This window comes from Ambystoma mexicanum, chromosome 11 (assembly GCF_040938575.1).
Source record: "Ambystoma mexicanum isolate Mex_15411 chromosome 11, UKY_AmexF1_1, whole genome shotgun sequence".
Classification (NCBI taxonomy): domain Eukaryota; kingdom Metazoa; phylum Chordata; class Amphibia; order Caudata; family Ambystomatidae; genus Ambystoma; species Ambystoma mexicanum.
In genome coordinates, this window is record NC_090934.1 from 1,431,376,536 (window position 1) to 1,431,448,624 (window position 72,089).

The window sequence follows — 72,089 nt, forward strand, 5'->3', positions numbered from 1 at the left end:
AACTGTGATTTAAAAGCAAACAGCAAGATTGTAAATGTTGTAAAGTACATTTATTTGACATCAAATGTTTAGAGAATATTCAGCGATTTGCATTTGTCTTTGTTGTCGATCCACAAAAGTTCATGTTGAGCCATGCGATATTCCTTTGCGGTAAAGAGGGTGTTAGATCAGCTTAGAACACAGTGTGCCACAATTCGGAATATGAAACTGTGGTTTAAAAGTAAACAGCAGGATTGTACATTTGGTAAAGTACATTTATTTCACATGAAATGTTTAGTGAATATTCAGCGATTTGCAATTGTCTCTGCTGTCGATCAGCAAAAGTTTATTTTGAGCCACGCGCTGTTCCTTTGCGGTAGATAGGTTGTTGGTTTATGATAAAAGCAGTAAATGGTCGCACTGATAATCGGAAGGTTGCTCCAACAACGAGGCATTAGACCACCATAATGGTTGGTATATGTTTCTAGCCGCTAGTACTGCGTAAGGGCATATTGGACCTTGGCGATTGTCGCATAAAATGGTAAGGGTCATGAAGTTGCTTATATGGAGCTGCACCTGGCAGTTGAAAAATCCATCCGCTGGAGTCTGAAAATCGTGACATTGGCAAAATGGGGCAACGTACTTGTTTTAAAAAAACATAAATTAGTCTCACCAGCCTATCTTTATTAAAAATATTCATTTTATTTATTAGGGCGTGAAACTATTTGCTAGCAAAGATAGTGCAGCAGAGTATGTTAATAATAAAATAATAATATTTTCGCATTTCTATAGCACTAAGAACCGTCAGGTATCTCAGCGCTGCTTATTATTACCCACAGTGTGTGGTGCTCATTTATCAACCACGGAAGGATGAAAGGCTGAGTTTGGCCGTGCCGGGATTCAAACCTGCGTTAGCAAGCTGTGCATGGATGTCAAACAGACCGGTTAAATTATTTCTATTAACCCACCCTGTGTCGTCTGCCTTTTTCAGAGCCCTCTAAATGACAGGGGATCAATTCAGCGGTGATAGTGCGCGGTAGAAAACAATATGCCACATTGAACGAACAAGTCCAACTTGACCGGGCTTTAATGCCACGCTATTGTTATTATTTTCCGGTATAAAATAATCTAAAGGGTTACTTACATTATAATTGCATTTTCCATTGTCCAAGTGTAGTGCAGTCCCAAAATATGACTCCGCGTGTGCCAACGATCTTTCTCAAAGTTATATAATATACAAAAGTGGTTTTGTTTCATAAATTTCATCTTTATCGTGTCTTATGTTTTTGCTACACTTCTTCAAAAGAAGTCTTTCAGCACAATCTCTGTCTGTCAAGGTAAAAAAAAAATAGAACCTTATACTGGGAGTCGTGGGCCTCTCCGGGCCGCGAGCAAATTATGGAAGTAGCTGACCTTCACTGTGCTTACTTTGCAACATTCTGTGTAAAGCCATCTGTGAGAACTTGCTGTTTACACTACATCTTTGTATATTGTTTGCGTGCTAATAAAAAAAGTTTGTTTAAGGGGCGTTATTGTTCCAAGTGAAGCCGAAAAACCCCTGAAATTTGCCAGTTATGGTAAGCTAAGCAACCATAACTCGTGCCACCACCGTGCACTACTAAGACTAACACCCAGGACATCAAAGATGACATCACAAATGTCATTGATGACATCACTGATGACATCACATGTGCATTTACTTTTCATGAAATTTGTGTACTAGTTATTTTTATTATAATGTTGTGAAAAAAGTGTCAAGGATCATTGCAATAAATATCATACCGTAATTAGTGCTTTGAACGATGCATTGATATAAATAGCATTGTATTATGGGGTTCTATCTAGTATACTGAGCTACTAATGGAGAAACATAGCATTGTGTGCAGCGTACAAGATGAAAGTATAATATTTGTAATGTTAATATGTTGAATAATGAAATGATAATTGTCCTGAAATTTTCGAAAATAAACAAAATGGGGGTGTTCTGAGGACGTTCTTCGTATTGTGTGACTGCTTAGCTGTATGCAATGAGGGAATGGCACACAGAGTAAAGTGGAAATGGTAAAAGGGGTGTCGAAGAGTTACGCGGTCCGCGGACACAGCGGCTGTCCGTGGACAGGGCGTGCTAGATCCGGGGTTTTCCAGCAAATCCAACATGGAAAGAAGACTGTACGCATTAGCCAATCAGATGTCGAGGTTGTGGATTTGTGTTGAAAGAGACTGTGTGTGGTGAAGATGGCAGAAGTAGGGAAAGTCAGGGTGTTGGTGCTTGGAGATATGTTTGTGCATGGTTTACAACAGTACGCAGTATAGGGAATTGTACGAGTTTGTGAGGATATGGCAATGATGAATAGTCCGCATTTGGTAGTTTTGCACTATGGTGCTTTCCATTTGGGCAACGTCAGTGCTCCTACTTTGTTTGCTGATTTGGAACGCTTGGTTCAAGCCGTAATGAAGACCCTTCCAAATGCGAAAGTAATTTTTTCTGGATTACTACCTAGGGCAATATGGGAAAATAGTTCAGTTTTTTGTCCTCAGCAAAACATGCTTAGAGCTGGTATGTTCTTCTGTAATAATGAGAATATTGATGCCAGTAATACTGTTAATTTTAAAGAAGATGGCATCTCTTTATCTTTTACGGGAAATGCCTTTCTATTTTGGAATGTAAGGGTTGCTTTGGAGAAGGTTATGTGAAGATTTTAGGAGTAAAGTAAGAAAAAAAAACAGGAAGAAAAATACAAAATAACAGGTGTCTGTCAAGCATCTGTAAAAAAAACCAAAAAAAATGGCTCTTTTCAGAGCCAACTTCAAAGGGGAAATGGGGCACACTATTTAAATGTACATTCACCACGCTCAGATTCTCGATATGTCCGCGGACATCAAAATCACTACGTGGGGGTTCAGTATGTTCTATGTTACATGTATATGAAGTCAGGGATATTATGGTTAAGTTGTGCTACTAAAAACCTATGAAATTCAGTGAAAAAACTTTGTTAAAGGGACGTTATGGTTAAGTTGCGCTACGAAAAACCTATAAAATTCAGTGAAAAAACTTTGTTAAAGGGACATTATGGTTAAGTTGCGCTACTAAAAACCTATGAAAGTCAGTGAAAAAACTTTGTTAAAGGGACGGTGTGGTTAAGTTGCACTATGAAAAACCTTTGAAATTCAGTAAAAAAACGTTGTTGAAGGGACGTTATGGTTCAAAGTTTCCTTTTCTTCAGTAACAGTCAGGAAGTAAAAATTGAAAAGGTACTATATTTGTAGACTTAGGATCAAATCACATCATATGAAACATATACATAGCAGAAGAAACAGGCTTGAAAGAGAGCAATCCTTCCTGTGCATGAAGACAATCATTAGGGTTATCAGCACTTTCTCATAGTTTTATTTTTATTACTCTACCTTCCCTGTATATGCTCATATTTGTATACATTGTACTCACTCTCCTTTCCTTTGGGTGCAGTCAGTTACTGAAGAAAACTATGTGGCCTAGATATGTCAGTAAAGGGAAAAAGGGAGAGCCAGACATGTGATGTCATCAGTGATGTCATCAATGACATTTGTGATGTCATCTTTGATGTCCTGGGTGTTAGTGTTAGCAGTGCATGGTGGTGCGAGTTATGGTTGCTTATCTTACCATAACTGCCGAATTTCAGGGGTTTTTCGGTTTTACTTTGAACCATAACGTCCCTTTAACAACATTTTTTTACTGAATTTCAAAGGTTTTTCATAGTGCAACTTAACCATAACGTCCCTTTAACAAAGTTTTTTCACTGAATATTTTATATGCACACTTGGTCCCCTAGCTTTTAGTGATTTCAGTAACAGTTTGTATATAAGAGGGAGGTTAAAAGAAACGTGTTGACATACGTGGAGAAACAAATATGAACTTTAGGGGAACATGTATCACATAAAATAGATGTACCCGTAAAGCTACTATAAGAAAGGTAGAGAAGAACACTGGAAAATGTTGACTGGGGAAGGCGTTGATAGCAAAGCTACATTTTTGAGTTATGCAATGAGAACAAGGGGCTGTGTAGTGTGGAATCATGAGGGAACACAAGGATCCAGCCATAGCCAACATTCCATGGCTTGCGTTGCCATATGCAATGCAAGCTCCACCCTACAGTCTGGGAACAAAATGTTGTAATTATGCACCAGAATCCTATGTTCGTAAATTTCTTCACTGGAGCTACCGACAACTATATCTTTAAGTTCACAGATCCATCAACAAGCCAATCACATTAGGCTAATGTATGATTGGAAAGAGGAGCATCCAAGGATTAGTAGCTATGAGCCTGTCTGTCTTGTATTGTTATTGATCCAGGTTGCTCTCTCCCCATGTGATAGTTACACACTATTTTTCTCTGGCCCATTCTGGAATTTGAACCCTGCTAAGACTTCTCCGGTTGCATCTTCGCTCCATCAGATGTCCCACCTTCCCAGTGAGCTCTGCAAGGGATTTTAACTTACGTCCTCCCTTAGTTCGTATTTCTCGAACTTCAGTGAATTTTTGATTATCACGAATCAGGATCTTTGTATTTGTATGCATTTGTTATTCTTGATATGAGATGATATGATATGATATGATATGATATGATATGATATGATATGGCATTTATAACGAAGCAAACATTTGACTCTTTGGTCTCACTATATTTTCTGGCATTGAAGATAAAGATCTGTCAATCTTAAGTCATTAGTTGTCTCAGAACTTTCTATTCTATTTTCCACTGTAGACTTTGTTAAAACAGTTTCTGAGGTTGGCTATCTGATTTTTTCTCTGAACTAAGTTGTACCTATTTCTGCACAGATCTTGCTTCAATTTTTTACAATCCCTTTTTCTGTAGATGCCACTAGTACTATTTGCTACTCCTGGGATTTGGCACACAGGTTACTTAGGGCAGTGGATATGGTTTCTCTGCACTACACCTGGGGGATGTTTCTACTTTCTACATAATTCTGCCTCCACGTTCCCATTCAACTTTCCTGTGTGAGGGAAATATCCTGCTCCATTGTCTCTTTGGCTGGGGTTATATTTGTAATAATTGCTTCTAAGATGTGTCTTCTGGAGGCTTCACTGTCTCCTTTAAACTTTTCTCCAGATTTAATGTAATTCCTCTGCCCTTTTATGCTTTCATTCAGCATCAGATATATGTAATGTCCACTCTTTTTGAATATTCTTTTATCCAGCATTAGTCGAATTCTTTGCTCACTCTATTTATATATATTGTCTGGGACCTCCTGTGAGTTTATTTATTTCTCTTCTAATAAGCCACTCATTTTAACATCTGCAGTTTCCATTAAAGCTCTTAGATCTAATCTAGGGGAATTAAGTGGATGGGAGAAATAGTTGGGTGGCGGGGGGATAATAGAGCAGACATGACAGACAGTGGCATCTGGAATGTTGTGTCACTACTCAGCAAACTGTTAGCCTACTCTTTGATGTCTCAGTGATTTGGAATTTGAACAGTGGCTGATCTTGTGCAGGAGAATGTCTTTGTGACCTTTGTCTGGCCTTGTGGCAGATGTCCTATAAACATGTACATGCTATGGCAGTTCAGATGAACACAGACTCTGATTTTCCATCTCACTGGTGATATGTATTAAATGAAGGGTGAAAAAGTCTATCTTTCCTTATGCAGAGGTGTTCCCTACCTAACAAAACTAACTAAGGTGCTTGTCAGTTAGAGTCCAAATCAAGATAAGTCCACTGTCCACACCAATCTATCCTAACCCTACCACTATTAGAACAACACAAACACAGGAGAATGACTCCCTTCTCATGTGCGGTGGTCTTTCACCAAGTTCAGTTCAATAAAGTATCCTTAAATTGTTCTTGGTAACTACTTTTATCAAATCTCACAGTTCTGTTACTGGGTTCTTCAAGGTTTTAACCGTCTCTTTCATGCGATTACTCTTTCTTTCCTTCTTGTTCTCCTCTTGTCTTATTCTAGTTGTGTCTGCCCCTCTGCTTGTATAGGACATGTTTATTCCTTTCTCTTCATTCAGATTTAAGACTTTCCCTTTATTCAATATCCGCTCTTTATCTTGACCGAGGACAAGTATGAGTGTTCCAGTAATGATGCTCACTCACTTAATTTACTCTTGACATGTTATCTCCACTGGAACTATTATGAGCATTACAGTAATGATTATCACTCTCTTCATTTACACTTGATACTTTATCTCAACTGGGACAAGTATGACCATTCCGGTAGCAATCCCCACTCTCTTCATTTACTCTTGATACTTTGTCTTAACTGGGAGAGGTATGAGTGTTCCAGTAAAGATTCTCACACTCTTCATTTACTCTTGAAACTTTGTCTCAAGAGGGACAATTATGAGTGTTCCAATAATGATCTTCATTCCCCCTGCCTGGTCTCCCAATTTCCTAGTTAACTGGATTGTTCAGGGATAATGTCACTAGGGTTCCTACCAGGCTGAAACACTCTCCTTCGCTTGTGAGATTGGCTTCTCATTTCGTATGTAGTGTCACATATTGTTTCTCTGTTCTTTCTTCAGTCACTTTGGTCCAGAATAAATCAATGGTAGTGGTATCAGAATTGTTCACATAACTTCTGGTCCATCATGACTTTCTTGCGGTCACACTACCACTTGTCTCACACTAAGGCTCAGGATGCTTTGCATTCACTACAGTTTCTCAAGTCTTCTCTCCCTTCCAATGCAGCGTGTTGGAAGCTGCACTAATGCCTCTCTCTAGCATCGGATGCTGCATGTCCAAGTTTCCTTCAGAGTACCTCTGCCAGCTGATTCGAAACTTGCAGGATCTCTCTCTGCCAATGTCCCGCTTCTAAGTTTTATGACACTTCTGTGGGATGTAACCTGTGTAATGTCAATGTCCTTCTTCTCCGTTTGATTCCTAGTCTGTATTGTTCCAGTGTTTTTTTTTTATTATCTCAGTACCATATACAGTTTCCTTCATAGGTTGTGTGGCGCTTTATACAAATTTAAATAAGTAAATAAATAATAAATATAATTAGAGTGTTTGGAAGACAATAACAGATTCTGGTTTGTCTTCATATCTTTCTTCAGCTGATGTTTTTTAAGGTGGGTTAGTGATATATGATATGATATTTTATTTATATTGCAGCCATACACATGTGATTCAGAGCAGGACGAGTCAAGGAAGGGGTAAAAGGGAGGACAAAAACAATGATCTTACAAGGCCCAGTGACATTGAGAATGCTCAAGTGCTGGGGAGAGGAAAGGGGGAAAGTGCAAGGGGGAGGGAAGGAGTGGACAGTGCTGAACAAGTGATCAAAAACAACAACAGATAGGGTGGCCAGCAGGTGGCAAGTGAAGAATTAAGCACAGACAACGGGTGTCTGATAAGTGCAGTTATGGCGACTGTAGTGTTGCAGATACAGACCCAAGTGCAAAGGTACCACGGTGCCATTCCTACTAAAAATCCAAGATAATGTAGCATACGCCCAAATTCAAAACTTCCTTGAGGTGAACCTTCTCTTAGGCACTCACCAATCTGGTTTCTGACCTCAACATGGCACAGAGACAGCTCTTATTGATTTAAGGTCCAAATAGATTCATTAAGAGTTGAAGGAAAATTAGCACTTCTCCTCCTACGAGACCTCTCAGCTGCCTTTGACTTGGTGGACCATAAAGTCCTGTGTAGTCACTTGGACTCAGCGGCCCACTTCTCAAAGGAATCTATAGTTTGGATACAGTCTTTCCTTAGTGACAGGACTATGAGGGTTTTCTCCTCATCGGCGGCAGCAGACCCGATACCTATTACTTGTGGAGTGCCCCAGGGATCATGCGTCTTGCCAAAACACTCTACAATATCTTCACCAAGCCACTCTTTGACGATCTTGACAATCTGGGTATCACTTATACCAACTACACAGACGATACCCAGAATCTCCTACCACTCACTGGGGATTACGGGGAAGATCTGGCTATGCCAAAAAGAGTCTATAGCATCGTTCAGGCATGGATGGCCAACCATGGCCTGTGTCTGAACAATGACAAAACAGAGCTCATCATCCTGGGCACCGCAGCTCGCATCTCAAAACTCAACCTTAATTACTCAGCATTCATTATTGATGGGAATACTATCAAGGTTGCCAGAGAAGTAAAAACCCTAGGCTTTTACCTCGACTCAACCTTATCCCTTACCAAACAGGTAAACTCACTGGCCTCCTCTACGGCCTACACATGTAAATTAATATGAGCCGGAAAAAAATCCTGTCAGTTGATAGTTGCTTGACAAAAACAATGATCTTACAAGGCCCAGTGACATTGAGAATGCACAAGTGCAGGGGAGAGGAAAGGAGGAAAGTGCAAGGGGGAGGGGAGTGGAAAGTGCTGAACAAGTGATCAAAAACAACAACAGATAGTGCAGCCAGCAGGTGGAAAGTGAAGAATTAAGCACAGACAACAGGTGTCTGATAAGTGCAGTTAAGGGGACTGTAGGGTTGCAGATACAGACCCAAGTGTAGAACTGGGCCCATATTCCAAGGTTAGCCAGGAGCCAGGTGCAAAAACAGGCAGATCAGCAAGGGAGAGGGCGAGAGGGAGTTCCTCTTAAGAAGAGGAGTCCTTGTCCCCAGATGGGGAGTCTCTCCCAGTGAGGTCCTACTTGCCTCTTATGCTAGGGAGGGTATTGTGGAATGGGGTCACATCCCTTGCCTTATAGGGAAAGACGCCTCCCTGGGGAGAAATGACGGAAACCTGCGATTCGTCATAGTGTTTATTAATGCATGCTTGATGGGATCAGGCTATTTAGCAGTATTTCCTCCTTCACCTATTACATCCCCCACCATCTGCATTGCATGGCACTTAACTGCCAATGTGCATACAACAAAACTTAGACTTTATCCCCACTACCTCCTCCTCTAACGATTTCACTTTTTCATTAGCCTGGGTTGTGATGGACCTTGAGGATGCAAGTACTCTGCTCCAGCTCTCTCCCAGGAACACAGTGGATACATGAGCTAGAAAAGATAACAGTAAAGATCCTATGGAAACAGGTTTGATGCCAGCAGTGCATAGCACAGCACCATTACCATACCCACGTCACTTTACCTCTCCTGTTTGGTTTTCTCACTTCATTGATAGCTTCCCTGCATGCTGGTCTTCTTGCTTTTACCGATTACTGATGAAGTGCTAATGACCCTGCTGATGGATTTCAGAGGAGTGTCCTCAGCTGAGCTCTCTCACATACCAGGTTCTGTTCGGTTTCCTCTATCTACCAAAGTAACCCACAACATACTTGCACCTTAAGAGAAACAGTGGCGTGCAGGTCCTTTTTCACTGCTTCCGGGGTTTCTCTTCAGAACCTTTCCCAACTTGGACAAGCAGTCTGCCTATCTTTTTTTCCACTGTACATTAACGGTGCCATCAACATTTATACAGAAAGTGTAATGCACCTGGGTCTTGCATAGCGTGACATCTCCTGTTTGGGCTGCCTCTTGGCACTATACACAACACTGAACAAATCAATCTAAATTGAGATGCACTCCAATTATGTTTGCTTCTTTTTAGAAAATAGGGTAGCTATCCATGAAATAAACCATGTTTACAGGTTTTTGAGGAGCAAAGGTAAGCAATTGCCACATGCCGAGAATGACACTATGCAAGCCTACGTACAGAATAAAAAATGAGCGGCCTGCATATTCACGGAATGTACTGCGCAAAGTAACCGTATTCGCGTATTTGTGTTGTTTGGTGCAATTGTGCGTGCAAGGGACTGCCTGCGGCCCGTCCCTTGGAACACCCACTTTTCTGCATGTTCTTCCCCATTTTCTGTGTTCTGCCCCTTTCCCAGCCCTCTGCACAAGCCACACCCATGCTGTGCTTGGTGTCTCGTGCAAGGCGCTTGATGACTCGCAGAGACGTGCCGAACCTGTGCGAACCCCACGCAACTCCTTGAAAAGTCCTGAGCATTTGATTCCATGAATCGACGAATGTGAGTTTGCACACAGTTTGGCTTGCAAGTTCCCTATTTCCCACTGCAAATATTCCATAAAGCGGCTCCTTATTAGTGACCAGACCTATCTTGGTTTTCCAGGGAGATGCTTGTCACATTATCTGATGAATATATTCTAGAACAAAGCTGCATTACTCTAGCCAGGGCTCTCATACTATCTAAACTGGACTATTGTAACTCCCTCTATGTAGGCGCCAACAAACAAATTACCAATAAAATCCAGATCCTACAGAACAATGCTCTCAGAGCAGCGCTTAGCTTCCCTAAAAGAGAACACATCTCGAATACTAGGAGAACTCACAACTGGCTCACTACCTCAGACAAAATCCTGCTTAAGGTAGCCTCCCTCACCCACAAGTGCCTTAACAACGCAGCTCCCCGGTATCTATCAGACAGAATAACCAGATACACGCCCAACAGACACACCAGAAATAGCAATGCTAACCTGCTCGTTGTTCCCAGATTCAAGCATAAGAAAATGGGCGGCAACAGCTTCCAGGTGAAAGCAGCCCAACACTGGAACACACTAGCACCCTCCGTCAGAGCACCTCAAACCTAGCACCAATTTAGGCATAACTACATCCAGTGGCTTAAGAACAAAGACCAATAAATGACACCCTGCAACTACTACAAAATTATTCAACCTGTAACTCTGTCGTAATTTTAATCTGTATCCTTGTAACTGCTTCTACTCATTGCACCCTTGTATAATAATGTAAATAATGTACAGTATTGTAACTAAATTGAGAATATACCTGTAATGCTTGCGCCCTCATACCTTCTGGTCCGGTGCGCCATATAAATAAATAAACAAACAAACAAATAAACTTAGAACATGGAGGTATCTTTCCTGAATATTCCTTAAACTGGGGTGTAGGGGTGTGCTTTCATCATATTTAAAGGAGGAAACTATTATCTTTGTACAATTGTATATTTGTGTATTTGTACATACATAAGTATTCTATTATATCCTACAGTATCTAAGGTGTCTCTTTTCTCTGTTTCCATGTTTTCTACAGCCTGTAGACAGATTCGCTTCGAGCAGAAAATTATATTTTCCAGGCTTTGTTGAACTGTGAATATTAAGTTTATTGAAATGTTAATGTATTAATATGATGGCTAAATACATCACACAGATCTGAGTTAATTATTATACCTGCGTTAGAAGATTACATTATTTTTCTTAAAACATTATATAATAGTTTTTTGGGCATGGGTAGTCTCTTCCATACATTAGGAGAGTCCAAACTCACACTATGCACGCCATTGCCAACACTTGCTTCTGACAGGCTTTGACTGGCCTAGCGGGCAATAGGCGCAACATGCAAGAGTGGGTCAGTTTTTGCGGTAAAAGTGGGCCAGTATTTATCCCAAAATGGGCCAGTTTGATAACGCACTTCACTGTGGAACTTGTAGTTTTGATCAGTGTTACTGAATAAATAATATTTAAAATTGAGAAGATATTTGACCAAAAAATTCCCATTTGGGTGTTACACATTCTGTCAAAGAAGGAATGAATTGCCATTTGCCACTGTGGGCCACTTTCTCATTGGTGCCCGAGACAATTCATGCTCAAGTGGAGAATCTCCTTCTATACACACAGGTAAAGGAAATCCTAACACTAGACTTTCTGCCAGGGGTATTGCCAGGTCTGGAAAAGATACGCTTATGTCGGGACTGTGGGGGCTCAGGGCTAGCTGGCTTTTTAGTTGTAGTCCATGAGCTTCTATCCGGGGTTACAACCAAAAGACCCGGGGCTATAGCCCCCTCACACACACACCCCCTGGCAACGCCTCTGCTTCCTCCAGTAGACATGCTGTCGCAGCCTGGCAAAATGACTGCACAGGAATTCTCTGAAGGGTGCAACGCAAAGTCAAAAGAAAATGGCAACGGGAGACTGGATCTCACTGCAAAGCATGCATCGTTATAGCTGAAAGAGGTCAACAGTAGAAGCTTGGAATTTTTGCATTGGAAGATGTTGAAAAGCCATGCACGTGCCTATAATTTCCCCGGTTACGACACTGCGGCTGCAGCCGAAAGGCCATTTTCTACGCGCGAGCTTCCTGTTCTTAAATTATGTCTTTTTTTTTGCAGCCTTTCATTTGAGAGGATAGCTGCAAGGTGTCCCTTCAAGGATTTTTTATTTATACTTGTATCCACCGCAATCACAATTGCCATATCTTAGCTTCGTCCCACTCTGTGACCTCAGACCATCAAACCGGAGTGACCCTCAATCTCCCAGGACTGGGAAAGATTCCAAGCCAGGTTATGGAAGAGCAAGGGCACGATATCAAAGCAACACATCAACACAGTCCCAAGGAGATACTTTGTGCCGAGGCTGGGGAAGGCCAGCCAGCTGGCACACAGCTCTCTCATTTATTCATGTGAACATTTTCAACTATCCACCTTTTGAACTTTTTACATTTCATATTCTTCGGTTTTTTTTGTGTGAGTGTGTAAGTGGGAGGGGGTCGGGCGGTTCTCTGGTTTGTGTGCATATGTGTAGCGCATGAAGGGGTGCCTTGTGTGCACCAGTGCACAGATAAGGTTGCCAAGTTTGTGTGCATGTGTACAAGGTGTGGGTCAGCGTTTAAGGGGCTCGCCAATGCCCCCGGACAAACGTGTCTGCTTGACAATAAATTACATGCCTGCGTGTTTGTGTGTGTGTAATATTTCGCAGCTTGTCCAGAGAGACAGAAGGAGTCAGTCTCTCTCTTAGGGTCATGAGACTCCTTGTTATGGACAGGAGACCACGTAAAACGTGGATATTTTTCACATAATGATGTGCGTTTTGTCAGGATGCCGGTCCAACGCCCCAAATGAGAACGGAAGCACTGATTGACGAACTTCCCATAGGATGGAGAATGTGGTCATCTTCAGTGCTGCAGTCTTTGTCATCAGGACGACACACTGGCATGTGCTACTTTAATTTGATCCCGACACACTGGGCCTCATTACGAGTCTACCGGTCCAGAAAGGGTGATGGTATGTTGCTTCCGGCACCCTTTCCGGGCTGAGCTGTCAGGCGCATCGGCCCAGTAGGCACAGTTGTTATGGAAGCACTGGTACCGTTACTAACTGTGTCAGTGCTTCTCTGAGTCCTCATTCCCGTGGAGTCCTATGGGACACCACAAGAATGGGGACTAATATTTTCCGCCGTCTGATATCCTGGGCTGCCGAGACTTGTAATGTCCCTGTGGACACCAGGATCTCAGGGTGCGGAAATGGTCCGGCGGTACCCCCCCAGTAGCACCGGCAGGATACCGCCAGACTTGGAATGAGGCCCAAAGTATCTACTACACTTAGAGTATCAATCCATGTAGGGGTAGGAGGCAGATGGCCAGTGAGTAGTACCACGGCAGAATGAAGACACTTAATAGTCAAAAAGCTTTTTCTTTATGACAACAGGCCATAGTTCTAGTTAGCAGTCAGGACCATCTAAGGATGTGGTGTGGCTGGCCGGGGAATGCATCGAGAAGGGGCTTACTAGGTGACATAGGGTATATTGAGAATTGTAGTGCTTGGCTATTCAGATGACTAGGCAAGAGTTGGCAATAGGATTTTTCAGTAAATCAGACTTAATTTTTGCTAGCCGCGGTCCGTGCACCGACAATGCCACCGTCCTTGTGGGTGTTGCAAACAGCAGCGCCGTGATTGGTGCAGGGTGTAACAGTATCAAAGGCCTCAAACTCGGACATCATGACAAGTGCCTTATAAACACTAGCTCAATACGTCTAGCGAGCGAGGAAGGACGCATTGTAGTGAGAACACGATAACGTTGAGTTGCTGCCAGAAGGAGTTGATCAGGTGGTGGAGTATATTGCCCTTTGGTGAAGAACAGCCCCTCAACAGGAACAGCAGTTACCAAGAAACACAGAGCACAGACATTCAAGACATTAGGACCCAATGAGTGGTGCCATAGTCGTGTTTTTTATGAGGTCACTAGTTCTCATAGAAGATAGGGAAGGATGTGTCCGAGATGCAACATGTTTCCAAACAGGAGTCACAGTATGAGCTGCCAATGTACAGCCACAAGGCTGAGAGCCATGAGGCGCTGCATGACTTTCTGACCACATGGGAATGAGGTGAAGTACCCGTTTCTGTTGCCACACTGCCTACACCTTCCAGGGGATTGGTCAATTCTATGGGGCGAAGCACGCAGGGAGATGGCAGAGAGCTTTTTGACCAATGAGAAGAGAGCTCAGATGCAACAAATGTAGCTATAACCACCAGCCAATAGGGGGGGGGGGGATTGTGCTGACTATGAAATGAGGTCACTACTAGAGGGGGTGTGCGTGTCTGTTCACGAGGGCAAATTGGGCCAACTAACGTACCGGTTCTTTAGGGGTCTCACACAGTTAGCCAATGGGGATGGAGGGTTGTACACATGTCTTGAAACTGTTGCAATGTTATGCTTGGCGTTTTCCTATATATAGTGTCATTTTATGTTAATGCGTTGAATGAAGCTTGCTTTTTCCAAGCCAAAATCTCATGTAAAAAAACGTGGTTTTCCTGCAATTCATGCACTCGTTATTGCTCCTTGGATTGTTTTTGTTTGTTCGGGTTTTGGGCCTTCCATACATATAACCAATGCGTTGTAAAATCTGTGTATATAATATTTCTGTATGACCTCCTTTCTCACAGGCGTTCCCTGCCTGTGTGTGAATGTGAGAACTGCTTTGATGGAAGAATTGGACTGTCCTGGAACACAGAAAGGGAGGCGACCAAACGATGGAGGAGATTCAATCCACAATACCTCTGGGAAGAAGAAATCCCTACACACCATCGGGAACCGGCAAATTCTGAATGTACTGTTTGTTTGTTTGTTTTATTTATTTGTAAGGCTCACCGAACCCAGAGGTAAAGTGCAAGGCGAACTCCTGCAATCAAGGAAGCTGAAGACCGTTAAGGAACACCACGCGGCCGGACATACAACCCGGGGAGAGATCACTTACCGAGGGAGGGCTATGGAGGCAGGAGATGCATGTCAACAGTTGGGAGTGTGCAGCCTGTGTCGAGGGATGCACAGCGAAGCAATCCGGCTTACAAACCGCCAGTACCACGGTTACATGGCGGAACCAGGGCAGATGTGGCAGGGAATGGAAGGATGGTGGCCATGACAGTCGGCATCGGGGCTAACAATACTAAAGGTCCAAGGATCACAGGGATTGGGGGGTTGGAACAACCCACTATAAAAACAGGGGGTGGGGAGTGAATGTTGTTCACTTGCTTAATTCCTTCCAGGTAGAGGACACGCAGAGGGATTTGTGCACAGATGGCTTGTTTCATTGTCCCTAATGCACCCTGCAGACCACATTTCCTGCTATCCCATCTTCAGTTTTTACATTAGCATTCTAAGATGTTTGCATTGTGTTCTTTCATGACCTGAAAGAGTTGTTTTTCTTTAAGTAAGTGGATAGGCAAAACACACAAAACATTCTAAATCATCCTGAAAATACATCTTTATTGAAACTTGATGAATCAAGAAAGTAGGATTTTGTGTGATGGGAAGGCAGGATAAACACAGTTTCTAGCCACAAGTACTTAATTCACTGAGTTACCTTCACTTTCCACGTACTATATAACAAATGTAATCACTAACAAACCAAACATAGAGATGAGTGTGTTACACAGTTTACAATGAAGTGTCACATACCACTTAAAATACCATGCTTAATCAAATTGCAGACATAATGTCGCACATACACACACACGCACACACATACACAGAAAATGTGCACAGCTTTCTACACATATTAATTCTGGCAAGTGCTATTGTGGAAAATGTTTACTTCACGTGTTGTGCAAAGCATGCGGTCTATCAGTAAATACTTGTGGTGGTGGCTCGACTGTCCAGGCAGCCTTCATGTTGGAACGGGAATTTATTTCAGGGCACCAGTGTGTTTTACTGGGAAATAGATCACTCTTTGACATCTCTGTGAGAGGGCAGTATATAAGTAGTAAGAGAGGCAAAGTCAGCAGTGCCAAGGTGCTTGCCAGGGGTAGCTACTACTACCCCTAATAGACATCCATGTGCCAAGGATTATTACCGATCTAAGGTCAATAAGAATGGAGGCACAAAATGTAGGTTTCTTTTCCAAAATTCCAAATAAAAGGTAAGGGTAAAGGCTGGGTAGGTTGTAAAGGCTGATCGTAAAAATGATTTACAGCACCACAATGCCTCCGGGCTGCTGCGCGCTCTATAAGTGTGAATACATAAATAAATAAATAAATAAATAAATAAATAAATAACTAAAGGTGATTATGGTTATTATTAACAGCTTTTCAATAGAACATTATTGAAGCGTCTGTTGGAATCATTTTAATTACTCATGAGAAATGCCATATCTTTATAACAAAGTATCGTTACATTTGAAACTCTACATTCAATTTTGAACAATGTGTTAAAATTAGTACTGTAGATAAGTATGCTTTTAAGATGAATGTGTTAAGTGTAAGCCCAGGTGGAATCACCCGAGTCTTCAAATTGTTCAGGTGATTTGTCTTTGTCCAAACCTTTAAGGGATTCGGGTGAAAGATTTGGGTTATACTTATGACAATTCACGCAGATGAAATCTTGCTATAAATATTGGGCTGAAGAGGTCAGACCTTGTCCTGCCAGTATTACAGTATGCCTGAAGATACTTTAACTTGAGATAGAACAATTAGGGGAGTCCATTAACCTGGGCAGCAGGCAGACTCCGTAAACAGCAACACTGCAGAATGTGAAGGCTTCCCGTGACACCCTGCTCCCTCCCAGCTGTTAGTAGTCTCAGCCGCGGAGGAAACACAGTCCCCAGGGAAAAACCTCCGGGGAAGAAAAACCCTGTGTAGCAGTGATGGTCAGCAGTCGGCTTCCGGGAGGAATCTGCCAGGCTTCCTTCAAGGAGTTAGGTGCAGGCGAGACTGGTCCTGGACGAGAGAAATAAGAGGTGAGTCTTCGTCCACCGAAGGTAGTCTGAAGCCTTGATCGAAAAGTTATGACCCAACTTACTCCAGGTACGGAGTTGAGTGCATACGGTATGCTGTATGGAGTCTTCCAAAAGGGAGTGAGTCCTAAAGGGATAGAAAGAGCATTTCCGGAAACCAGAAGCAGAGATCAGTGTAACCGCCAAGATTAGGGGAGAGATTAGAAGAGGTTAACGATAAATTCCCGGGAACTCACTTTTCGGGCCGGCATAGGGACCTATCGGAGGGGTGACGGGTGGACTGATGAAAGGAGAGACTCTAAGGGGAGAAAGGACAGAAGGAACAGGAATTATTATAGGTTCAGAATGCAAAGGATAGTAGAATGGGGATTTGAGCAATATTCCCTAGGAACGAACTTACGAAGCGCCGTTCTGGAGAGTAGCGACGCACTTGCTGAATTTCCTGGTCGAACTATATGGAGTCACATGATCGTCGCGGCATGAACATAAAGAACGTGCAACCTCTGCACCGTGGCCCGCACAGACGGATAATGTTAATGTGATAGGTCAGCCGTCCAGAACGGTTCCTGCCAGGGATGAACAAAGAAAGCAAAGTGTCTAAATGACTAATTCCTTGCAGCTGGCACTTAAAGGAAATGTGGGTAGGCTTGTTCTGGAGGAAGATCTGCAGGAACTTGGTGTCATTTTCGACTCCACACTCTCCTTCTGTCCTCACATCTCTGATGTCTCAAATAAGTTAAACTATTAGCTGCTGCTCCTCAGAGGTATTCTTCCTTTTCTCACTTCCCCCCAGAAGCTCACTGACTCCAGAGCTCTGGTCCTCTCTAGGCTGGACTATTGCAACAGCCTCTATCTAAATCTTCTTGCCTCTATTCGTCCACTGTTGCAACTTATCCAGAAAAGGACTGCAAGACTTGTCCTTAGCCTCAAGCCCAGGGATCGGATCTCTCCAGCTCTGAAATCTCTTCACTAGCTCTTTGTGGATGCAATGATCAAGATCAAGACCCTCTGCATCATCAACAAGGCTTTCTGGGGCCTCAGACCGCTCTACCTCCAACTTTCTCATCCAAAACATATTCCTTCTCGAGCTCTCTGCTCATCCACCTCCAGCTCTCTGAGGGCCAGATGCTTCTCCAAGCAGAGATTTGGGGCACATCGATCTCCTCGGCTGGGGCCTCCCACTGGAACAGCCTCCCTGCCTCTCTCAAACTTGAGCAGAACCAAATCTGGTTCTGGAAGCAACTCAAGACCTTCCTTTTCGCTTCTGCTTTCTCTCTTACTCTCCCCTGCTAATGCACCTGACTGCTCCATGCACTGGTCACCTGGTCACCCTCTTAACTCGGGCCCAGGCTCCTGCATGTCCAGTTGATCTCACAATGCCTCCGGGCTCCACAGCACTTAAAGGTCTGTATGTGGAACCCTACAGTCCCTTCTCTCTGCACTTATGAGCCACCTGCTTTCTGAACTTGTGCGTTTACTGCACTTCACCCCCCCTGGCATGTCTCCCCTTCCCTCTTCCCCACACTTGCACGATCTGAATGACACAAGGCCTAGTAATATTGTTATTTTGTCCTCCCTTTGTTTCCCCTTCCTTGTCTTGACGCGCCTAGAAACACTTGTGTACAGGCGCATTATAAATGTCACATCATATCATATCTACACGAATCTCTCTAGGAGACTCGCACCCGTCTTTTGAGAACTTTCTCCCTGGATTAGACGAGCTTCAGGCAGATACAAACAGTCTCAACAAGACATGCATTTGACTTCTCTGTGCCCTTTTCAGCTAACAGGTTTGCCTGTGTATCTTTCGGCCTGTGAGTTGGTATCTGAATATCTGAATATTTGGGGTTGCCTTGTGATGCAGAATTGTATAAGAAAAGTTTAGTCATCAACAGAAAGAGCAAAATTGGTCTGTTTTCATCAGAAGACCTACTGGGATCGAATAGAAAATGGATGACAGAGAGCTGCATCAGAGGCATTCTATGTCAAACTTAGAGTTCGATTTGCTTCCAATCAAAGTTGGGCTTCTCAAAGAATGAAGAGGGTATTATCAATGAAACACAACTATGGTGTTTTTGTCGATTTTCAGGAGAAGTATGGAGGAAATTTCATTAACCAACTCGTGAATGTTTTTCACTTCAAATATTGTCAGTGACCTTATCCACTCACTTATCTTCACACATCCCCTGTAGGCAAGCTCATTTTACCCTTTGGCTTTAGCAACACCTCTTTCCTAATGATATCTAAATCACCATCATCCGCTCTCTCAGTTTTTTATTTTTTTTATTTGTAATATCGCATTTCATGCCAGATTCCAGCCTTAAGTGTGGGGCTGGGTTTAGAACCCATGCTTCTCTGAGTTTTTTTGTTTTCAATATGGGCCTGTTGCCCCATAGCTAACAGTCAATCAGAGTCATATTAATTCAGATTCATAATAATTCAGATCCATATTAATAACATAGAATCACCTTCAAACCTGAAAATTCTTTGGACATGTTGCGGGCAGAATAAATTACAGTATACACACTAGTCAGGATAAATCGGCTATCATTACGGCCCGTCCAGAGACAAAGGATTGGTAAGCAAAACTAACAGGTCAAGGTGTTGAATTTGACAACAATGAATTCCTTTTTTTGAATAATAGCCAGCACCAGCCATAAGAGAACCACTATCAAAGTTCTGCTTAATAAATGATGAGAATGTGCAGGAGCAACAATGATACAACTCTTTTTTTGTAAAGGTTGGTTATGATATCTATTGATATTCATGGTTCACAACCAAATAAGTGAAGATTCATCTATGAACCTTCAGTCTCCGGTTCTGTAGTGTGTGGTGAGGTCTACATATCATTTAGTGTGTGGTCATGCATAATCATGTTTGCAGGTATGTCTTTCTCAAATCAGGGCATAGTTATTCGTTTGCATTCATAACATATTATTGCTGGGAGCCGACGCGAAAGACTAATCAACCCCTGCTAAACTGGGATTCAGCCCATTATTATACTGGACTGAATTGAACCATGCAGGATCAAGGACAATTTGTTATTAATGCAAATGAATAACTATGCCCTGATTTGAGAAAGGTCAGTGACCGAAACACATGTCATCTAAATGGCACTAAACTACGACCTAAAGGACACTTTACTATGAAATAAATAGTAATTTGCTGTATAATCATTTGGCACCTGTCTTTAATGGAGTCTCATGATCACTATATTGAAATGAGTTTCCTTGGAAGGTATAGAGATATATTGTTTTTCAAGGATTTTGTATTTTCTTAGAATTTCTTCGGATTCATGTTTCAAAGCCTACTTTTTCCTGGCACAAAGGAGATTACATCACCTCTAAGTGCTGCCGTATGACAGTCCCAATTATTAGGTATAGAAGTATATGTTACTTTATGAATCTGAAAATAATTATTGTGAGCATTTGTCAGGAAGGGAGCACATTTTTCGTCTTTTAATAGGGCCAAATTAAATCTCCATCTATTTGATTTGAAAATAGGATGGGTATCAATAAGTTTAATATGGAGAGGGGCATGATCAGATAGGGACATGCATTCTATAGTGGAATCGTTTAGTCTGGCAGCGAAGGAGTTAGCCAGAAAGATCTAGTCAGTCCTAGAAAAAGGGTAATGGGGACTAGAATTAAAAGTATACACCATGTCATACAGGTTTTGCAGGCGCCAGGTCTAATTCAGAGATAATTGTTAGGAATTGATTGTGAGATTCTGAATTTTTAAAAAGGAGATTTTGAATTTCCATCCAGAAAGGGATCCACTATTTCATTACAATCCCCACATATACGATAATATTTTGTACATTTGAGCGAAGCAAACGTTCCCTAAATTGTTCCGAGAAAACAGAATCTGATGCATTAGGACCATACACATTCAGAATTGAGTAGTAAGTAGAGTGAAAAAGAAGAATCAAAAGTACCCATCTACCCGAGTCATCGGACCCTGAGCTAATAATCTTGCAATCAATGTTTTTATTTATCAGAATAATAACTCAATTATTCTTACCCTGTGCCGCACTTGCAAAGACCTTACCCACCCATAGCTTCTTAAGCTGTGCAGCTTCTAATGTTAAGCGGTGTGTTTCTTGACTGCAAGCAATGGAGTCTTATTTCTATTGAGATATGATAGTGCCTTTTGTCTTTTGATGAGATTGTGAAGACATTTACCATTCCATGATAATATGTTTATAGACATATACATTCAAAAGTAAAAAATATGAACCTTAAATATAGAATGTATTGAGTGGCAGGATAATATGAATATAAGAATTTCCAAACAGTTTTGATGAACATTCCAGTAATTGTGAATAGTGCAATACCCTTTGGGGGAAAAGCAACAGGAAAAGAAGGTATATAAGGAAAAAGGGATGACAAACAAGAACCTGAAGATGAGTAAAAGTAGATCATAACTTCTGATGTGACGAAACAAAATACTAACAGGAAACAGCCAAAACATTTCATGTTGGAAGCAAAGAGCAGTAATGAGGACGGGGGGCCCAGCAGGACCAGGCCATTCAAGGCAGGGCTCCCACACAGTTAAGCTTAGAAGAAGTCAATATTTTTAGGAGACTTTACGTTTCATTATTTAGGGATGGACCAGCAGTATCCATTTCATCCGATCTTTGCGACTGAATAAATTGTCTTAGGTATGCAGGATTGTCGAAAGAGGTAGTATGACCCTTAAAGGTTACTTTTAAGGATGCAGGATGAACTATTCCATATCTGGCATTATGTTTTTTCAAGGCTTGCCTTAGTGCTAAAAGCTCTTTTCTTCATGCAGCAGTAGAACTTGCACCTTGTATTCTGAAGCTACCGCCTTATCTTTGGCGTACCCCCGACTACGTGTACACTTTTGGTAATAATTATGAACTTCACTCTCTACTCATATTGAGAGAATCCTCTCTAACTAGTTAACTACGACATACATTTCGCCCCAGTTAGCTCTATGCAACTCGGTACATAATGATGGGCTTTACACACCGGTACCGTTCCACCTCAGAGCGTTACTTAGGTCCACATTCAGATGACAGCCGCTTCAATTTTCATTTTTACGTGTTAAGACACTCCCTTTAGTGATCGACAATACTGCCCGTTCACAATTTAGTGTCTCTCCCTGCACACATGCGCATTAGTCTTCAAGTACAAGCAATAGCGTGGCTGGTTCCCATGGCAACACATTCAGGAACCGTCATGACAAGACCGACTACCACTTTAATCTGTGTTATCAGATTCAACATTGCCTTTTTTCGGGTCTCATTCCAGTAGCCCCCTGCTGCCAAGCGACCGCTTTGAATCAGTCCAGCTCCGCTCGTCTAGACAGCCGTGACAGGAGACGATACGTCCCTTCTTTTCAGCGCGATTCACTACGGGTTTCCACTCTACAGGCATGTGCTTTTCCAGTTACTTACTTGTTCCTGAGTGTTCCAGTCGCATTCGCAACGGACACTGCGAAACCGTGACTCTGCATAGTACAGCAGCCGCGGAGCGTTCACTTTTGTTCGGAAGGTAAATTTTGAGCCACTACTGCTCTCCTTCATTTCTCTGCCACACAAACTCACTAGCGCTGTTAAGTCCAATACTACAACGTAATGTACAGCATTACTGCTAGACTATTAGTTCAGCGAATTTTTGAGCTGCCATTACCTCATCCTTAACCTCCTTCACCTGCTATTTTACTATGGGGATGCCTAAGATGTTTAACACCCACGAGCGGGTTGAGCTCCTCTTCCAAATAGGATCCAGCCTTTTCTCTGACGCTAAGACCTATGATGTTCCAATGGCCTTTGTGGGTACTAAAGTGATAATATAGTTCTACTCTCTATCTTTACAGTACAATACCAGCTCCTAACACTATCCGCTCTTTCAACCCTGACAGCATTATCGCTGCACCAGAAGACCTAAGACCAACACAATATGAAGTCTTAAGAAAGTTTCATTTGAAAGCTTGCTGCTATTAATACTACTAAGATGGCGCTAGCTGCCCTACCGCTATTTGTGAACTGTGTAGGCCAGTAGCACCATGCCTACAGATTAGAGAATATTTAGTTAGTTTTTTGTTTGTGTGTTTACAGGGATACCTCTGGGGACTGCAACACTATGAATTTAGGCAGTACCTAGACAATACTTACCGACACTAAGAGACGGTAAGCACCCTATTGTAGGGCGTTTTTTTCCTTCAGTGTATAATGACTAAAACACTGTCTAAGAAACCACAATAATCACAATGTGGTTTTTTGTCTTTATGATTAGGTTTGGCCTGGTACTTTCAACATGTATTAAGAACAATTGTTTATGAACAGCGATCAATCTAGACTAATCCACACTCAATACGATCAAGGACTCTACGCTGCCGAACCTGCCAGAACTTAGCTTAGTTCTATCAAGCTTCCAACTTGACTAAAGCTGAGGACAAGTTCTGTCTCAGCCTCCACACCCCCCTGAAGAAGTTCCTATAACTAATCCCAAGGAATACAGAAACGAAACATGTAGGGCTACTACAGATACTAACACTAAGTACCTGAATAAGGAATTATAACCAGTAAAGGTGTATTTTAGGTACTCTGAAACCAAAACACCATATCCTGAGACACTTGACAAGAATAGGTCTCACGTGTTATCTTTAGTTTGGCTCTTTCTGTTTACCAAAACAAGTCAAAAGTTGCCTTTTCTTTACGTTTTCAAACTACAATTGTAAACAATTACCTGACGAATCTAGAATTCTTATGTATTTTGAAGTCAGATTCAGTTAAAGTATGCTGTTTGTACTTTATTAACACTTTTTGGTGATTAGCACAAAGCTAATTTATTTAAACAGCACTGGTCACTTTGTCAATTATTTTACTGACTAAATTTTATGTGTATGTTTTTATAACCTTATAGATTGTGTATTAAAATTGTTTTTTACTGAACATATAATGAAGTCAGGTTGCATTCTCCATGAAGTTCGTAGCGTTACTGTCTGACATCATGTTTTAGTGTGTTAGTTCATGTTCAACCAGGATACAAAGTGTCCAAACCGTTATGAGGTACGGGAGCCTTTATGTTCTATTATTCTCTAATAAGATATGTCAGGTTTGCTCCCCGACTACCTCCAGTATACCTGATTTCCCTCTAAGTGTGTACAGGCAGTAGAATTTGCAACATCTTGAGAGAAGAAAAGATTATTTCCATTCCAAGTGAGATGTTTAGTCACGTTGACCTTTTTCATTATAAGCTACACATGTCTAAAACCCAGGAGAGCAAAAATAAGAGTTCTTGAGGCCTTTGTAGGGTTATTCTAAGGTTGTAGCGGACCAATTCTGTGAGCTCTTTGAAGGTTGAATTGCAGTGAAGGGGGGAGGTCAAAAAGTCTAGCTACCATGTTGGTAAAGAAAAGAATGATGTCTTCTCCTTCAATTCCTTCCGGAAGACTCACAATGCGAAGATAATTTCTTCTGTTTCTGTTTTTCAGGTTTTCTGAGTGCTTTTGAAGTACTTTGATCGAGTTTTCTAAGTTGCCAACCCCATTTGCGATGTCTTCCGCAGTACTCACTCTGCGCACCACTTCATAGATCCTGGAGTCAAAAGGTGGGCATTTATCGTCCAGATATTGCAATGTATTGTTAACTGCCTCCATAAATGGTTTTAAAAATCTAATTTCAGTCACAACGGCTAACATGGCTGGGTCCATACCTTCTTCATTGGGAGTAGGTCAATCACTTTTTGTCTTTTTAACATAGTGGCAGTAGTTGTGGTAATGCATTTAGCCATCATTTTCTTAGATGTTGCCATATTGATTCAAAAGAGGTATCTTGTAGATGATAGACTAAACAGCTTCGGCCTCCCTCTTAATACTATAAAGCCTCTAAGTAAGCTCTTAAGATTAGAGCCTTCAAAACTGCTTAAATACAAAAAAGGACAGTTTGTATGCAATTTGATATAGTATAATGCTGTGCGTTCACAAGGAACAAAAGGCAGGGTGATTATTTGGCAAATATGGGATTTCTGAGCGTCACACAATACCTGAAACACAAATATACGCAGAATGAGTGTTGTTTCCGATTCATTTAGCAGATTTGGTCTGTGTTGTGAGGAAAAAACATTTAGACCAGCCGGCGGTAAGCATGTTGCACGGAACAGCTGACTGGATTTTCCGTCTTGCTTCAATGGCAGAAAACTGCTTCACGGCTTCACATGGAGCTCCTTCTCTCAAGGAATTGCAGGCCCCCAGACCAGCTATTTCTCCGTACTTGGGCTTACCTTGTTTTACAATGTCCCAAGCAAGTAGAAGGTAAGAGGATATCGACTCTTGAACTGTCCATTAATATATTAACTTTAAAGCGAGGAGCAGAGCCGAGGAACTTGTCCGCCATTCCTCTCACTGCCAAGCCACACCCTCTTTACTTTTAAGTCTTTGGTTTCCATATGTCAATATTTAGGTCTTTGTGTATATATTTTAAATATGCCGTGTTTTCGCCTAAGATTTTATTGCGTCGAACTGTCTGCTTATAATTTAATCGGGGATGCGAGGATAACGGTGGTGGTGTCAGCCGTGCTGAAATGAGGCCATATTTCCCTGGATTTGGAAACTGTCAAAAATGTTCTCCCAGCCTACCGAGTCCAGGGAAATAAGTCCATGCACGATTCCTGACACAGAACAATGCACCTGCAGAGACTAGCTGCCCCTAGAGGTCAGAGATGAGCTTCTTTGTTCAGAATAACTCTGCTCTAGTTTCTCTTTGATTTTGATGTATGCACATGAAAATGTGATTATTGTGAGACGGCTGTAGACAAAGCAAATATTGGGCGACGAGTGGGCGGTATCCCAGCGGTAAATCCACTGGGATGCCACCCAACACAATCAACATTACCGCAATTTGGTCTGTCGCTATTAGCGCCAAATCACAAGTTGCAGCAATGCAGTAAACTTGCATTAATTGCGCTGAAAATGGGCAGAAAGTCCATGGATTTACCCCCAGCTCAGAGCTGGTGGTGACTCCTCCGAATCTCCACAAACCTGGGGTTGGGTGGAGCAGTAATGCAGTTGTAATAGCGTTACTGGTGCATTTTGTACTGCTCCACCCTACCCCTGATGATGCCCAATGTCCCTTAAATCGCATGGATGGTGGGCAATTAGAAATAGGGGAGCATAGAGCTAGATAACTTCTAGAACGTTGACTTTAAGCATGCGATCATATCACACATTTTCTTTTACAGTGTTTCTTCCATTACATTTAAAACAAAGATTAGAATTTGCTCAAATACATACTGGTAATTATAGGCATCAGCTCAGGATGTAGAAAAGAAAATCACCATTATATTTTTTATGCAACACATGTTACTGTTACAATGTTTATATTGCCAGGTTGGTTTGTGTGATGTGTGCACATTCACAATCATCTCTATAAAATGAGGTGATATTTTATTTCTGCTCTGTATTTTTTACATTTTTTAAAAATGTGTTAGTTCACTTACACAAGTTCACCCCTAGTACCACCCCATCAACCTACTCGGGGAATGTTATCTTTTTCCCAGTTTCAATGAGTGTGTGCTAGGTGTGTGTGTGCACACACACATTTCAACTTTCAACCATTATATTTACTATGTACCCTCAATGGCTATACATTGTTTTTTTATTTGAATTTACCAAAAAATCAAATACACTGTACCAGTACAATACTTCCATAACAATGAATGGATTGGAAGCCATATAAATTCGTCAAGGGTGCCCAAGTGACTCATGGACATAATAAAAGGACCCATGAAGGAATGCTAACAGGCTATAAATGTGTTGTTGGTGCTCAACTTCCAAAAGAGAGCACAGTTGTGTTTTAGAGACACCATTGACCTTCTGTGGTTTTAGCCCATGATAGAAATACTCTGGGCCTCATTATCACTCTGGTGGTAGCCGTGCTGGCAAAAATGGGAGGCTGCCGCCAGAGTCATGTTTTCTTTTTCAGCGCTGGAAAAAGAAACTCCCCATTCCCATTTGAATCCCATTGGGAATGGGGAGAATGGATGCACCGGCACTGTGCGCAACAGTGCCGTGCATCCGTCAAAGTCTGCGGGCGGGTGCAATTCCACCCGCCAGGTCAGACCTGGCGGCCGGGAGGGCATCCCGCCCGCAAACTTGTACTCTACTAGTCCGATAACAATGGTGCCGGTAGCTCACCGTCACCGTTGTTACCGTGACCGGCAGGCTTATAATGAGGCCCTCTATCTGTTTAGTGGTCCATGGACCTTTCTGTTTCCGAGGCCAGTATGCCTACCTCCAGCAAGCGTGTGACTGCAGCTGCGCGAGACCGTGCTGGGCCTGGCAGCGATTTGCTGGAACAAGGATTGCAGTTAGTTTCCTGCTGAGGCAGGGATCTCTGTTACGGTGGAACAATTTTTGGCACACGAGCGAGGTTGGGAGACACCTGTTTCTGGTCATTGTTCTAATTGCGACACACCTGCTATTATCAAATGAGGGAGGCTTCATAACTAAAGTGCAGCCTTGGGAAATGGTCTCTGAAACCCATTTCTTCACCGAGGCCGCACCCATGGACGCCTCGCAGCAGAATTTTGTGGGATGAAACGACGTAACCACATGTTGTCACCTTAGCTGTCAGTGCTCAGTCACAGCATACAATTGAGCCCAAAAAAACAGCTGGCAGGTAAATAATGAAGTGACAATTCTTTTCAGAAGACAAAAAAACAGCTTTTCAGAAGATCATTTTTATTTGTTGTGTGTGTGACCAGGTTTTATGCTGCAAAGCCCTGAAACCGAAAGCCAAGATGATCGCAAAGATGCCTCCATATATAGTCAAGGTTTTCTAGCATGTTTTATCTCTCACATGTGCAAAAACATGTGAGTCATAACGGCCACTATACCCACAGAGTTGTATATTTATTTTCATTTAATTTAATTTTATTACTAATGTGTTACAGCTTATTATAAGCTTTTCACATGACGTAAGAAATTACATTTGAACAACAATTAATCATTAAAAATAAATACTAACATATTGGATAGAGAAAATAATAGCATAAAAGGCACAGATTAGCAGAAAAGGATCCATAAATCCACCAATGAATGAATATTAGTTTTTTTCCTTTTTCCTAGGAGTGACGTTCCCAAGGGATTTCTCAGCAATCGTCCAAACATTATACATAGCAATGTATAATTTCATTCCATTTCCCTTTGCATTAACGGCTCTGTGCCAGAATTCGTTACTGCCAACATATTCCAAGTTATGGACAAAGTCTGTATAAAATATTGTATAGACCTTTGCCATAGCGACACATCTAGTGAGGACATGTTTGCCCGTTTCAGATTCCGTTTTGTCCTTGCACAGCCTGCAGTAACGTTCAGGTAGGGGGAGATTGTTCTTAATCCCACTTATGGCCAGTAGAGGTAGCTGATCGATCCTTAGCAGAAGAATGAATCTACGTAGCCGTGGTGAAGGGCATAGATTCAGGTATGGTAATGGTTTTTTAATAGTGTAATTCATGAATTGCACAAATTTGTAGCGCTTCAGATCTTCCAAGATTTCTTGGCTAGCGCTCTCAGCAGAGGAGTAGAGACCACTTGTTGTTTTTGTGTCCAGCCAATAGCTTCGAGGTAGTTGATAATATTCTTTTTCATAATAGAATATGAAGACACTTTGTTAATTTCGCAGTGAATCGCTGCTAACATGGAATTGGCTGTATCCGATGTTACTTTTAGATATAGTTCAGCTCTTTTTCTGAGTACAAGAGACTTCCAGGAAATAAGGCCGAGCTCTAATCTAAGGATGGCCATTGGGATACAGCCCGGGAGACCGAGTATTTTTTTCCAAAATTTTCCTTCGAGGATTTGAAGCCAGTCAAGGTCTATCAATTGTAGTGCCTCAAGGCCATAGATTATCATCGGTGTTAAGACCTGAAGGTAGAGTTGGCGTGCTGCCCAGATGGTGTAACCACAATAAGATGTAGAAAAACGATAAATAAGTGCTGTGACTTGGGCAGCTCTTGTGGTTCTAATTTGTTTGCAGATGGTATATTGCCCCTTGGGCTCAACCTCGACACCCAGGTATCTGTAGTATGGGGTATATTTGATTTCCGTCCCAAATATGTTTAGACCGATTCTTGCTGTCTTCTTAGAACTGAACATTACCATCTGTGTTTTATTCAGATTAATAGCCAGCCCATTTGATTTAGTATAGGACCATAATGCCTCAGCTGATCTTCGCATGCCGCTAATGGTATGGTCCAAAATGACTAAGTCGTCCGCATATGCTAGCACCACACAATGGGAGGGTCCAATCTTAGGGGGGCAGTTATTTTCCAGTGATAGCATTTTAGGTATATCGTGAACAAACAGGTTATACAATATTGGTGCCGTAACGCATCCTTGTTTCACACCACAGTTTTGATTGATCTTATTAGTCATATTCCCTTTAGCGTCCAGCTTCAGGGAGACTGTGGTATTGTGGTGCAATAATTTGAGATAATATAGTATTTCTTTTGGACATCCCAATTTTTCGAGTTTGGCCCATAGTAATTCCCTGGGGACTAGGTCAAAGGCGGACTTAAAGTCTATGAACAAGGTGTATAAAGGTGGATTACCTGATGTTCTGGCTTTGTTACAGAGAATGTCCATTACTACCAAATTGTGTGTGGTAGAATATCCGCTTCTAAATCCACATTGAAAAGGGTCAAGGATCTTTTCTCTCTCTACCCAAGTTTGGAGTTCTTGTAGAAGGTATGCTGCAAATATCTTGCCCGTACAGTCCAACATGGAGAGTAGACGGTAATTACCAGGGTCTGTACGGTCACCTCTCTTATGTACAGGAATCAAGATTGCTGTCTGCCAGGATTCAGGGATTTGACCTTCCTTCATAATCTTTTCAAAGAGGATCACGAGTATCTCTGCCCAGTATTCGGGGTTGCTCTTTAATACGGCATTTGCTAAGCCATTGGGTCCCGGGGCTCTTGAGGATTTGAGCTTTTTTATCCTGATTATCATAGATTCGACTGACACTTTAAAAGGGGTCGTAGGTAGATCTTGGAGAATCCTCTCCTGTGGCTTTGCCTGATCCATACCGTTTCGGGTTTTCAGGAATTCCTCCCATTGGCTAATACCAATTGAATTGGTTAAGGGGATACTGGTGTCACCACGAGCCGTACTCAGTAATCCCCATATGGTTCGGGAGTTCCCCGTGCATAGTGTTTGGACTGTTGTTTGCCATTTGAGCAATTTTATTGCATAGCGTTTCTGCTTTAGCCATGTTCTGTAGGCGTTTTTCAACTTCTTACTTAAAGTCAAATAATAGTGCGATGTAATCGAAGCTTTACGTAGTTTCCTCAAGTCTGCTCTTAGAGTTATTTTCGTGTTGAGAACAGTTGTAGCATGTATTTATTTATTTATTTTTACATTTATTCAGCACACACAACTCTCTGGGATCACAGCACTATGTATACAGTAATAGCAAAAGACACCAAACATTTTTGGACACTGCAAAAACTGAATGTTGTTCCGAATGCTTCCACATCTCAGGTGCAGGGGTATTTTTCAAGTCTGTTTAACCCACCATATGTTTGCTGGTTGTTGCTCAAAATGCCCAATGCTCCTAATACAGAAATTCAGATTATAACGCACTTGTGATCCCTAATCAGGGTGAAAGGTGTATGAAGTTGTCTCCATCCTTAAGAGCTGTCCATTTGGGTTGAAACATGTGAGCTATTGAATATCAGTGCCTTTAAGACAAAGACCTTTTTTTCGAGCTAAAGACTTGCATTACGGCTACTTTTCATACCCACAATGCTTTGCTCATGGATCTCCGAACTTGAGAGAAACCTCTAGGGATGGCTACTGTGTGTCGCTGTGTCATGGGTGATTTGGTCCAAATGCCTTATTCTCCTTTCACATTTCAGGTAGAAGTTTATGTTTTTACCAAAACCTTTTTAAGCCCACAATAACTTTGCTGGTGTTTGCTGCACATTCTCCAATGCTGCAAACACAGGCCTCTCAGACTGCACTGCACAGACGACGCCTAATAAGGAAGAAACCGGTATTCAGCCTTCTGCATGCAACCTTGAGAGATGTCTGTTTTGTGTTGAAGAAGCAATGTCTAATGCAGGTAAGATAGCTCAGCAGGTTGAACACTTGCTGCTTCGATCTGTGTGTCATCTGCAGGTTCGTATCCCAGCAAGGCCAACTCCACCTTTCATCCTTCTGAGGTTGATAAAGGAGTATGAACTTCAATTAGGTGATAGTATATGTTCTATGCAAAACGCTTTGGCAAAAGTGCTATATAATAACTCATCATTATCACAAAATAGCACCTGTTTGTAACCTTACTTTTGTTATATTAGGGTGGCAAGTCGAGCTCTAAATTAAGATAACATAATTTTGCATTGACTTTTCCCAAAATGCTGTCCTAATAAATGTATTAGATTAGAAATGTATTTTGCCAACTGGAACTTTTGGGGAAATATTGTTATATAAAACACAAACCATAGCTGTTTTTTAACTACTCCCAATTTCCAAGTTACTTTCATGAAACAGCCCTACCGCAAAAACAGTGGTACAGATTTGCAAACAATGAAAAGCAAGTTCAGCATTATACACTGTTAACATTCTATTTGCTGGTTTGGTGTATATCTGTGCAGTAGATTAAACAAAGATGTGGTGTCTTTTTTCCCCAGAAAACGTTGATATAACTTCCATGATGCATTACTACACTGAGGGGCTGATTCATGGAATTATTTGCGCTTGGAATGGAGCACAAATCCCTGTTTTTCGGTGCAAAAATTCCATGAATCAGCCCCCGAGACTTTTCAGAAATGAAAGGCCAACAGGTTTTTCTCCATCCAAGTGATTCCTGGGAGAATCCTGTGGGAAGCCTCAAAAGAAAAGGGCTTCAAATAATATTTGATGGAGGGAAAGGGGTGCCTTCACATTCAGATGGAGGTGGGGTGGAGGAAAGAGGACCAGATGGGTAGTTGGCGTGTTTGGGGTGGGCTGAAGAGCCTACTTTGAGGCAGATTGTGAAGACAGGGACTAGTAAAAAAGGGGGAATGGACCATTGTTCATGGCCAAATGCTTTAACTGTGTTCATGCAACAAGGACATTGGGTGTGGCCAAATGCTGTGGCCACTTTCTATGGCTTGTGCAATCTGGTTAGTTAACGGGGAAAGGGACATGGGTCTCAGTGAAAGACAAGACACACTTTTGGACTAATTGGAACATCATGGACATTTGACTTTGCCGAAGGCCATTGCCAGTGGGCCATAGTGAAGATATAGCATAACAAAACCCTTGAAACACTGTGAAAAAACATCAGTTCAGACAGAGTTAAGATGATTCGATTTCTAGCAACAAAACCCTGTTAATTTTGTGGGTGAGGGAAGTTAACATTAAGTTGTATATATTTGCTCTTTCTGCTTGTCTAATTAACAACAGCAGTTTTTGCTCTATTTTGATTATTATTTTTTTTAATGTCTGCAATCAATATTTATTTGGAGGGATTGGATAGCGAAATATGTCTTGCAAAAAGCATGTTAGGGCACACTACGACATTTGTACCTTTGTGGGTATACAGGTTATTTACATATCTGATCCCATATACAGCAAGTTCACTAAGGGGAATGTCGACCACTTGTGGAGTGGGCGGGTCATTACCATATAGGTAGCAGCATTGCTTAGAGCCTCGCTCTTAAATAGAGTATGATACCCTAGTCTCAAAGAAGATCTAATCCAGATGTGCTGATGGTTATAGACCACTGAAGAAGAATTCTTGAAAGATTCCCTCACTGAAATAGATGCCATAACACACGCCTTTCAACAATCAAATTTCACATTATCCTAACATTTTTCAGGCACGCTTTGATGCATCCAGCAGCATGCATGTCACCCGTTACCTTGGGTAAACCTATGACACAAACTCTCTAGCAAATCTTCAACATAAATGGAACCCGGATTGATGACCCAAAAATAAAGTTTGGCTTGTTCAGCAGGATGTTTGTTAAAAACATGCATAACATTTTGTTTCTGTTCATGTTGTTTAATGATAGACTTATGAGCATGTAAGCAGCATTATTATAAAATGTTTCCAAAGTCTGACTGCAATAAATCATTCCAAACCTTAAAGACATCTCCTTATAGCAGCACCAGCAGGGCAGTGCATTATTTCCCAGAAAGAAAACTCATACGTCCAAAAAAACACTGAAAAGAACATACAAAACTGATTGAATCACAATGTTAAGTTTAACCTGTGGGAGAATGCATTAACACTTCAGATGTATTGCCATGTACAAAGTAATCTCATCCTCATATACTTTTTATAGTTTTGTTAAACATTGCATGATTCAACAAACTACTTCTACAGTGACTTGGTACAATTAAATCAAATTAAATTAAAAACACATTTTAAACAGACAGCCCATGCAATGCACTTAGTTTTCCCCACAGAAGCATAGTGTTTACTTTTAAATAATTTGGATAAAGCTGTTTTTTAAGCAAATGTAGCAGTAGGTTTGAGGGGCAAAATTCTTATCTTTTACACACATATAAAAACACTAGCAACTTTAAACGAGGGATCAGATTTCCCACTGGTATTAAGAAAGACATTTACAAAACGTTAAAAAGAAAAGGTTATTGAGCCATCCCTTACTTTCATATCTGAGGTGCTATCTTGAAAAGCATACGCTTTCCAATATTTTTGGGGCTAGAACAAGTTCACTAAGAGTGCTTCCACAAATGAATTCCTGAATCTTGTGGACTTAGATATAACAAACAAAACCAAAAAGATATATAACTGATAATCATTCATCTTCATCATTTTCATTAAAGTCGTCTTCATCATAATCTTCATCATATTCCTTGCCCATCATGAGATACTGGTTATTTCAACTCTGGAGCCACTTGTATTGTTAGCCATTAGAGCTGGTTGCCAAAATGCTTTCTGCACTATTGGAAAAAGTACTATAGACTGAAGGAAATCATGGGAGATTTGAAGTTGATCCATAGTACATTGCATACACACTGCTGATCGACCTATCCCGAGCCAATTTAGTTACATCAGGCTGAAGAGCGTTGGACACAAAACTCCTTGCAGTTTTTAAATCTTCTGCAGAACAGCTTCCACATTCCATCCCGAAAGCCATTTGCATGTGCTTTAATAGTTCTATTTCACAGTGGATTTCAAAATGACTGTCAACATTAAAAAGGTATTCAAGCTTGTCATTGACTCCTGCAGCAGTCTATTACCATCTTTTTGCTGGTGTTTTTACATGTCAAATGCATGAAAGGCAATTCGCTGCAGAATATGTTATTGTAACTGAGATTGTTTTTGCTCTACGTTGCTCAAGTCTTCTTTGCCTCTCATCCTCCAAAGTTTTACATTCTTGAGCAGAATAAAAAGGCAGACCAATCCATTGAATGTCTTTCTTTTCTTTAGCTATATGTATATTGCCATAAGCACATTGAAGGTATCCGAGACATACTGTCTTATGTTTTTCTGATCGTAGGCCTGCAACTCATTTGGTGAAGTATGGGTATCAATTGTACTGAACTTTGTTACCAACTCATCTGCTACATCATTGTATGTAGTTGTTCTTTCTTCCAAACCTCCATTTAGAAATATCTTACACCGTTACCATTTTCTTTCACCTTTTTTACTTTTTTTCCCAGCAGACTAAGTTGGATCTGACTCCTGGTTCTGTGACTCAAAATGTGTATAGGTGTTTGAGAACATCCTACGAGGATTGTATTTGGTGTTGAGGGCATTTAAGAGATACCGATCACCACAGATGATAGCACTATAATTCGTTTTTGTTGCACCAACATTATGAACATTGTTTATAATGGCATCTAACCATTCATTTTAATATTCACTAACTTGCATTGTGCAAATCTTATTCTCTCTTTAAGTACCATTTCATTACAATTATTCTTAAGCAGAGGTTTTACCATATGCATGCTGCCAATTCTCTGCATAATATCCCATTTCACGTTGTGTTTAATCAATGTTCAGATTAAAGATTGTGTGTCATCAAAAGTGCAAGAGTGGAAACATTGGAATGCAAATTGATGGCAGGATGTGGACTGATTTATTAATGTTAAAGGTTTTTTTTTTAATTAACAGGATCATGTAACATGTATTTGTTCTTGCTTTTTCTATATTCATTTTTAAGCCAATAAAACATTTTAATTAAAGAATTGTAAAAAAAAGGTGCAAAAATAGAAAAAGTGTCTTTCAAATGTATACAAAAATGTATATGTTACTTTACACATGGAAGTGGGAGAAAAGCATGGCTTTTGCATTGTGTAGCACATGTCACATCAAGGACACAAACTTAGCGCAGATCTGTTATCAGAATATAAGGCTTCGATGATTGCTTGCCATAGGAAACAGTAATTCTCTTGAGCCATCTGCCAGAGCAAGGCCTCTCATAAATTAGTAGATGAACTCATTAATCTATGCTAAATCCGACATAACACATCTTCATCTTAAAAACATAAAGTATGGAAAAATACATATAAATACATTAAATTAACTTGGTTTTCACTGTCTTTCTACATGCTATGGCTGAAAGCTGGTAGTGCATCTTCTGAATGTATGATTAGTGATAGGACAGTTAGGTTTGTGTGAAAAAGCAGAGGAATAGGGACAATACATGCTTTTAAAAACAATGCACATATTTTTAAAGGCCACTAGTTTTCTCACCGGCAGCTTTTGGACTTAGTAGCTTGTCTCTGTCACTTTGCTAATCATATTGTTTTATTCGGGACCTTGATCTATGCACCATCAGACTTAGTACTGTAATGTTTTGTTACATCAATTTATTCACTTCTAGATGCAAACAAAGGGTCTCATTACGAGTTTGGAGGTTGCCATGGTGCTATTGGCGCCATGGCTGCCTCCAAAATCATGTCCAGGTCCATGGTCTGTGAATGAGGAATTACCAGGTCATTCCAACCTTGGAGGAACCGGTAATTCCTCATTCACAAAACCAATCTGCATTCTCATTTGAGCCCCCATAGGGCACAATGGGAATGGGGATGGAGTTAATAACGGGCCTGTTAATGCAGGGTCCGTTATTAGCTCCTTGGTCCCCTCGTGGGACCCAGAAAGGATGTTTGGTTTTACAGACGTCTGTTCCAGGTCCCGCGAGGGAACCTCATAATAGGTTTACCGGCACCGGCACCTTTACCCGTGCTGGTAAACCCATTCCGCAAGGGTCGTAATGAGGCCCAAAGATTGCTACACCCTTTCAAAATGATGCACATTATATAAGCAATCTGATCAGCTTGAATCAATCGTGTTACATATATTGTCCTGCACAGAAACAAACTCACATGAAGCCGCTATTCGAAAGTACACCTGCAAATCCACATTTACTTTGGCATGGCATTTTAACTAAAAACTAAGGATGTGTCCGTTTCAGGATGTCAGTAACTGAAAAGCCATCCAACTGTCCAAAATGCCATACCTTGACCCTCACACAATAAACAAAAACTCAAAAGGGTGGAAGGAATGTCTTTTAACTTGCTGTTGACAAAAGTGGTCAAAACTAAAAGTATAAGGATGACTTATTTTAAAAGTATTCTGTAAGGTAAAGACCTTTGGATCCAGAGGGTGGTCCCATTCCACTGGATTCTTAAAGTTGATGATGAAAATGTCTCTTCAGTTAACAGTTCCTTTGTGTCTTAATTGGACTCACAAAGTTCTTGTTTAAGCAAAACATTCTGTAATAGTCTTTCTGTAGTATTCCTTGTAACTTTGCAGATTGCCAGTATGCTCCGCTTGCAGGAATCTGTACAATTTCTACTGCCTGGTGTACTTGTCTGCCAGGACTTTTCTTATGATTTTTCAGATCATCTGGTATATTCCCCTGCAAGGAATCTTTGTAAAAGTTCCGCTGCCTGTTGTACTCACCTACCAGGAATATTCTTATGATTTTTCAGATCACCTGGTGTACTCCACTGCCAGGAATCCTTGTACAATTTCAGCTACCTGGTGTCCTTGCCTGCTAGGACTTTTTATGTGCTTCACATTTCTTTGGATATATCACAATAGCATATACCATGAGGTGCTTGGTATATCAGTCTATGATTTGCTCCAATATTTCCCCCATACTGGCATTGCATGTATCTGTACTTGATTGGGTTTTGCCTTTGTACTTTCCCGTCTGCATTCAAACATTCTTCTTATTGGGTGTTGAATTTGTATTTTGCCTTGACTGCATTCAAACATACTTCGGTTTGTTTCTGCATCAGCAAATCTATACCATTTGAACATTCATTGGCATGCTTTTGAAATGTCACAGGGTCTGCTTTGGGCAGACTCACAGGTTCCTTCCAGTGTCTTCGATCTTGCTTGTGCTTCTGCAGTGTGATTTCTTCACCCGCTTTCACTTTGGAGTGTGCAGACGTTCTTCCAGTATCCTGCATGGCTCAGCGGTCACAAGTGTGCTTTCCCTCTCGACCTGGCGTCGAGAACGCTGTCTTTGCGAGTGGCCTACCCTGCAAAACCTCATGTGTGGCTCCCAATGTCTCCACAGCCATTCTTGCTCACATTCAATGTTTGTCCTCTTGTCCTGCAAGACCTGCCTGTGTGCCGTCATGTTTGTGAGCCTGAGTATTGGTTTGAAAGTCTTCTCCTACACTGCTCGATGCTGTAGTGTGGTTGCCATCCTTAAATGTCCCACACACTGAAGGCTTGGAAAAACAAATAGCCTACATGTTGTACTTCGAGCTCCTGTCCCTTTGCACAAACTCTCTCATCCTCCTTCTCTTCTCAGTACCTGGGTTGTTATGGGAGTTGAAGTCCATGGATGTCATTGGACTTTTAAATCATAGATGTTTTTTTCTCAGAGATTTTGCGTAAAAGCACATTAGAAACAAAATGTGTTATGTGTGAGTTGTGGGTTTTTGGGTCAAAGGTGGGGAGCCTGACCAGAGTGACAATAGGCCATCAAGAATTCAGGTATTAGGAGGTCTTCCTCATGGGAAAGTGGGGAACACTGGGTTTCATCCAATGAAATCATGACATCTCTCCAGTAATTGTCTCCTCTCATGAGATCCTCCCTCATATAGCCGGCAAAAGGGTTAGGATCAGGTAGCGGCTGCCGTCCCCATGCCACTTGGGAGGAGGTCACGACCGGGGGATATTCTATTCTATACTATTATTCTATTAAATTCTTGTAAAGCACCAGAAAATAGAGAGGGGAGGCAACACAGTTACAGCAGTGATATAGTCTGAGTCCAGGGATAAGGAAGGAATCCGTTACGACTCCATTAGATTCATCACACATCCCTTTCATTCCATTTCCTTCCCTCCTGTTCTAACTTGCACACACAATTATTGATTTCATTCAACGCCAATCTCACTTCTGCTACATGCTTGGCCAGCTATGTATGTTTTTCTTCACAAGTCACTATTGTACACATTTAATTTCACTTGGGTTTTTTAAACCGAACTGTATTTATGCACCTGCAGCTATGCTAGTATGTGCATGGCCTAAGTAAATGTAACCTCCCTCTACTCACTTCCCAACTCTAAATGTTAATGTACAATGTTACTGCACCTACTGCAAAAATTCTTTATCTCATAAATTCTCTAACGTTCCCTCCTTTTCTGCGGATGACACTGATCAAAACATGGGGACTCTGCAAACTGATAACTTTTATAGCTACAAATCAAGCACCACATTTACAAGTATTTTCTTGGTTTCTATGGTTGTCAATCTAGCTGCATTGTCATGTATCTTTACTGTAAATGCCACTAACCATGGTATAATAATAAATATAGACACATCTAGAGTTAACAATTAATTCTCTGTCTACTGCAACTCCTTCCATGCATCTATATCTTAATTTGCCAAACTCAGGTCATTCACTGTGATATATTCCTTTTGAATATTCAACGTGATTGTATGTGTTTTCTTATGTTTCAGGAGATATACCATGTTAGGATCCATAGGAAATGTGTTTCTTTTGAATAACACTAGTTTTGCACTCTTCCTTCCCATAAATCATCATCTACTTAGAAAATGTTAGCCCTTCAACCATTATCACAGTGTCCTAAGGTACTGTTATAAAGAATATACTGTACTTCAATGGCCTTACTACAAATGATCCATGACTCAAGTGTGTGGCTGTATAATTCTCTACACATGTACTAACCAATCACCTATGCTTGATTCATTTGGCGTGCACTAATACATTACGGTTTTGGATTACTAATCGACATCTCACATCCTTTCACAACCCCTTGATCTTCCTGTAATCCACATAGAGCATTTTTGCATTAGGTGTGAATGGTTTTCCAGGGCATAAGTAATTTTGCTCCTTGAACTTCACAAAAGTATCTTATTTGGGCATTCTGTACAAACCCATCTCCCATGTCTGAAATACCACCATGTTTATGTATTTATCATTCTGCCAGAAACCTACATTATGTACAATTTCCATTCACTCTATATCTATGTAAAGGGGAATCACACTTCCCATTTCAATTGCGTTTTTTTCTTGTAATGGTTCCATTTCCTGTTGTGTTATCCAAGACATCATTTGTCAGATGATGTCAGATGATACAAAATACCAGGGAATGTGACCCTGTATTAAATGAGATATTCCGTCTTGAATTTCTCTTAAAACTTTTTGAATACCACTTTCATTTGGGAGTCACACATTTCATCATATCCTGCAATAGCAATTCATCACAGCCAGCAATAGCACATCCAGCCTGACCATCCCACTTATATTATGCACTAAAAGCGTTGACTGATCATTCAGGGTTACAACAGTTTGATTAAAAATCTGAACCAATTCTTCTGTTCCATTTTAGGGGCCGATTCATGGAATAATTGTGCGCTGAAATTGGTGGCACAAGCGAGAAAAATCCAGAACATGCGTGCGTTCGCGCACAAGTGATTCATGGAAGTCTGTGCGCATGTTTTTCCTGGGAGCTGTTCCAAATCCTCGCCTACCTTACACGTCACTGCGACATCCCAAACGCTGTGCGCGACGCCGACAGCGAAAGAGCACAACATGTAGCGCACACACCAAAAAGGGGGTGGAACACGCGGAATGGCGAACAATGCATGAAAATGAGGGTGTAACTGGGGAAGTACTGTACCTGTAATGTGAACAAAACAAACATGAGTACACAGGTCAGCAGTACATAACCCGCACACACATAGACATCACTACATCAACAGCCGACACATGAAGCAGACATGTCCCACACAACTCAAATTCCGGCATGCATCCAGTGGCATTGATATGCAATGGCATCCCGAAAGCAGAAATGGCTGCATGTAAATTGAGAAGCCTACACATGTACTGAATGTAGTATATCACCTCCATCACACACCACCTCTGGCAGACACATATCACAGGCAGAAATGACAGATGGCAACAAAGAGATGGCACGTAGCATAAGCATGTTTAAACAGCCAAATGGCCACAGCTGCAAGTGAATCAAAACACACCATGACACACGTAATATGCAGGTAGACATGCATCACTAAATCATCATCACCAATATGGCTTCATTGATCTGCAGCTCGGCCCGTACCAGGTGTCATGGGCCCTGAAGACATAGTGAATGTCCCGAGCAAAGCGAGGGCCTTCAACGAGGTATGAGGGACCATAACACCCAGTATGGTCTGTGCTGCCGGTCCATGGAGCTTCTAGAACACTCTTCAGGGCCTGATTCAGCACTTTGTGCAATGGATGTGCGAAAAAACATGATTCAGTGTGTCAAATCACCACGCCCAGGCTCCACTAATATTGCTAAGTGGGCCTGGGCGTACTCATAGTGCAAGACAGTGAACCTTCAGGAGTGTGCCGATTTAACAGAATGGGTGCAATGCTGGAATCACAGCAGCAATTTCATAAAATAACGACATATTATTTAACAAAAATGTTGCTGATAACACATGTGTAATAAACACTTTCACACACACCTAAGTAAGTAGCTGCAATGTTGCACTACACAGCGTTGAAGCTGCTTACATATGTGTATGTGAAAGTGTTCAAATGCACCCATGTTCATATACACCCGTATACCAGTTAGTATAGCCTGCAGATTGACCATTCAACTTTGCTAAACACTCGCTAGGGTGTTCCAATACAGAGTACATGTGTCACGGGATGCACCTGTGCTAGTGCGCTTCATAACAGTGAAGGGAGAAAATCTGAACATACATGCCAGGTCACTTTGACATTGCAGCAGTGAGTCGGCATGTAGAACGGTGTAACATGGCTCAGAAGTGGCTGGGTGCAGTGCAGTAAATGTGTACGTTACCAACAATCTACAACAACAAGTACGTTTTGATGTCAATCACTTAACATGACGGCAGTGTAAGGGCAAGTTCAGCCATCATGTGCAATGTGCATGCACTGGGTTGCATGGCTACAGTTAACCTGCCCCCTTAGTGTAAATGCAGCGAGGCATTGCATGGTAATGAAAGGTTGACCAGAGAACTGTGTATTGGCAGACAGTTTTTGGCTAGCATCAATTGCATCATCTCAGTCAACTGACACCACAGCAGATGAGAATGGGACAGTAAGCAGGACACATGATGAACCGTCAGTAGTACACCCATTCATGCAGAAGGCACTGCACCAGTTGAACAGAGTCAGGGGGCCTGCAAAGAGGGAGGCCTGTGCCACACACAGACAATAACACCCTAAATATGCTATGATACGTATGTAATCCGGGACACGTACTGCAATGATCATCCTGCCAAGGACACATAGGGGCGTGCATGGAATGCACATGGAGCATGAATGTGCACTCATGTCCCTGGGGAGCATCTGCCATCTGCACAGTCCGAGTGAGACACCCTGCATCAAGGACAAAGGATGTACCCCACAGTATGTGTCTGGCTGGTTCACAGGGGGAAGTGTGCATGTACACAGGAGCGTGGAACAGGCCATTGCAGTAGTCCAACATGTTACCCACCAGTGCCATGGTGAAATTGAGATGCAGGGGGTTTGAGGGGCAAGGAAGCATGCCTGCATGGAGTACCCGCATGCAGGCTGAACACATGTGCACGTCAGTCATGCGATGACATATTCCGAGTGCTGAGTGGAAAGACAACACAGGCTACATGCAGGCAGGTCAGTGAGCTGGAACATGGCCCAGAGGGGCAGCTGGGTGACTAGCATTTGAGTAGGGTGCATGTGTAGTGATGAGGACAGTCCCTGTCTGCTTCACATGTCCAGCATGCATCACAACAGGCACGCATTAGTGAAGCATTGCATGACTCGCACATGAGAACCATGTACACACAGCATGTAGTGGCAGTCAAGCACAACACATCACACAAGCAAACAACACATGGGCTGGACAAGCAACACAACAACACTCACCAGACGGAGCATCATTATCCTGCATCTCTCCCACTCCTTCGATCAATTGTGCTGGGATGAACTCTGCAGCAATCTCCTCGTGCGGAGTGAGTTCTTCCTCCTCAGGTGGTGGACCACTGCCAGTCACCAGTCATGGCATAATTGGAGGCATGCTTTTGCTTAGTACAGTGTCAGAGGTCATCCCAATGCTTTTTGCAGTCCTGAGCTGTGTGCACCTGATATCTGAATGCACTAACACCATCTGCAACATGCTGCCAGTGTGCCCAATGCTGGGCAGGCACAGTATGGCAATTTGGGCCCACTAGCATATTGCGTTCGTAGCCCACAAGGAAGTCCGGTTCCTGCTTGTTGAAAGCCTTCTTCCTCGACGTGCCGGAGGCCGGAGCCGTGTATTGGGTCCCACAGGCGCAACCTTCCTCCTCTTGGGCAGTGGTACAGACCTTGACTGTCAAATGCCACCCTGGTCAGTAGGGACAGTGGCGCTGGTGGACCGGACCAAGGGAGTGGCTGGTGGAATCAGGACAGAAGCCCTGACTTGCCATCAGTGGCTGCTGGGTGCTGTTGCCAGGATTCATCGCATCAACTGCTGCAGTGGCACAGTGACCGAGACTGTCCTGGCTGGCAGACTCAAAGCCCGGGTGGTGTTGGCTGCATCTGTCTGTGCAGTTGCCACCACCCGGCTGCTTGGGGCAGCAGATGACAACACTGCCCCAGGGACATGTGCCTCGGTCTGAGCATTCCTGCGTGCAAATTGCTTGTGCCTCCTGACCACCTCGAATTCAGCCTGGGAGTCCTCAGGTGCCAACACATCATACGCTGGCTGACCCAGAGCCTGGGTGGTGGTTGCCACAGCTGCACCTGCAGCTACCGCTACCGTTGGCCCCGTGACAGTAGATGAAACTGACTGCCGGGTCACATGGGCGACAGTGTCGGATGCAACATCTGCATCTCCCGGAGTCAGCAAATGGATGCAGAGTGGCGGCGGGCAGAGAAGGCACGGCTCACCATGGTCAGGGCAGAGAACTCCATGGGGTGGGCATTGAGCCGGGTACAGTTTCCCGAGGAGACTCGCAGGGAGTTGGTGGAGAGCATGTCGGCGTCCCTGCGAGCCCTCGAGGACGGAGCCTAGTCCCGCCTTCGCGACATAGACTCGGAGTTCGATGATGCCCTGGCCAAAAGTCTTGGTAAGAACGGTGAGCCGTAGGACTAGCCCACCACCTTTGTATATAGTTTATTAGGCTTAGGTTTCCTTTCGTTTTATTTTTATTTTGGAGTCGAAAGGACATTAATCCACTTTTTGTACATGGTTGTATTTTGTAGGGTTTTTACTAGGTTTCATTTGGTTTTGGGATCATGGACCCTTAGAACTTTCATTGTCAATAGTACTGGAACTGCAGATTCTTTTCTTTTATGTTTTTCACACCCATGATGGAATGTTTTTTTTTTATTTACCCTTTTGATTCAGATTTTTTGTTTCTGGACATGGACCACTTAGAGGATTTGCTTTTTTTTGGGATCACCCTTTTTATGGATTTTGCATTTCAGTTATGTTCACATTAATTTATTTTTCCTTGGCATGGTTGATTTTTGTTTGGTTGATTTTATTTTTTAATACATTTTCATCAGTTCACATATTTGTCTTGTCTGCTCTCATTGCATGTGTCAGTCGACATTGCCTCAGTCATGTGTCGATGCTGCGTGGCCATGTTGGGCATGTATTTGGGTGCATGCATGTGTGCTGTGAATGACATGCCATGGGGCTTGTACTGGGAAGTGGGGACAATGGATGGGTGTGGAGTTGGACTGTGGGGGAGCAGTGTGGGGTGGCATTTGGGTGGACATTTGCTACATGCATGTATGTTGTGACAATGTGTTGGTTGGGTGGACATGGGTTGGAGCCGGCTAGCAGGTGCCCGTCACTGGTGGGGGGACATGAGTCGGGGCCTGCTGGTAGGTACCCATCACTGGTGGGGGCACATAAGTCGGGGCCTGCTGGCAAGTGCCCATCACTGGTGGGGGGGACATGAGTCAGGGCCTGCTAGCAGGTGCGCATCACTGGTGGGGGGACATGAGTCGGGGCCTGCTGGCAGGTGCCCATCACTGGTGGGGGGGACATGAGTCGGGACCTGCTGGCAGGTGCCCATCATGGGTCCGGGCCTGCTGGCAGGTGCCCATCACTGGTGGGGGACATGAGTCAGGGCCTGCTGGTAGGTGCCCATCACTGGTGGGGGGACATGAGTCGGGGCCTGCTGGTAGGTGCCCGTCACTGGTGGGGGGGACATGAGTCAAGGCCTGCTGGCAGGTGCCCAGCACTGGTGGGGGGACATGAGTCGGGCCTGCTGGCAGGTGCCCATCACAGGTCGGGCCTGCTGGCAGGTACCGATCACTGCTGGGGGGGGACATAAGTCAGGGCCTGCTGGCAGGTGCCCATCACTGGTGGCGGGACATGAGTCGGGGCTTGCATGTGCATGGTGCCATGTGGGCTGTCTGTGCATCATGACCAGGGGTTGGGTGGTCCCCTGTGGTGCGGGCTGCCTGCAGGTCATGGTCAGGGGTTATGGGCTGCCTGCGGGTCATGGTCAGGGGTGATGGGCTGCCTGCGGGGCATGGCCAGGGGTGTTGGGTGGTCCCCTGTGGTGTGGGCTGCCAGCGGGTCACGGTCAGGGGTGTTGGGTGGTCCCCTGTGGTGTGGGCTGCCTGTGGGGCATGGCCAGGGGTGTAGGGTGGTCCCCTGTGGTGTGGGCTGCCTGTGGGTCATGGACAGGGGTGTTGGGTGGTCCACTGTGGTGTGGGCTGCCTGCGGGTCATGGCCAGGTGTGTTGGGTGGTCCCCTGTGGTGTGGGCTGCCTGTCGGTCAAGGTCAGGGGTTGTAGGGGCATCCCCTGTAGTGTGGGCTGCCTGTGAGGCATGGTCAGTGTGGATGAGCTACCTGTGGGGCCTGGCCATGAGGTTGTAGGGGTGTCTTCTGTGGTGTGGGCTGCCTGTTGGTCATGGTCAGGGGTGATGGGCTGCCTGCAGGGCATTGCCAGGGGTGTTGGGTGGTCCCCTGTGGTGTAGGCTGCCTGCGGGTCATGGTCAGGGGTGATGGGCTGCCTGCAGGTCATGGTCAGGGGTGATGGTCTGCCTGTGGGGCATGGCCTGGTGTGTTGGGTGGTCCTCTGTGGTGTGGGCTGCCTGCGGGTCATGGTCAGAATGATGGGCTGCCTGCGGGTCATGGTCAGGGTGGATGGGCTACCTGCGGGGCATGACCAGAGGTCCCCTGTGTTGTGGGCTGCCTGCGGGTCATGGTCAGGGGTGATGGGCTGGGCTGTGCGCATGTTTTTTGGTGCAGGGGGCGGGGTTGGGGGCGTAACTGGCGCTGCTGCAGGGTCGTTGCTCCACGCTGCACATCGGCTAGTTATGGATGTTTAAATCCATGAATACGTGGTGCGTCAAAATGGGTTTTGGTGCATGCGGCTGGTGCAAGCTGGCGCACACTCCCTCTGCGCTTGATTCCATGAATTACCCCCTTAATCTTGTCTGATCTTTGAGGTGTTATACTTAAATCTTGGCCTAAATCTCAGGCCTTGTCACCTAGTGTGCTCACTGATACTGCATTCACCGTTGACACAATTATCTAAGGGTAGCAATGTGTAATAGTTATTTAACTTCCCCATAAGCGTGCTCCTGAAAGTTATAGAATATATTGAGAAGAAGTAAAAATAAGATCTAAAGAGGAACCTAAGACATGAGAGGGAGGACTGGAAAGAAGAGTACGAAAATGAGAATCAAGAATTGAAAGAAACAGAAGTTTTAAATGTGTAGAGCACAGCTGGACATTAAAATCTCCCAAGAAAACAAAAGGACGCATGGAAGGTTCCTCTCACTTCTTCTTGGTCACCTCCTGGCCCTGCCACCGTGCTTCACACACCTCTTTCCATCCTGTAGCCTCGCCACACTGCATTCACTATTAAAGGTTCACTGTTAGGCTTTCCTGAGCCTTCATTGTGTTCTTTAGTCTCTCCTTTTAAGTTCAAATGCTCTTGTAGTTTGGTTTAAGGTAATATAGTGCTTTAATGCAAACTTCAAGGTACGCTGGTGTTATCTCAATGTAAAGCGCGCTATTCAGTTCAGTGTTTGATATGGATTGGGTTTAAAATGTTAACTGTGCCTTTAGTTCGATATTCAATATATGTTTTTTTCATTCATTCGTTTGGACTGTCAATCACTTGAGGTCCTTGTCGAGCTCCCCGGCGCTGGCACACTCACCAGCCTTTCTTGCTTTTCCCCAGTGATTTCCATGGCTTCCTTTCACTTCCCAAAGGCGGCAACCTGCCACCCTAGTGCTAGTGTCTTGGTGTCTCCTCTCCTGGACCACCACGGATGCCTCCTCTCACGGGTCTCCTGATGCTCTACCAGGCGCTTCACCAGTCGTGCTCCCTGTTGCTCTCTTTCCTGCTGGCGGGTCTCCCTTTATACACCTACAGCCTCTTGACAGGTTGCAGGTGTGGAACTCTCATTAGTTCTGCCTCACCACAATCACAAGGACATGCCCGACAGTCATAGTTCATGGCAGGCATCTTCTTCAACCCAGTACCAAAGTGGTGTAAAGGGGTAATCTTCATTCCTCTTAGTTGCATTTTCTTTGTCTCAGTACTGTCAACTGTTATATAGGAAGAAATAAGGGGAACTGGATTATAATAACCCATAAAATTTGGGGGAGGGTTACGGTTGTTGTCAGTAGGGAAAGGGGGATATCAATTTAAAAATGAATGATATCCCACAGAATGATCAGAGAATGCTTTATCAGGGCATGGAGGTGTTTCCAATGATTTGATGCCATCCAAGTATACACCACAGCACTGTAAGACTACTTCATTTATATTGCACTCCTACAAAGCTATCCACTTCAAAAAGAATAGCGGATTCTACATGTATTTAGGGCAGCCAAGAAAATGTGGACTCATGTGGTTTGCCACTTGGCTGACATTCAGTCCTATTGGAGGGTGGTCTTCACGGAACATGAGGATGACTTTAGTGGGCAACCTGGAAACACAGTTTAACCTGTAACTCTAAGAGTAACCCAATAGACAACAACAAGATAAATTGCATGGTTGCAAAGAGGCTGGATTTGGAAGACTATTCAATCCTATTGAAAAGTGACATGTGTGTATGCTGCCATGTGCTACAAAAAAGTATTTATTAACTAAGGAAGATATGTTTTATTTTTCTTGACAAAATCTGTGTTGGCACTTTTTCATATACCAGTTTGTGTTCTTACTAACCCTCCTCACACACAGCAGAATTAGCCATTTCAACCACGACACACAGAGGAAAGTGGTAGAAAAGTTGTGATGAGCATTCCAAAGAAAAACGGTTGTTCTCAATGCCATCATCAGCGTTAAAATGGCAGACAAGGCATGCCCCGCGGAACCCATCTCTCTCTCGTAACATTTCACCTGAATCCTCTGCTTCACCCGGGCAATGGCTATGGAAGTTTTTCCAGTTTACAAAACTAGAACGGAAGACAAACGGCAACAATAATTCCCATAACAACCGCAGCAAAACCGTTTCAAAAGATATTTCTATTGTCAGCCTTATCACACTTACACACGACCTTTCAGAAGTCACTTTGCTGGAGTGCGTTATCATACTTGATGTTGGGTCACCCTGGATAAACCCAGGTTGACATTCTGAAGTACGTGGGATACTAATGGCAGAAAGCTCGTTGGGTGATATTTTAGGGTATTCATTCATTTTATTACGAACTTTACAGAGAGGTACGTAACAGAGCGGCCAATAACACCAACAAACACCGAAAAATTAAATAAATATATAAAGTGGGGTAAGGGGTTAAAATGGGTCAGGATCGGGTTGGGGTGGTGTTATAAGGGTAGAAAATTGGGGTGCTTTGGGGGGGCAAATAATAAAATTAAAATAAGTGGTGTTTTCCGGTGTTTTGCCCACGATTAAATATACCACTCAGTAATAGTGGTCGGTAAAATCACATAAAACTTATTTTAGCAAACACTTTATATCAGCATTTAGTTGTGAAATAGTTGACGATAAGCCATTTCCTCACTGGGCTTCTCATATTTAGACAGATACTTATATTTATTCAAGACTAGGAAGCTAGTCCCAAATCCTTCTACATTTGCTGCAAAAACAACAGGCCAGACAACTTTGCTCATCGTTTTGCATTCAATAGTTAAAACACTGCCCTCCAAGTTTCTGTCTGTCAATTGAGTACACCAATTGTCCGCAACACAATGCAGATATCCTTGTAAACTCGAATGAGCTCGGAATAGTCTCATAATTAGTTCCTGCATGGATATCATCCTTGTACAAAAGACTCCCAAGATAAACTGCAAGAACCGTACATATGCCTGCTCGGCCCCCAACAATAACGCCATGAGCGCCATGTAAACCCAGAACCTACCAAGAGGCAAAGCACTCCTATAGCAAAAAGGCTAATATTTTCCTTGCCCTATCATTTTATTTATTATTTATTTCTTCAAATTTTTGGAAACCCCACCACAGGCCTCAGAGCACGCACAGAAAACCGACAAAGCAGAAGATCAGTACAGGGAGACAAAAGAAGACCAGTATCTTAAGGAATGAAATTGAAGTCAAGCTGGTTTAGTCAGTGGGTAGGTTGAATAGATAGGTCTTCAACCTTTTTTTTTTTAAATTCCACAGTAGTAGGAATAACTCTGAGACTGTATGGAAGAGCATTACAAGCAATAGGACTCTGGACATTGAAACTACATCCACCAGCTTTGACCAATTTACACCTCGGCTACACAATTTTCATTTGATTTTCTGACCGCGACGGAGTATATAAAAGAAGTTGATCCGCCAGATACTCTGGGACCACTTTAAGTACACACATATGCGTCAAAGTCAGGAGTTTATGGGTAACTCTATGCTTTACCGGCAGAGCCAATGGAGATCCCACCTGGAGGCAGTTACATGGGCTTGTCTAGAGAGTCCTGAGATGGCACAAACTGCTCTGTTCTGGGAGATCTGAAGAGATAACAGGTTATGCAGGGAATAGCAGCTCAAGAGACTATTGCAATAGTCCAGGTGGGAGTTCATAAAAGGTCTGATGCTGCAAACTAGTTTATTAACCAGACAACACGAAGAACGGATCTGAGCAACATGCTGGTTCATGGTTAATTCAGCATCCAGAGTTACACCCAAGGTTTTTACCTTTTTGGCCACTGGAATAATAGTGCCAGCAATAGAAAAACTCTTGTATTATTCTGGTAGGGTTTTAAGCTTAGAGCAAGAAGCCACAATCACGAGTTCGGTCTTCTTGGTATTTAAGGCCAAGAAGTTAGGGTTCCATGTATTAATTATCCCTGCAAAAATATTGCGATACAAAAATATTGCCATATTTTAGCAGCGATATTGACCCACGGACCGTGCACGGACACCCCCGCAACCCCTGCATTGTTTTAAAATGTGCAGGGGACACCCACACAACCCCCGCTCCCACAAAATATCCTCCCCAAAAATATTGCCTATGGTGAGACAAATGGCCATATGTATGGCGATATTTTTGGTGGGGATATTTTGAAGGGATACCGGAGTTAGAGGCCATCCAGGCATGAATGGCAGAGTAAATGGAATTTAACATGTCCTGCTGCTGTGAGTAAGAGCCTGTAAGCTTCCGGCCGACCTGGGCATAATCAGTATAATTAGTATACTGGACACCCAGGTCATCCAGCAGTCTCAGAAATGGGACAACATAAATGTTGAACAAAGAAAGAGAGAGACAAGAACCCTGGGGGACACCACAGGTAATAAGAGTGGGTATGAAAGAGTCTTCACTAGAGAACACTTTGGCATTGCGCGGGCCAAGAAAAGAGGGAATTCATGGGAGATCTGGGGTGAATAACCTACAATAGTACAAAGTTTGACTCGTAATAAAGCATGATCCATGAGCTCGAACGTGGAAAACAGGTCCAAAAGCATCAACCATTTTCACTTGGCTCATAGACCAGAACATTGTGAATTTGCATTGCAGTGCTTTAAACAAACAGCATTCCCTTAATCGTATTTAGCTCAGCGAGCCAAAGGAATCAAGTAATTTTCTTCTGTTTGGCAGTGTGGGTTGCCTCTCCAAACACATCTTGTTGATGAATGGCACAGGGAGGGACAGCCCCTGGAATTAGATGACTTCCTTCTGCGCCTCTAGACCTGATGGGGGAAGTTGCTCAACATTTACACCCTATAACAGCAGGTTAAAATGGTAACATTTGGTTAAGAGCAGTTTTTGCATAAGACTGCACTTTGAAGCTTTAATTATTTATCAGAAACTGGACAAATACATGCATTCCCTTAAAAATCATGAATTATTGTATTCTAATATGTCACTAAAAATGGAAGCACCCGACAGTAGGATACAAGGAGGAGGAAAATATGTGGAAAGAGGGCCTGGTCGGAGTCCAGCTTCCACCTGACTACAGGTGTGGGCAAAGTTCCCAAAAGCTGTTTTGCATAACTCAGAAAGGCTTGTGAGTTGATTGGTTCTATTTTGTGAGTGTCCTGCAAATAACTGTTTGAAAGGGACACATCTTTGGCGAAACCTCTACTTTTATAGAGCCTGGAATCTCCCAACGTATGCTTGTGGTTTTTAAAAAGGCCCGGCTCAGTTTCTGGGCAAATCAAAATTGGAATGACTATGTTGTGTGTATGTTTCAGTGAAAACACCTGAGTTAAGCAGCAGTTAAGATAAAGCAATGTATTGCCACAAACCCCACAAAATTAGGCAGGGTTAATCTTTACTTAATGTACCCCCTGTGCATGACATACATGATGACATGTTTTAATCTCATTGATTGTCCCTGCTGCAATCTCAAGTATGTGCTCATAGGCTTTACATTGGCGGGGTTGACAAGGGACCACAGAGTGCAGATTGCCCTCACTTTCCACACCTGACGAGTTCCATTGGTTTTCCTGTGATAAAATGATTTATGATATGATATGATATGATATGGCATTTGTAACGCGCCTTTACACAAGTGTTTCAAGGCGCGACGAGGCAGGGAGGGGGGAGCAAAGGGAAGACAGACAACGATCCTACTAGGCCAGGTGTCATTCAGACCGCGCAAGTGCAGGGGTAGGGGGAAGGGAAAAAGTGCAAGGGGAAGGGGGAGGGGCGGGGGGAGTGCAGTACAAATAAGTAGAATAGAAATAAAATAATAAATAAATAGGGCCAGCTGGTGGCAAGTGCAAGGTAAGTGCAGACAAGTGCTGGGGGAGGGGGGGTCTGTAGTGATACAGAGACAGTCCCGCAGTGCAGGGGTTGCCAGGGAGGCAGTGCAAGTGAAGAGTGACTGGGCCCAGGACCGAGGTCAGTGAGAGTGGCCCAGTTGCAGAATCAGTGCAGTTTTGGTGAAGAATTTAGCAGGGGAGAGGGAGAGAGAAAGCAGAAGTGAAGAGGAAGGTTTTGAGGTGCTTCCGGAACCAGAGATGGTTCTCCTCAAGTTTCAGGGAGGCAGGAAGGCTGTTCCAGAGGGAGGCCCCTGCCGCGGAGAGAGATCTACCCCCAGCTCGTTGCTTCGAGAAGCGGCTGACCCTGAGGGAGTTGGAGACGGATGAGCGTAGGGCTCGGGAAGGGAGATATTTAGGAAGAGAGAGTTGAAGGTATTTAGGCCCCAGGCCCCAGGAGGCCTTGTGGACAATGCAGAGGGTTTTGAACTTAATCCTCGCAGCCACTGGGACCCAGTGTAGAGATTTCAGTCCTGGAGATATACGGTCCCTGGGCTTGAGGCCAAGGACAAGTCTCGCAGTTCTGTTCTGGATGAGTTGCAGAGGGCGGAGAGTGGAGGCAGGCAGATTAAGATAGAGGCTGTTACAGTAGTCCAGCTTCGAGAGAACCAGGGCTCGGGAGACAGTGAGCTTCTGGAGGAAGGAGAGGAAGGGAAGAATACCTCTGAGGAGGTGCAGCTGGTAATGTGACTTCTTAGAGACGTCAGATATATGAGGAGAGAAGGAGAGTGTGGAGTCGAAGATGACCCCGAGGTTTTTTGCCTTGCAGGTACGAGCAGGAAGAGGGCCAAGAGAGGCCGGCCAGAGAGCTGCAGGGAAGGAGGGAGTGGGTGTGCCGATGAGTAGGATCTCAGTCTTACTAGCATTAAGGTAGAGGTCATTGGCAGCACACCATTCCTGGATAGCAGACAGACAGTCAGAGATGAGGGAGGGAGAGGAGGAGGCTGAGGGTAGCCTGAAAATGAGCTGGGTATCGTCCGCATAGCACTGAAAGTTGGGGCAGAGGGCGGCGATGCGGTGGGCAAGGAGTGCCAGATACTGGTTGAACAGTCAGGGAGAGAGATTAGATCCCTGGGGAACGCCATAGGTGGAGAAAAAGATGTCAGAGAGGAAGGACCCAAGTTGGTCCTGGGAGGGTCGATTGGAAAGGAAAGAGGTCAGCCACGCCAGAACCTGATCAGTGATACCCAGGTTATCACGGAGACGGTTGAGCAGGATGGCATGGTTGACAGTGTCAAAGGCAGAAGAGAGATCGAGCAGAATGAGAACACACGGAGTGTTGGAGTCGATGTTCAAGAGCAGGTCCTCACGGATGTTCAGGAGAGCAGTTTCCGTGCTTCTGTCCGCTCTGAAGCCAGATTGATGGTCATGGAGACTATCAACAGCTTCAGCATGGAGGTTAAGCTGGGAGATGGCCAGTCTCTCCAGGAGCTTGCCCAGGAAGGGAGTGATTTAGCTTAAATGTCTTCCCTGCTAAAATGTTTACTCACTTAATTGAAAAAAAATGTTATGCCATTTGTTGTCCAGGGAAAGTGGTCATGGCATTTGGCTGAACTCAAGCCTGAAATGCATGGGATATTCCAGTGATGACTACTAGGTACTGTGATTTGACTTAAATGGCTATTCTACTTTTGGGTTTCAGGTGGAAGTTTTTTTTTCAAGCCTTTCTAACACCACCTTTTCTTTGCTGTTGTTTGCTACACATGCCCTAATGAATGCTCTATCCACAAGACCACCATACTATGCTGCACTGATGATTCCTAATAATGTCAAAACTGGGATGCAGTTGTCTGAAGACTTGGGTTGAGGAAGCTTTGCAAAAAATAACCCGGTCCACTAAGACAAAAATATTTTTCTTGAGTTCAAATATTTGTTGTGGGGTAATTTCCATACCCGCGTGCTTTGCTCATATTGCTCTGAAACAGAGGTGAACCTCTAGTGATGGTCACTTGGTGGCAATATGGCATGCATGATGTGACTCAAATGACTTATTCTACTATGCATAATATAATGTATTAATACCCGGCAAGGGTCAATCAGATTGTAACAATCCATCTGATTGGCCCTCGCCGGAGCTTTACCCGACCGGGAATCCCTCTCCTGACGTCCCTTTCCTCTGGCCCCAGTGGGGGGGATGTGGCAGCCCCTCAGCCAATGAGGAGGCTCGGAACAGGGTAATCCCCGATCCGAGCCACCACACGGCTGGAGGCTGCCATCCTCCCCTGCTGGGGATTCAGGTAAGTGTTTTCCTTCACCATGCCCCCCAATCCAACCAATCCCCTCCCGCCCTCCCACCCCCACGTACCTTCTTTCTGGTCCATTTCAGGAGCGGATGCACTGGGAACACTTCTTTTGCCAGCACGTCCGCTGCTCATCCGCGACTGGACGTCATGGAAAGGAAGAAAGGACTACACATAGTCTCTTCTATCCTTTCCATGGTGGCCATTTTCTTTGTTTACATATTTCCTATTTTTTGAATGGCCACCATGGAAAGGGAGAAGGGACTACTTGCAGTCCCTTCTCCCTTTCCATGGCGACCATTTTATTTGTTTACCTTTTTCCATTCCAAGATGTACTTGGCTCGAGTCTGTAACTATGGGCCCGGGGCTTTACCTGACTCAGTAATGCACCTCCGGCTCAGGGCTTATTGCTTAATTATTACACTTTTGTACTAGTATAATACAATGAAATCTGTCAGAGCAGTATAGGAGCCTATACTTAATGTTCTTAGTACAGGCTTGTTGTGGCTTGTTGTGACATCACTACTGACTCTTAGTAAGAAAATGCTATCACTACGGCTTGGTAAACATTTGTTACAGTCAGGTTGTTACATCACAATACCTGCTGCTTTAGCCAGCACAGAGAAGAATTAAAGTTGTTACAACAACACATATTTAAAGCAGTGAAAAGTGCTGCAGTGACTGTCTTGTAAAATTGCGTTCTGGGACACTTTACAGACATTGGCCCCCATTACGACCCTGGCGCTAAGTGAAAAACGATGGCGGTAAATTGTTACCGCCATCGTTTTCCGCTAGGTCCGATCATGACCCGTAACCGTTAACTACGATGCCATTAGCGGCATCGTAGTTAACGCTGCCGCTAACTGCACCAAGGACGCGCGCACGCGCCCTCCCACACCGTAATTACCGGCATGGCGCAAAGGTACGCGAATGCCGACCCAAGCGGACATGCACCTAACGCCATCACCCAGCCCGTTAAGTACCTTACCGCCATGGTGCTAATTACGCCATCGCGAACGAACCGTAAAGGGCCTTGTACAGTGAATCCAGCTGCCACAGGTGCGCAGAATCAGCACAGGTGGAGGCAATACAGACTCAGGAAGTCGAAAAAGAGCACACCCGACCCCTTCCCAGACCCAATCACACTCCACAATGATACCAATAGGACTAGCAATGTTGGGACTGGAGGACCTGATAGCAATGCAAGTGCTACAACTTCAACTACAACAACAACAACAACAACAACAACAACAACAACAACAGGCTGCACAGAGGAGACGCAGGAGGAGAAGGAGGGCAAGGCAGGGCCAGCAAGCCCCACCAGCACAGCCAGTGGCACCACGCAGGCAGCCCCCAATCCCACGCATCAGAGCCAGTCCATTCAACCTCACCACTGAGCAGATCCACACACTGTACCGACTGGACCGGGACACCATCACCACCATTGTGGACATGATACACAACAACATCGTCAGCATGATTGAAACACCCACCGCCACCCCCCCCCCTACTGAAGGTAGTGTCCGTGCTCCACTTCCTGGCCACTGGCACCTACCAGCACACAGTGGGGCACTTGCATGGCATATCACAACCATTATTCTCACATACACTGATCCAAGTGCTCAATGCCCTCCTCAAGCACATAGACGACCACATCTCATTGCCACGGTCTGCCCAGGAGATTGCCTACACCAAAGTGGGTTTCCATGCACTAGCTGGAATACCTGGTTGCATTGGTGCCATCGACTGCACCCATGTGGAATGGGTGGTCCCACATCCCATGGAGGTAGCGTACTGCAACCGTAAACAATTTCACTCAATCAACGTGCAAATGGTCTGTGACTCCAACAGGATCTTCACACATTGTTGTGCCTGATTCCCCGGATCAACCCATGATTCAATGGTCCTGAGGAACTCCACAATACCACGCTACATGGAGCGACATGCAGGCCCAAGATCCTGGCTACTCGGTGAGTCTAATGTCATGAGCATGGAAATGTGAAGTGGGTAGGTGATCGACATACCAATGCATACTTCACCTGGCAGAAAGGGGGGGGGTGATGCATACTTCACCTGGCAGAAAGGGGGGGGGGGTGATGCATACTTCACCTGTAGAAAGGGAGGGGGTGATGCATACTTCACCTGGCAGAAAGGGGGGTGGGTGATGCATACTTCACCTGGCAGAAAAGGGGGGGATGAGGCATACTTCACATGGCAGAAAGGGGGGGGATGATGCATACTTCACCTGGCAGAAAGGGGGGGATGATGCATACTTCACCTGGCAGAAAGGGTGGGGGGATGATGCATACTTCACCTGGCAGAAAGGGGGGGGGGGTGAGGCATACTTCACCTGGCTGCGACTAGCAGTAGCCAGATCATACCCTGAGGCAGCACTTACGTCATCTGACAACTGTATACATGATGCCTGACCTAAGCAGCCCTAACATGGGAATGAAGGTGTCTCCCAACCATGACACAACCATCTGCAAGTGCATTGTACAAAATGTGACCACAGTGACTTCAACGAAAAGCACCTACAAGCACGTCACCAAACACCATCAACTGAAAGGCCTGTCACCCATAACTGCGCACAAAGGAGGCACATGACGGACAGGAACATCAATACACCACAACACAGACAGCAAGGCCCACAAACTGTCCCTATTGACATCAGTATTGTTCAATGGGGTCATAATGAGGCAGACAGCAATGTTGTAATCATGTGAGCGTTGACCTCACAGGACACGTGCCAGGTCACCTAAAGAAACGGCCTGAACGGACACAGTGGATGGGCACTCACAAGGCACTTGTCCCCCCTGCATTGTGTCTTGGCATGCAAAACTGTACATGAGAGCCATGAACATATACCGGTTGCATAGTGTGAATCCATTAGCGCAACTAAAAGTGGTGCAAAGTAACAGTTGAATGCAAGGCATGGGGACACGTCATGTACAGAAATCAATCTCATCCCTGACACATACATTGTTGCCCACTTACAGGTGATGCAGGCTATCCCCTGAAGAGGTGGCTCCTTACACCAGTCCGGAACCCACAGAACCAGCATGAGGAGGACTTCAACCGTGCCCATGCACGTACCCGTGTGGTGATTGAGCAGGCATTCGGCCTACTGAAGGCACGTTTCCGCTGCCTCAGCATGTCTGGCGGGGCACTCCTGTACCGCCATGAGAAGGTTGCGAAGATTGTCATGGCATGTGTCATGCTACACAATATGTGCGTCAGACGAAATGTGCCCCTGCCCCCTGACACCTAACTGCAACCACCTGACGATGAGGATGATGAGGGTGGGGATGGGGCAGCACCTCAAGGAGGCAGCGATGCACAGGAGGGGCGTGAAATGCGTCAGAATCTCATTAACCAATGCTTCTAGCACACACGGCGTGTGCGTGTAACATGGAGACGGCACTTGGGGCACTGTGTGTGTCTGGGACATGCACACTGTGGACTGTACAACAATAAAGCACACATACGCAATGAGCAATGTCCACACATTTGATTTGTGCTAAACGAAAAAGTGTACTATGAATGTGAAAAGGTATGACACACCCACTCCCCCCTCCTCCCTCTCCCCTGAACACCCCAACACACCCACTCCCCCCTCCCCCCTCCTCCCTGAACACCCCAACACACCCACTCCCCCCTCCCCCCTGGAATCCCTACGAAGGTGTGAGTGAGTCTGTGCAGCAGTGTGTGATGCAGTAATTCTCCACTGTACAGCCACTAATTACAGTCCCCTCCCCTGGCCCCCGGGGCACCGTTGCCGTGCTGCGCAGGTTCCTCCCTGATCGTCGGATGGGGCTGCTCTGTGCCGAGCTGGTTGATGAGGAGGTTCCTGCAGGCACATTTTGACGCATGTCCCGAATGGTCTGCACCAGTTCTGAGATTATGTGCCGCACAGCGGCGAGTTCTGTGCAGATGTCCTTCGTGGAGGACTCAATGGCAGCCGTGACTCTGTCTGCACATCTCTCCATTGCATCCTTTGCCCCCCCACACTCTGCAGCGTGCTCATTGAGGAGCGAGGATAGTTGCTGCTGCCGGGTGACTATCTCATCCAGGGTCTGTTCATTCCTCTGGCTCATGACTGATGGCATTGGCATACCCATTGGGCTGCTCACCTCCGGCAGCGGGGATGGGGTGGCTGGCCAATCCTCGTCCCCTAACTGCACCTGTGTGGCATCCGCATCCAGGCTGCTTCGGGATATGTAGGGGGAATGTAGGTTGGCAGTGGGGCTTGCATCCTCAGTCTCCTCAATGATCCCAGCTTCACTATCGGAGGAGGCTGCAATGGCTGCGATTTCGCCAAGAGTGCTGCTTGCAGCAGAGCCTGTCCCTTCGGTGGGCACGATTGGTGTAATGTGCGCTGCTGCTGCTGATTCTGTGGTGACAGTTGTGGTGGCTGTCAGTGCCCTGTCCTCTTTCCCTGGCAGGGATTGTGGCTGCTGTGGTGTTTTCATCGGGACGGCAGAGGTGGAGGCTTGCGGTCTTGGCACAGTTGTCCTGGCCCTCTTGGTGGCTGTTGAGGCAGTGGTGTCCTCATCCTAAGGGTCTGAATCTGAGCCTGTGGTGGAGCAAAGGAGGGATAGTGTTATTGATGGGTCAGCGGACATTGGTCCTGCATTGTGACGAATGGCATCTTATCAGTTAGTACATGCAGCACATTTGAGGCAGGGGCATACAGGTTGTCTGCCTCTTGTGTGGAAGTAGCATGGAGGTATGTGGGTGCCGGCAGTTAGGGTGTGCATGCTGCATGTGTACAGGGTGGAGATCGGATGTGTCTGTGGGCAGTCTCCTGCTGCTGTGTTGCATTTGCACTATGGGGCAACATTGTACTTCACATGATTGGACTTTGGTGAATTTTGCATGGCTTGATTTGAGCCACCTACCTGCATCTCCTGATGTCGGGGCTCCTCTCTCCATCCCTCCTACTCCTTCTATACTCTCCATTCCAATAGTGGAGGCACAGATTTCCTCCCATGCTTGCAATTTGATAGGTGAATCAGATCCTCCCCCGGTTGCCGTGGCCAGGTTCCTATTCGCAGAGCCTCGGGTCGTCCCACCGCTTTCTACATTGCTGTGCGTTGCGGGGTACGGTTCCCACCGCACTGACACGCTCTGCCACCAGGGCCCATATGGCCTTCTTCTTGGCAATTGCCGGCCTGGTCATTTGCGTGGAGAAGACCACCGCAGCATTGTCCTGGAGGGTCTCCGCAAGCATGGTGAGTTCCTCACGGGAGAAGCGGTCCTGGCGCTGCCGATCACAGGCTTTTTTGACTGCTTTTGGCATTTTCGAGTTGGTAAATGGGTGGGTAATGGGTTATGACAGGTCACAGAGTCGGATGTGGAGTGGTTGGGGAGGTTGGCAATGGATTGTGTTTTTAAAGAATGCCGCCGTGCTCTTTCCCGTTCCGCTGCGATGACGCTACTTCCAGTTCCGCTTATTTACGGTCACCGCTAATTGCGGTGACCGCTATGATGGGTGGCGGAAGTGCACCTTGCGTGGCGTACGATGCCGGTAGGGGCCGTTTTGGGGTCATTTATGGCATCGCGTACTTTACATTACCGCCATGGCGTAATGCTCGTGCGCGATGGGTCGGAATGTGCCGCACTTTACGGCATGGGGCCAGGGCGTAAACATAAATTACGCCATGGCGGTAATGTTCGATACTTACCGCCTGGGTCGTAATGAGGGCCATTGATTGATAAGGCCCAGTTTATGGTAACATGTATATTTTGTGTAACACACACCAGCAAGAATCGATCTGCATGTTATCACTTATTTCAAAGCATGAAACATTTCTTACATCCGTTTTGTTTTTTCTGCAACACATAGGAGTGCATATCATATTTTTATGTTTTATGCCAACAGATTCTACTTTGATTATATGTATCAACAAATGGAACATCTTACATTAGCTTAAGCAAGAGGACAGGTGTTATAAAAATTATTATAAAAAGAGTGTTCCTACCAACATGGTCGATATCAACAGTTGTTTAATTGTTTAAAAAGGGCAACCATGCAGACCCCCTGAGTTATAGGCCAATGGCCCTTAGTGATGTCTCAATAAAAAATCTTGGGGAGAGTTTTGGTGGATAGGCTGAGTTTGTGGTTGTACTGTACCAAGACAATGGCCGGCTCACACCTGGGCTTTCAAAATTCTCAGGGAACCACTGAACAGTGTTTAAGCCTGTGCCTTGCCATCGACAAGAGTTATGATGTTAAATGTAGAGCTTTGCATTTGGCTTTCATGGATCTGTCCATGGCATTTGACAGGGTGAACAGTGCGCTGCTATGGTCAGTCCTTCAAAATATGAATATTGACCATAGTCTTTTGGACATTATTGTGCAGCTATATTTGAATAACAAGGCCTTCATTACTAGCAGTGTTTATTATGGATGAGTTATGACTTTTCAATCAGAAAACTTACATAAGAAAATAAAATGCGTCAACATTCATTGTTAACATTGTAGTCTTCTTACAACGAGACATTTGTCATAAAAGAATAATTAAAAACTAATAAAAAATAGTCACTCTTGCGATACACTGCAAAAAAAAGAGAAGACATTGCTTTGTACAGATAAAATACACCAATACAGTTTCAACCCCTGCATCTGTGAACATGGTAAGTTTACACTGGCTTCCCACCATGTCACAAATTGTTTTTATTTTACACACAGTTCTCTCATGCAGCAAGGGGTACTGAGCTGGTCTACTATGCATGATGTCTGGTCGTGACTTAACTCTTAAAACACTTGTTTGACTTCTACAATAATAAGATGTGTATGTTATGTCTCGCTGGATCTAAACATTCATTACCTTGCTATCATCAATCAGGTTCAAAGCATTAAGAAAGTTTGATGTAGCTATTCAAATGCTCTTATTTGGGGAGGCCACTATCATAGCCCACATATAGTCTGGGATTATATTTCCAATTTGATCCATGTGTTTGTCAAAATGCTTCTTTCTCAGAGCCATGAGTGACATGCAATCTACAATCAAGTGTTCAAAAGATTCTTTGACCAGCACGTTGGAGCAGAAGCAACAAAAGTTGTCTTCAAATTTGATTTGTTTCCGCTGCGCCATAACATCTCGTGTTGGCCACACGTTTAGCCGTAGTCTCAGAATAGCACTTTTAATCTGTGGCGATGGGGCTTTACACAAGTATGGCTCGGTATCTCCAATTTTCTTTTCGCCAAAGCAAAGATTGTTGAAATGTTTGTATTTAAGACATGTTGCTCTTGTGTCAATCCAGTCCTGCAGGTATATCTTAGTTTTAGCTCTATCTGGATTCAGGATGAGAGTAACCACTGTTACATCTGCTTTGGCCAGAATTTCTAAAATATGTTTGGTCCAAATCATGTGTTGAAGATAGCATGTATTTCGACAAAGTTGCAAGGACAGTTTCATCCTTCATGTAAAGTAGACATTTGCAGAACAATGCACATATCTGCCAATGATATTTTTCTAGCAACGATGTGAGTCCCAGCTCATTCGGCAGCTATGGTCCTGAAGTACATTGCGGAAGCTTTAAAATTTGCCTCCAAAATTTGGCCTCCAATTTATTGAAATATTGGGCCGAAATGATTTTTCTGGTTTCTAAGCCATCTAATAATGTTGGAGTCATTTTTTGCCGCCAGTACATAATGGCCGCATTCATTGAAAATTTGCCAAATTTATGGAGAATCAACCTTGCCTGAGATATGGCTGAGATCACTTTGTTTTCAGTTGCTCTCAATTGTGATTCATTGCTGGCATTCCATCAAACAGTAGGCCCAAATATACATAGTTTGGCAAAATCTCTAAATTAACACTCTTGATCTTCCACTCCATTCTGTTTCTATGGATGAATTTAGGAGCATACATTACAATCTGTGATTTTTGTAGATTGACGATTAATTCATTGTCATCAAAACAGACATTGAGCGCTGTTAGTAATTTCTGTAGCCCCATGGGTGTTTTTGAGATTAACACCAAATCATCTGCGTACCAGGGTGCCTTGATTGCAACGTCATTCATTTTTGGCGAATCTGCACATACATTCACAAACGCCTCTCTGATGTCATGAATGAAAAAAATAAAGAGGGCTGAAGCAAGGATACAACCATGCTTCAGCCCTCTTGCTGTCCGTACAGCTGCCGACAGTAGGCCCATCAGAGAGAGTCTGATTTGTACTGTCGTGGATGTGTGGAGGGCAAATATGTCACATAGCGTGGTTGGACATTCAGCATCTAGTAACTTCTTCATTAATTTCACTCTAGAGAGAGAGAGAGAGAGTCGAAAGCAGAGTGTAGATCGATGAGCGCAAAATAAAGTGGGGACTTTGTGTTATGTGCCTATGCTTTAAGGGCATTGAGAGTTAATAGGTTCACTGCTGTACTGTAAGAGATTTTGTCTTATTGGGGTAAATTTGGGATTTGGTGGTATTTTCTTACTGTAAAAATATTGGTGGTAATTTGGCAGTAAACTAGTCTTACATTTAGAGTGGGTTTGGTATCACTCTATTTTAGTGACCATGGCCTTCATTCCGAGCTAGGAGGTAAGTACCAGTACTTTCCAGGACGGCGGAAAGTACGACACCGCCCTGGTGTCAGACCGCTAATTGCGGCCCATTCCGACCTCGCAGACACGCACTTTTCGCCATGCCGGAAAAGTACCGAGCGGCATGCCGTTAAACGACCTGCAAAACCCTCTACCGGCATGCTGCGACACGTACATAACAACACCGCCTTGGAAGCAGCAGCGTCTGTAAATAACAGTGACAGTAATTTACGGATCCCGTAAATTACGGTCACCGCAAAACAACGGAAACAGAAATTTTGTCATCGCACAGGAATGGGAAGGAGCGCGGCGGCCATCTTTAAAAACACAATCCATTGCCATCCTCATCAGCCAGCACCCTTGGGAGCAAACTGAAGTCGGAGAAAGGATCACACAACAAGGAACAATGCCAAAAGCCCCAAAGAAAACTGCGGACCGGCTCCGCAAGAAGAAATTCAGCCCTGAAGAACTGCAGGCCATAGTGGACTACCTGGCAGAGCATGCTGACGTTGTGTTCAGCCCCGACATGCGGAGAGAGCCATCGTCTGCAAGAAAAAACATCTGGGCACAAATCGGCCAGAGGGTGAGCGCTGTAGGCACCACCCCCCGCACCTCCAGGGACTGCCGCAAGCAGTGGGATGACTTGCGGGTGCGGGTGCAGGGCCTCCTCTCAGCCAACCGGAGTCAGGCAATGCAGACCGAAGGGGCCCAAGTTCCCCTGTGAGACTTGAGCCATGGGAAGAGACATGTGCAGCATTGATTTGTACGGAATCAATTAAGGGCGTCAGCGAGATGGAGTGTGGGGCAACGTCGTCTGCCGAAGGAGGGGAGTGTCCAAAGTCTACACTGCCAATGGGCATTGCATGATTTAAACTCCCCCAAGGGCCATGAAAATCACCTTCTCATGTTGCCTTCCCCCATCCAACTAATGCAGAGCCAACTGCCACGCAATAAAGGGCCAAGTGCAAGTACATAACGCACATCAACCATAGTGCATTAACTTGCACATCCCATCAAGCACACCGTGCAGCCGGTTCGGCAGTGTGCCAACCAGACTGCACATAACCAGGCCAGGATGAGTCACTCTGAAACCTGCGTACATGTCATACTCATGCACATGTACCACTGCTGTTGCTACACACAAAAGGCCACAAACCCCAACTGACTGAAATGTGAATGCAGCCATGTATGCTATTAGGACATCATACAATCACTCATGTTGGCCCTCTCTGCTACCCCCACAGGCACTGATCATGACAGCGGTGAGCCACAGACAAGCCGGCCAACCACCTCCATGGGCAGTGGCAGGGCCTGGCGCATTCCAGCACGGAAAAGAACACCCACCCCAGCTCCTGAAAGGTCAGTGGAGGCTGCACCACCCCAATCCCTCCCAGCATCGGCGCCTGCCACAATGCCCACCCCAACGTCGGCACAGTCCAGCATTTCTGGGGAGGTTGCAGCTACATGCCCCGAGGAGAATGTGGACAGCCCTTCATCCATCTGTGGGGCGTCCGAGGAGGAGTTCCATCCCACAGTCCACACCCCAGTGCCTAGCAATATCCCCCTGGCCTCATTCAGTGACTCTGGAGATCCACAAACACCTGCCCATAGTGCTCCTACAGACACGCAGTGGTACGATGATCATGGGCCAAGTTCACCAGTACAGTCCTCGCCAGAGCACGTAGGGCTAAGTCGCTTCAGTGATGGATTCCCATCAACGTCGTGCAAATCAGCTCACTGATCTAATCACTGAGTTCATGGAGGACAACCGCCAGGCCAGGGTGGAATGGCAAAATGTACTCCGGGAAATGTGCCAGACAGTCACTGACAGCACCAACAGGTTGTGTAAGACAGTCACTGACAGCACCAACAGGTTGTGTGAGACAGTCACTGACAGCACTAACCATTTGTGTCATGTCCTAGGACGCATAGCCAATGCCCTTGAGGCTGCACAATCAAATCTGCAGCATCAGCAGGAGGACACGCCCTCATCCAGTGGGGCCACACCAGCAAGCCCACCAAGATGCACTCTGCGTTCCATGCGGCGCAGGGACATGCCTCCCCCGGGCCCTGGGAGCATGAATTAATCGTCAATGCTGCCACATGTGGCCTTAATGTACTACATGGGACTACTGTTGTGGAGTTTGGGGGGAGGGGTGTGGGGGGTGAGGGTTTGTTGTGGAGTTGGGGGGTTGGGGGGTGGGTGAAGGGAATGTTCACACTCATCCATTTTTTTAATACACTATTGGTGTTGCAAAGTTTAACCGTTGTGGACATTCATCATTGAGCATGTGTAGTATGACGTTGACAGTGCATGGTCTACAAGGCACACACCCAGTGCCCTTTGTGCCCATGTAATGCCACCATCTGCTGACTTGTGTTCTGGTTATTACATCCAATCATTGTTTGGCACATGACATGTCCCTCAAGTGCACCGCCTCCATGATGCTTTCTTGCCACTTCCTCCTCCTCCTTCACTCCATCTTCATGTGCTGCAAGCAGTCCCATGTCAGGGGACAGAGACACAATCCAACGGATGCACATTTTGTTCAGCTTTACACATGACATGGGGATCTTGGACACCACATAGCAGTAGATGGGTCCCCCACCAGTTCAGCTTCGACAACTCATATGTGCCTTACGCAAGCCAGGTGACTGCTTCATCTCCACGCATGCACGGGTATGGCCAGTGTTTTAGTGCTCCCTGGGCCTGTTCTGTGGGTTACTGACAGGGGTCATGTACCATGGTGTCAAGGGACAGCCACCAACACCTGCATTTCTAGCCAATTAAGGTAAGTGTTTGAACTGTCACGGTGGAGAACTGAACTTGGCTGACATGGCAGCGTATTACTGATGGCCATACGAACATGTCCATGGATACATTTCACCCATTCATGGCCACAATATGTGTCCACTTCAATGGAATGCTGTAGTGGGGTGCGTCTACAAGATGGTCCATGAACAATGGCATGGACATCTCGTGGTACATGCTTTGTTGATGCATGCAGCAGTTCTGATGTTATATCCATGTAGTGCTGTGTACTGTGTGAATCCGTAGTTGGGTGTGTTGGATGTAGTCAGTGGCTCATAATCATCATACTACTCTGATGCATACTATGGTGAATTCCAACACTCCTATGGGTGTGCCAAACCGGTGATGTGGTGTGGTATCCCTGCTGCCCTCAGTTCAATCCACTCCCATGTATGAATCTCCGGTGTGGTGCCATGCTGGGGGCAGCCACATTGTGCATATGCAGTGTGTCTTCCTATATGCCCTTACGGTTGTGGTGGCCGCCAATGAGTGGTGCATGTGTTGTGGGATTTGGCCTTGTCAGATGTTGGGAATGTTGTGTTTTGTGTGTGCCTTACTCCATCGATGTGGGAATCTGTACTCATGTGCCATTGCACTGTTTCTGTGGCAGGGTGGTTGGTGGGGTGAACATTGTGCACTGGCTTCATCATTTCGACCCAGTTTGTTCATGCAGGCACCCACCTCATGGCACCGATGCACTGGTATGAGACAGTTAGACGACTCACCAGGCACCCAGGCACGTCATCCTGCATGTTGCCTCATGCGGCACGGTAGCGTGGAGATCAGCTGGCCCATTGAGTCATGAGTTGTTCCTTGATGTCGGGCCCACCATGTGTGATGTTCTTGGTTATGTTGCATTCCATCTGCACGTAGGGGGAGTGGTATTACTTGCAGTTGCTATCCACCACCTGCATGCCCTGCTGGTCCACCTAGGACATGTGGGTGCTGTCAGGGGAACCCATGTCATTTGGCATGCCTGCCAATGCATGGGGGCCAAATTTAGTGTTGTATATCTCCTGAGTAGTCCATGTTAGGGATTTGTAGGCCCTTGGGTGCTTGGGGAGGTGAACCAGCACTTGTTTATGTGTCCGTGTAATGGACGGTTGTGACATGCCATGCATGGGCCCCACTGTGGGCTGGTAGGTGCCTGTGGCATGGGTGTGGGGCACAGCCAACGCCTTCAGTTGTGCCAGGATAGCAGTGTGTATTTGTATGCTGCTCGCTTATCTCATTATTTCTCAGGCCAAATATGGTGATGATGGTGTCGCAGTCAAGCTCGTAGGGGGTGTGTATCTGCTCAGGGGTTTCCTTGAGTGACCGGACATGCTGCGTGGGAATGGGGGCTGCTGCGGCGGTGACTGAGGCTGCACTGATGCTACATGCTGGGCCTGTCTCCCCCTCCCTCTCCCCCTGTGTCTCCTCAATGGGGGGGGGCTGGTGTTGTTGGTGTAGTTATTGTGGTTGTGCCCTTGCTGGCACTATTGGTCTCCTCTTGGTGTGGGAGGGGGTGTGGTGTGTGGGTGTGTTCCTTTTCTGCTGTGGCAGACTCCATTGCCTCCACCTTTGCTGATTGTGTGCACCTGTGGCTCTGGGAACCACTGCTCAGGGTTCTTTACTCCTTCTCTGAGATGCCTGTATGTACTCCATGCCGGTAAGGTACTTTACGGCCTTAAGGAGGCCGTTATTTACGTGTGCTCCTTACTTGTGATCAGCTCCGGTTTACGCCATGCCGCTAATTTCGGCATTGTGGGGCGCGCGTGCGACCCATGACCGATAATTATGGCATCGTTGTTTACGGTGCCATAAATAGCGGTCTGACAGGTCAGAATAGCCTGTAGCGGTAAATGATGCCGATAATCCATTACCGCCATCATTTTTCCCTTACCTCCAACCTTGGAATGACCACCCATATCTTGTTAGCTTGAATTGGCGGTAATTTTAGTGGTATGTTACTTTGCAGTATTTTCAGAATTATCTTATCCCTGTGGTATAGTGGTGAGCATGTGTTTTTATTTACTATAACACCATCATAAAGCAAACCTTACCTTTCTATTAGAATGCCTTCTAATTGCCTGTAGAGAGCCCCAGACTTAGAACACTTCAGAGAACCCAATGAGTTTATTCAAGGCGCCACCTATAGTTTGTGGCTGATATTACTGTTTTATGTACATCCAGTAATCTATGTGCCGGATTAAGCACCTCTTCCCATCAGCATGCAAGGAAGGAATCACTCATTAAATTGCACACAACCTCCTACCTTGGAGATGACTATTACTGACTTTCTCTTATTTGCTATGTTAGCTACAGTGATAAATTGGTAAATACACTACTGCACTGGTATAAACATCACTTCTGCGCCTCATATATAAATAAGTCACAGATGCATGAATGACACCAATATCTCAGGTTTTTTTTATCTGCACTTTGAGTACAATACAGTTACCAACCACACAATCTTACCTCATGATATTTACAACATCACCTGCAAGATATAAGAGAACAAAACAGAAACAAGCAGGCATTTTGCAAACATGAATTTATGCTCTTAAACTTTAAATATAGAGAGAGAAAAATAAACATACAATGAATTCTAACCTATCTGCACTGCCAATGGATTCTAGCAACACTCGCGCACCATTCTCTCTTTTTTTTCTCACTTGGCACAAATCTCTTACCAAGGCCAGTGATCTGAGATCCCCGCATTACCTCGCTTTCTTTTGCAGTCCCAGTCTCAGCGCAAAACTCCTCCGTACATGTGTGGGGAGCGCCAACTGATTATATTCAAAGTCAGCGCTCGACCTTCAGAGATAACACCGTCTGTCTGTCTCCTGAACCCAGCACGAACTGTCAACTCCCTCTTTTTTCTTCATTAGTAAAACGCTCATTCAGCCCCCTTGTTGACGTGGCTTGTCTGCCTATAATCCCCACCAATCAGGGTAAAAAGAATGTGCCCTGTGCCAACCTTCATTTTCAAAACAATGAAGATTTCATGTCCAGAGTAACTGTTTCGTTTTGCTTCCTGCATCTTACATATTTTCTGTTCTCCACAAGTTGAAGGAAATGCTAGTGTGCATTTCCTCATTGAAAAATGAATTTTAAACAGTGCACCCAAAACATGGACTGTACCTCATTGTGCATTATCATTTTAGAGAATTTGAAATTAGTGCTTTAGTTAGGTTAGTAATGTTAATCAGTTATGTATTGTAACATAGTCTTCACACATTAAGCATCCAATATAAATTGTGCACCTCATTATTTTAACCTGGCAGCACACTAAGTTTTTTTTTTATGTGCTCCGAATGCCTGCAGTTTGAAACTGGGCCTGGCTTTGTTTTCTAATGTGTATTGTATGCTGGCAATAAAATACCATAGATGTTCTTACTGTACCCATACCTGCCACTAAGTCCGTTTGGTTCGGGTCACGTTGTTTAACTGTTTGAGTCGGCGATTAAAGTCTCTCAAGACAAGTCACAAGAAGATTTTTCCGGGTGCATCGAGCAAGGCAATGGGGCGATAGTTTGTGGGCACTCCACAATCTCCCTTTTTAAAGATAGGGACGATCAAGGACGAGCACCACGAAACAAGACGTTTTTGTGTTTGTAAAATATGCTGAAAGATGTTATTAGGAATAATGGCCCACTGGGATGTTGCTTGAGCATAAAATTGGTTAGACCATCACGTCCTGCTGCCTGTGAGGATGAGGACTTGCATATTAATTCCTCTACTATTTCCCCCGAGCATTGAAGCATCCAAGCTTTTTCATTTTGCATTTTATATTTATATTGCTCAACGCTCTCGTCAGCATATAATTGCGAAAAGTGTGTTAGCTACTGGACTTCTGTAACACCGTTCAGTTGCACATCTGTCTGTTTCTGGCTTTGCCCTTCATTTAATAATGTCCATATTTGCACTGCATTTTTGTAATGAAAGCATGAACGTTTCCCTGTCTTTTTGGAACAATTTGGCTTTGTGTGCACGTGTCCAATTGCAATATCTGCACTTGATAGTCCTACAAGCTTGATCTTTTTCATGAATGGGAAGTTTTTTAATGGATCTTAATTCCCTTCTATAGGTGGCTTTTGTCTGCTGAAGAAGGGTGTCAAAGGTATAGCTATGATTTTTCACTAGGGGGTTATTGATGATATGTAAGTTACTGAATGAGGATAGGGCTTTCACATATGATTAACATTGTTGACATGATTGTTGGACATTGAGTGTATCATTCAATGAGGCAAGGTTGTCCGGGTTCCATCTGAATCGAGATTTTGCATCCAATGTTGTTTACTTGACGCCATATGCTCAGCCCACGGCCATTATAATGTGAGCAAATGATGGTCACTAGATGTCTGTTGGACAATTGCAAATGTAATTGCTTTCATGAACACTTCCTCACTCAAGTGCACATAATCAATGACACTCTTCGATAATCCTCTCTGCCATGTAGGTTGAGAAGGTATATCACTGGGTAATGAGCCATGAGCCATCCCTTGATTACTATCTCTCTTAAAATTAGTCCATTTCATGACTTCATATATTTTATTTCGTTTATTCAATTCAATGCAATTGAGATTCAAGTCTCCAACCAGAATAATGGCCATGATGTCATTGGTCTTATCTATGATTTCTAGTAGATTGGATAGGTCTTTGTAAAAACCTTTATCTAAGATTGCTGCTGGATTGCAATACAAATTAATTAATGCAAGAGACTGTTTACCATTTGAAATTCGTACTGTGTACAATTATTCGGGGATGCCCATGAATGAATGCCCATGAATGAATTCTCAATCCCCTGCTAGTTTTAACCGCTACCATCAACCATGCTGTTGGTCTCCCTTTAGCGCAGGAATTGCCGAAAGCAAAATAACGTCATGATCATCCCATTTAGGTGGATATATCAATATCAATATCAAACTCATTCATGCCTTCATTGTGTCCCCATTGCACGTGCGAGCTGCCCCGTGAATTCCAGCTGGCTAGTGATATTAGTTTTAAACTTTCATCAATTAATGTTTATGCTTGTCTGTATTCAGGCTTTCCAGTATATGTTTTGGGGATGGGACCACAAAATACACATTGGCATTCCACATGAGTTGGATTATCAATATGTTATTGTTCAATTGTCATATTTTGGGGTTTGATCTCTCTTCTACTCGCTCAGGATCCTGTGCTAGAAGAAAGCCCATCTTAAATAGATCCATTTTTGATTGCAAGATTTTATTCCAGGCGAGTCCTGACTTGATCCAGAGACGTACAATGGATAAGTTCTGATCACATAGAAATTCTGCCTGGTCAATATCGCCCAATGAGATATCCTCTAGGGCGTGTATATCACTAAAGATGTTTAATATACTTGTCCGACACAAGTCGTACCTTTCAAACGGGGTGTCGCAACATTTCAATATTAATGTGTGATGGCTCTGTAATGCATTTTATTTGTACTCTGTGATTTTTTTCCATATTTGATTTAGTACTCATCATCAATTGGCTTGAGTTAGTTTGTACTTTCACAGTATCAGGCATACTCAAACCTGCATTTGTACTTTGGGCTTCCATCTGTTTCTTATTGTTATTCATGGAGAAGTACTGTTCATCTCTCTCTGTCAACTGGGTCATTTTTTTATTGGACCCACTGGTAATGCAGTGAGTGTGACTTCTGTGATTCACTGAAGAAGATACGCATCGACTGCTGCTTTCATGGCTGAAGTGCATTCATCTAAATTCTGTGCTTGTGCTGTTTCTCTTACGTTTGATGTTTGAGAGTTCGATACAAGTGGTTGTACTCATTTTTCAAGAGAGGACTGAACTGGGGCTGTTCTTGCCACTCTCTGTCTATCTAGAGTGTCTCCTTCTATAAGTGATACCAACTCATTTAAGGGAGGGTGGTTAGCTGGCTGACATTCTGGCACTTGAATCCTGTCTGTTATTACCACCGTCTGTCTTGACTGTGCGTATCTGACCCTTGTTCATTGGGTTTTTCCAATAATGTCACGACTTTTGGTACTGAGGCAGACTGCAACTGATCTTTATGGCCTTTTCTAGTGTCTGCAGCATGTGGTTGTAATGGGGGATTGGTAGTTATGTTGGCTTTACGGATTGTTTGATAAGGTTTTGTTAAGAGATGTCTGGCCCGTCCTTTAGTACGAGGCTGTTGACTAAAAATGTCATAAGGTTCTCGCCTGGCATTCTGCGATTGTTGGCTAGGTTGTGTGTCAAAACTTATCCATGAGGAATTCAAATCTGCAGTTACCCCATCCCCACAGTCTACAGGCCGGATTATCTGCATAAACGCAGGCAATGCCGATGTTACAGGGCTTTTCGATAACATGTGCACCGTTCCATTATGTGCATCTATGATCTCAATTGTTTCTATTGTTTTTGGATTCATCTCTATTGTAGTTGCAATCCAGTCAACTATTTGTTGGATTTGCAAAGATTGTTGAGAAATCTTTGTGTCAAGAGATTCAATCAATTTGAATAAACTCGCTATTGTTGTGTTGACTGCCACTAATGTAATTTCAATCAAGCCGTTATTGACTGAAGATATAGGGGGTAATTAATAGAATTCAGCGCACAAGTGGCGCACGCGGCTGGCGCACAGTGTGTGCGTGCGAATCCCTGCGCCAGCCGCGTGTGCTAAAATCCATTTCCGCGCACAGCGTATTCATGGATTCCAGCTACCAAAACCAGCCGTGGCGCACAGTGGCGCAGCCTTACTTCGGATTGCTGTCCTGCACCCTTCAGAAATTCCAACCGCCCACAGCTACAGGGGCACTCCTCTGAAACTGCGGCCCCCCAACTTATCTGTGTTGGGCCCTTTTTTTGCAGCCCCCTTCCTGCCCAGGGTTTCAGTTGGGCCTCCAATTGTCCTGGCCCTTACTGGAAGGTGTCCAGTTCACATCGTTTCAGGTGGGGAACCTACTTAGGAACTTCGGACCCTGCTGCTTTGCAGCCATTGAATCATCACAGCCTCTCGAGACGGGACTGCTGCACTTTCCT

The 72,089-nt window shown here is 44.2% G+C and overlaps 1 pseudogene; it reads right to left on the reverse strand.

The window, feature by feature from the left end:
- Positions 1-33,842: 33,842 nt before the first annotated feature.
- LOC138505157 (transcription factor Dp-1 pseudogene) lies at positions 33,843-34,629 on the reverse strand (annotated as a pseudogene).
- Between the last annotated feature and the right edge of the window lie 37,460 nt (positions 34,630-72,089).